The sequence below is a fragment of the Solanum pennellii genome, chromosome 4 (genome assembly GCF_001406875.1).
Source record: "Solanum pennellii chromosome 4, SPENNV200".
NCBI lineage: Eukaryota > Viridiplantae > Streptophyta > Magnoliopsida > Solanales > Solanaceae > Solanum > Solanum pennellii.
Window position 1 is genome coordinate 73,864,740 of NC_028640.1, and position 71,686 is coordinate 73,936,425.

At 32.7% G+C, this 71,686-nt stretch overlaps 7 protein-coding genes across 8 annotated transcripts; all 7 read left to right on the forward strand.

The window, feature by feature from the left end:
• Positions 1 to 2,571: 2,571 nt before the first annotated feature.
• On the forward strand, positions 2,572 to 8,227 carry LOC107017853 (probable E3 ubiquitin-protein ligase RHG1A). Of its 2 annotated transcripts, none has more exons than XM_015218132.2 (7): positions 2,572 to 2,656; positions 2,893 to 2,936; positions 4,161 to 5,977; positions 6,763 to 6,816; positions 7,391 to 7,489; positions 7,557 to 7,700; positions 7,811 to 8,227. In XM_015218132.2, the coding sequence occupies exons 3-7, from the start codon at positions 4,250 to 4,252 to the stop codon at positions 7,952 to 7,954; spliced, it is 2,169 nt and encodes a 722-aa protein (XP_015073618.1). In that variant the 5' UTR covers positions 2,572 to 2,656; positions 2,893 to 2,936; positions 4,161 to 4,249; the 3' UTR covers positions 7,955 to 8,227. The 2 variants fall into 2 exon arrangements, with proteins under 2 accessions (XP_015073618.1, XP_015073617.1); XM_015218131.2 differs by having other exon boundaries at positions 2,645 to 2,785.
• Positions 8,228 to 10,197: 1,970 nt separating this feature from the next.
• On the forward strand, positions 10,198 to 19,411 carry LOC107017829 (probable serine/threonine-protein kinase At1g01540). Its single transcript, XM_015218104.2, has 13 exons — positions 10,198 to 10,676; positions 10,815 to 10,907; positions 10,998 to 11,063; positions 11,150 to 11,215; positions 14,296 to 14,589; positions 14,660 to 14,743; positions 16,257 to 16,948; positions 17,315 to 17,419; positions 17,587 to 17,709; positions 17,812 to 17,982; positions 18,080 to 18,209; positions 18,310 to 18,519; positions 19,007 to 19,411. The coding sequence occupies exons 1-13, from the start codon at positions 10,338 to 10,340 to the stop codon at positions 19,172 to 19,174; spliced, it is 2,541 nt and encodes an 846-aa protein (XP_015073590.2). The 5' UTR covers positions 10,198 to 10,337; the 3' UTR covers positions 19,175 to 19,411.
• Positions 19,412 to 19,563: 152 nt separating this feature from the next.
• LOC107017828 (subtilisin-like protease SBT1.5) lies at positions 19,564 to 27,159 on the forward strand. The gene is made up of 3 exons (XM_027916647.1): positions 19,564 to 23,747; positions 23,871 to 23,877; positions 24,898 to 27,159. The coding sequence occupies exons 1-3, from the start codon at positions 21,525 to 21,527 to the stop codon at positions 27,156 to 27,158; spliced, it is 4,491 nt and encodes a 1,496-aa protein (XP_027772448.1). The 5' UTR covers positions 19,564 to 21,524; the 3' UTR covers position 27,159.
• A 1,009-nt stretch (positions 27,160 to 28,168) lies between these two features.
• On the forward strand, positions 28,169 to 35,041 carry LOC107015560. Its single transcript, XM_015215871.2, has 4 exons — positions 28,169 to 30,635; positions 30,750 to 30,754; positions 32,555 to 34,270; positions 34,395 to 35,041. The coding sequence occupies exons 1-4, from the start codon at positions 28,366 to 28,368 to the stop codon at positions 34,946 to 34,948; spliced, it is 4,545 nt and encodes a 1,514-aa protein (XP_015071357.2). The 5' UTR covers positions 28,169 to 28,365; the 3' UTR covers positions 34,949 to 35,041.
• Positions 35,042 to 39,440: 4,399 nt separating this feature from the next.
• On the forward strand, positions 39,441 to 41,293 carry LOC107018271. Its single transcript, XM_015218705.2, has 3 exons — positions 39,441 to 39,981; positions 40,071 to 40,256; positions 40,608 to 41,293. The coding sequence occupies exons 1-3, from the start codon at positions 39,487 to 39,489 to the stop codon at positions 40,887 to 40,889; spliced, it is 963 nt and encodes a 320-aa protein (XP_015074191.1). The 5' UTR covers positions 39,441 to 39,486; the 3' UTR covers positions 40,890 to 41,293.
• Positions 41,294 to 43,848: 2,555 nt separating this feature from the next.
• LOC107018326 (probable BOI-related E3 ubiquitin-protein ligase 2) lies at positions 43,849 to 46,349 on the forward strand. The gene is made up of 4 exons (XM_015218788.2): positions 43,849 to 44,028; positions 44,122 to 44,225; positions 44,338 to 44,642; positions 45,501 to 46,349. Exons 1-4 carry the CDS (start codon positions 43,949 to 43,951, stop codon positions 46,026 to 46,028), a joined length of 1,017 nt encoding a protein of 338 aa, XP_015074274.1. The 5' UTR covers positions 43,849 to 43,948; the 3' UTR covers positions 46,029 to 46,349.
• A 23,399-nt stretch (positions 46,350 to 69,748) lies between these two features.
• On the forward strand, positions 69,749 to 71,254 carry LOC107016322 (heat stress transcription factor B-4). The gene is made up of 2 exons (XM_015216813.2): positions 69,749 to 70,177; positions 70,277 to 71,254. The coding sequence occupies exons 1-2, from the start codon at positions 69,929 to 69,931 to the stop codon at positions 71,081 to 71,083; spliced, it is 1,056 nt and encodes a 351-aa protein (XP_015072299.1). The 5' UTR covers positions 69,749 to 69,928; the 3' UTR covers positions 71,084 to 71,254.
• Positions 71,255 to 71,686: the final 432 nt, after the last annotated feature.

Below are 71,686 nucleotides of genomic sequence, written 5' to 3' on the forward strand. Positions count from 1 at the left end.
GTTATATATAAATTATTCTCTCGAACCGACTTTCAAGACTCTCCGTTGATGTTATTGTTATAATAATAACATCTCAAAGGCCAAATAAACATTTGAAAAAAAAATATTTTTATTATTATTATTATAGGGCCACTTAGGACTAGATCCCATGTCTAAGCAATTAAAATAAAAGTAGTTTGGATCATTTAACACTTGCAATATTGTGGCTTTATTAAGTATCTCCTCTTTTCTTTTATTCACACTACTTTTTACTCTTTTCCTGCCCCCTCACTAATTACGATTATTGAGAATATAATGTATGATCATTACATTATTCTTGGTTATAATGATCAGAAATTCATTTCATTGTATTAAAATGTGAACATATGAATACTATAATATTAATATGCCTTTGATTTTTCAATTAAATAATTTAAGACGAAAAGAATAACAATATAAAAAGTGTTTTATCATTTTTGATGCTCTAATGTAACCTATAAGTATTGAAAGTTATAATATTTATATCGATTTCGATATGAAAAAGTATAAAATGGTTAAAGACTTAGATAATAATACAGAATTTACCATTGAATTTAACGTAACTATAGTTGATATTTTTTTTATGTATCTACATGCATTAAATTAATTTTTTTTTATGGTCAAAGCAAACCACCCAAGTAAGTAAACAACATTTGAAACGAAAGAAAATAATTTTATATTTGACGGAAATTACCAAGTCTTCAAAGTGGATAATTAGCATAACTCACATTTTCCAATTAATACATATAATACTTGTAATTGCGTTTACCAAAGTAAGGTTTGTATGTGATCTTTACTATTTTATTTTAATAATATTAAAATTTGTAAGAAAATAAAAAGAACACAAAATTTTATCGAAAAATAAATTTAAAAAACCTAGTCGTTAATCATAAAAATATTTTACCATTTTGAAATTAAATTACTCAAATGTTTAATAAATACTCTATCATTTTTATAAGAAGATCCAGAAGAACATTTTACAAACACACAGTTAATATTTTATTAGTTTAAATTAACTTTAATAATAATAATAATAATATATAGACTTAAAACTTTGGAAATTAAACTTTTTTCTAATAATAATATCCAATTAGTCTTCCTAACTCATAAGTATAATGTATAATATTATTCCAACGCCTTCCTTGTCAGCATTTAGTGACAATGAAAATCAAAATTTTAAAATAATCGTATTTTAAAAATAAAATTTGGATGGTAGAATTTAAAAGATTTTCTAAAAATAATATTTAATTAGTCTTCCTAACTTATATTTACATGTAGATATCATTTCAAACACCTTCCTTGTCAGCCTTTAATAAAATTAAAATTCATATTTTTTTCTAAAAAAGATGATATATATTTTTATTAATTTGCTAAAAATAATATTAAAATTAATTTAATTTTCCTAACTTATATTTACATTCAAAAATCATATCAACATCTTCCTTGCAACATTAATAATAACAACATTGTGGAAAGCAAATTCCGATTATAGAATTATTAATAAATTTTCTAAAAATAATGTTTGACTCAAATAATAATATACATTCCTAATTTATATATCTCTTTAGATATTATTTCATACACAAAATAAAAACAATTCAAACGTCACTCCTAAAATTACATTAAATATATTATTATTAATATTATTATAATAAAATAAAGTTCATTTTTTTTCTAAATAAGTCATATTTAAAAATGAAATTCTCGGCAATATATATTTTCATTAATTTGCTAAAAATAATATAAAAATTAATTAATTTTCCTAACTTATATTTACATACAAAAATCATATCAACATCTTCCTTGAAACATTAATAATTACAACATTTTGGAAAGCAAATTCCAATGATAAAATTACTATTCCAAAAATAATGTTTGACTCAAATAATAATATATATTTCTAATCATATTATTTCCTACACAAAATAAAAACATTCAAACTTCACTCCCAAAATTACATTAAATATTTTATTATTATAATAAAATAAAATAAAATAAAATAAAGAAATGAAATTAGTAATGTGTTCAAATTCCACAAGTAACCAAACAAATTGAAAATCCATTGTATAAGAAAAAGAAAAAGAAATTGTAACTGAAAATACACATAAAATCCGGGGGAGACGTTAAATAAAAAAAGAAGAAGAGTACAAAAACAGACATGTGATTAGAAAGAGGGACAGGTGCTTTGGCGTGAAGATGAAAACGAGAGAGACACTCTCACGATATTAAAAAAAAATCGTTCGATATGATGTATAAAAATAATATTAATATTTTAAATATAAATATATATTTAATATAATCTATTAAACGACCCCTAAATTATTAAATTGTCCTGTGAGGAAGGAAAGGAATACTATTTTCCTTTTTCTTTTCCCATCGGCGCGCCTCGAGGAAAGAGACTTCTTTTTATCAAATCACAGTTTCACACTCAATGGTAATTAATTACTTTAAGCCATTTTATAATTTTGGAAAAAAAGATTTATTTTTTTTACCTATTTTGAAAAAAAGAATCCATTTTTTTTCCCCTTGTATCATTTAATTTGGAATTTGATATTTGGGTTATAAATCTTTTATTAAAAGGGTGTGAAAGGGGGTGTTTTGTGTTAAAGATTATTGTCCCCTCTCTTTAGTCCACCAGGTCAGGCCACCTCTTTTCCTCTCTCTTTCTCATTCTTGTTTTCTCATTTTCCTCTTTATTTTTTCTTCACAAACCCACCATTTCTTTCTAATCTCGTCTTGTTTTCTTCATTAATCTAGTGTTAAAGAGGTGATTTTTGTATGTTTGATTGATTCTTTTTTTTATCTGGGATTTTGTGCAGAAAGAAGAAAAGAAAGGATTTTGTTTGTAACTCAATTTTGTTTTTTGGATTTCAGGTGGTGACTTTAGATCTGCTGCTTCATCTGCTGATGTTTTGGAGGTAAATTCTTACTCTTTTTTTCATGTGTTTTTCAGTTTCTTTTTGGTTGCTTTTGATTTGTTTTACCTCATCTTGATTCTGGGTTTATCTGCAAATTCTTTCTTGAGATATCTATAAAAAAAAAGTTGTGTTTTTTTGTTTGTTTGTTTGACTATATGCATTGGATGGATGATTCAAAGAACCCCTTGTGTTTCAGTTCAAAAAGTTGTCTTTTTTCCAAGAAATTAAGGAGAAAAACAAAGTTATTACACCTGCTAGTTTTTGTTTTTGGACTTTTTATTGTTCTACATTGAGCTGATTTAGAGGGGGATGTTTTGATTATTATTAAACCAGCTTCTTCTTTTACAGATGATAGCTTTTTCTGATGTTTGATATTTATTAAAGATCTGTTTTTAATGGTTTTAGAGAGATTTGCTTAGTATCTGGTCAAGAAAAATGGTTTTTCTGAAGTTTACAAGTATATACAGTTTGAGTCTCCTATTATTGGTAAGTATATATGTTTAATTTTAAGCGGGTGGGCTTAAGGGGAAGCTTCAATTTTTTTTAGTGTAATGGTGGTTTCTGGTTGGTGATGATCTGTTTTCTCCTTGCTTAAATTTAAAGACAGCCTTTTTACACATGTTGTCATACTAGTGTTTTGTATATGAAGTGGCTGTGATATCAAAATGTCTCTACAATTCTTGTTGGTGGAACTATTCTTATTGCCGCAGTGTAACTGAGATTAGCTACATTCATTGCACTGGCAAAGTTTATCAAATACAGCCACTTTTTGTGTTCAATGCGATTATCTATTTGTTGTTTTCTACTGTTTGTGATGTTTATGGTGATAATGTTAATTGCACATTGAGTACCTTGCTTTGGTTGACATGGAGGTACTCATATCTGGCTTGAAAAATCTCATTGATAGCAACAAGTTTAGAAAGATATCTCTGGGGGATGATATGTTCTAACTTGTGACATCTATGAGATTTGGCCATATATGAATGCAGTGGTGAAAGCTTGGTACTAAGCTCATCTGCCAATTGATGGCATGAACTCTAAAGCCTCTGTGGTCTTGTGCAACCAGAAGAAAAGGAATGTTTTTTTTTGCTAAATCAAATAGTGTTTTCTTTTCACTCTTTTTCCTTATCTAATATTTCTCAACATTGAGACAAGAATTTCTGTTCTCACGTTTTATTGACGAACGTCAACCTTACAATAATGTGGTTTCTACTTTGCTGGCAGGTCTGCTTAGCGGTGAAGTTTGAGACCCTGCTGTCACTACAATACTATCTTTGTCTTTTGGAGATTGTGAATATAGAGTTATAGGCCTAATGCAAGGGCAACGGAGTGCAATCGGATCCCTGCCAGAAACTTTGGGTTTTACTCATGGTTCAACATCGAGTGATGGGGGTATAGATCAGCAGATATGTTGGAATAATTTGCGAAATCCTGCACAAAATCGGCTACCAGATTATATGGTACCTTCTAATGAGACAACCATACCATTTCTTAGTCATGCAAACCAAGAAAGGCAGAGTGTAATTGGATGGAATTTAGGAGAATCCAGCTCCTCCAATACACAAAATAGTGTTAGTCGTAGTGAAAATACTACAATGAGTGCCCGTCCTGGGCCTTCTCACTTCTCTGCTGAACAGCATTATGGGTCTTCCAATATTCTTTCATTGGGTGATGTTGAAATAAATTTGAATAACCAGTTAGCTAACAACACTTTATTTTCTCAAGCTTCTACTTCTAGCACTGTTCCAAATGAACTAAGTAGAAGTGCTGGACATGAGGGGCGTGATGGCGATGAAGATGGTGATGATGACTGCGAAGTGATGGAGTGCACCCCAACCTTCAAGTCTAATGGACCAGGAAAAGAACGGATGTCAACCGCCAGTACTTCTTCTGATCCCCTTGCTGGGACTTCTGCAACTAATGGGTTTCTGAGGGATGAAAGTGATGGCAGACCAGGCTGTACACTGGATGGTCGACGCATGGCTTGTAAGAGAAAAGCAGTTGAAGGACATCTGGGACAATCTTCGGGAAGTGGAAGTCCAGATTATCTTCTAAACAGCTTATGGCGTTCTATACCTGCTCCAAATAATCTGACTGCAGGTGCTAATAGCTCTGCACCAACAGAAAGTAGAAGAAACATCAATTTGCCAGCGCAGATAAATCCAAGACTTGGGCTCACTATGGGTGGCACCACTATGGAAGGTCCGGTTGCATTGCCTGCTTCAAGGAGAGCAGAAAGTTACCGTAGAAATTTCAGGCTTAGGATCAATGGCTCTCATCAGCAAGTTCCTATTCCTGGCAATACGTTTCCTACTGTGGGTAATGATAGAAATGTTACCATGTCTGACTGGGACGCATTGAGGCTGCCTTCTAATCAGTCTTTGGATTCGAGGTCTGTTTCTGCTGCAGATAATGTAAGTCCCCGAAGCCAGCCAGTTGTGGGGCCGGTTCCTTCTCTGCGACGAAATGCACAGAGGTGGGATTCATCTAGTTCAAGAGCTGGCAGTCCATCAAGTTATTCTGTTTTTCTTGAGAGGAATTCTGCAGCCTATGAACAACCAAGCTCAAGAAGTGTGCCCAGAAACATTTCGCAGCATCCAATGTTCATACCCGCTAGTGACTTGAGAAATTTGAACCAAAATCCTGTCAACTGGGGTTTAGCTGGTGGAAATATTTCCATTGCTGGAAATGTTGCATCTTCTTCTCGGAGTGGTCCTAGCTCAGTAGCCCCTTCCTCTTCTCCTGGTTGGGTGGAACAAAGAAATCCTCAGCAATATCCTCGACGACTCTCAGAATATGTTCGTAGATCTATGTTGTCTTCAGCTGTCAGTGAACCTGGAAGTCACAATGGTAACACTCCGCCACATTTGAGTTCTGCTACCTCACAGGAGATGGGGCTTTCTGGCCATCCCGGGCATCGTCCATCAAGTTCAAGGTCAGCATTGTTGTTGGAGAGACAACTCGATGGTGCAATGGGAGTTCCATATTCCTGGAGGACTTTGGCTGCTGCCGGTGAAGGAAGAGGCAGGCTAGTTTCCGAGGTATGATACTGGGTTCATTATTGGTCCAATATTCTGTAATTTCTCGTTTTGGCAGTATAAAATTATGTTGTTCCTTCAAGGCTTTTTACAGGTTCCATAAAATTCCTTTTTTTGGGGGGTGGGAGGCTGTTGTAGCACTCATTATTTAGAAGCTTGCTTACCTGTAGGAAAAAACTTTGTAATACATCTGAATTTAAGAACTGTGGAGCAACTACAAACTTGCTCAATTGTAAACGCATGTACCTCTTCAAGTTACTTTTCCCCATTGTTTTACGGTAGTCCTACGCCAAATTGCTTCCAGCTTAGTTCTGAACCTTGAAGTTTGGACTTTTGGTATCCAGAGTTACTACTTACTATAAGATGCTCTTCTAGCCTTCTTCATGGTTAATAATATACCCTAGTTCTATTGCTCCTGCCAAAAATAAGTTACTGCATGCTCGGCATTTGTCAGCATAAAACCTTTTGTGGGCTTTCTTTATTTTCTCGCACATAAAGAGCTGATTGATTCTATTTTGGTAAACGAACTTGTAAAGCTGAGGGTCATTTCCTGAACAAAGTACCGTTTTTTAATATCACCAAATTTAGGTCATGCTAGATGCTCAAAAAAGAGAAAGAGCAACTAAATGTCTATTTGCTTTTTGGAATGTTTTTGTTAGAGTCAGCTTGATTCAAAAATTATTTGTAAAAGCACAAGAATGAGAAAATATTGCATTATATATGTAAATTGATTTGCATGTTGTGATTTTTGGTTTGTATTACTTACAGTTGTTTTCTTATCATTTCAGCAAATTCGCAATGTATTGGATCTAATGCGCAGGGGAGAGAGCTTAAGATTTGAGGTTAGAATTCTTGAAGCCATTTGGATATGTTGATTAGTTTATACAAAGTAGACAACTTAAATGTTCAATTGTCTAGGTTCATGTGTCTTTTAGTTATACTAGGTGCATAATCTTTTATGTTATCTAGGTATGACTTTATGCTATTGTGGTTTAGTTCATAGTATGTGTATAAAACCATTTATTAGGCCTGACCCTTTGTGTTCTTGAAGTGGACTTCCAATATATGAGTAGTGTGCTTAATGCCTATACCCCTCTTCCATCCTCTTTGTGCCTTGCGATCGTATCAAGGACGCCTCCTTATATTCCTATATACGTTTCCGTAAGTTATTTTGAAATAGATTTTTGATTTTATCGGATTCCAGATTCCTTGCCAATGATTGTCTAATTTGCTTTGCATTGGTGGATATGTCTTCAGATTTCCTTATAACCTAGTGTGGATATTGGTACAAAATCATGAGCATTGTTACAAATTGACAAAAAAATATTTTCCTGATGGGACATGAAGAGTATAGGATGTAATTGATTAGCTTATAAGATAGTGTATTCTGAAATTAAAATCTTCCTTGTATTCCAGGACGTTATGATCCTCGATCAGTCAGGGTTCTTTGGGATGGTGGATATTCAGGATCGCCATCGCGATATGCGTCTTGATGTTGATAACATGTCCTATGAGGTTAGTACAGGGAACATAACTACATTTTCACATCCATGAAAGACGTACTAAATTGTCTGATTTATAGGAACTACTGGCGCTTGAGGAGCGCATAGGGAATGTCTGTACCGGGCTGACTGAAGAAACCATTTTGAATCGTCTGAAGCAACGGAAACATGTTAGCATTAGAACAGAAGAAACCAAGGATGCTGAGCCATGCTGTATTTGTCAGGTACAAAACTCAATACTATTCTACTAGGAGTCAAATCACCATATGCTGGAGATCTAATTTTAGTTCACCTTAAGAGTGAAGAGTCTTAATTTGTTCATTACAATTTGCAGGAAGAATACAAGGATGGTGAGGATCTTGGGAAGCTGGATTGTGGCCATGATTTTCATGCCGACTGCGTTAAACAATGGCTCATGCAGAAGAATTTGTGCCCAATTTGCAAAACAACAGGACTCAATACTTCAGGAAAACATTGATCCATGGAAGTTTGATGTACCAGTTGGACCATGGAAGGTTGACACAAAGCGTGTCTACGCGTTTGGTCCATGAGTTCATTTTGAGAAAGATCTATGTATTTTTCTCATTAATTTTATTCTGACCTCTGCTTAGAGGAGTTATTTTAGAGATAGAAGAAGCACTAGCTACAATTAGGGTCATTAGGCAAGAGCTATACATTATTTGGATGTTTGGAAATTTACATTCTTACTTTCCAATTTATTGATACCTTTGAATATTTTGGTTTTTTTCTATCCCCTCTTCCTATTTCATACTTTTTTAGCACATATCTACATCGGAAACAATCTCTCTATCCCACAAAGGTAGACGTAAGGTTGTATGCATGTATCATACCCTTTCTAGATCCAATTTACGGGGTTACATTAGAAGGTACATCTAATCCTCTCTGGATTCCCTCTCATGGAATCATATAATTATTGCGACCTATAGTGTATTTTAAAAGGGTGTAAATAGACTCTTTTTGAACCAAGGATAAGTTTGACCAAGGGTGTCAATCAATTGACTTTACCTAAGGGTGATTGAGTTGGTGTAGCACATGCGATCTCAATTTCAATTGACTCTACGTCCTTTTAAGAATGACTGAGTTGGTGCTAATACGTATATTGGATACCTCAAAGCACTACTAGTAATTATGTTCTTTTAAAGTCATAAATCACTTTAAAGGTGAGATTGTTGGGGGCAAGTGCGCATCTAATAGCAGAGTAGTTGAGCTAGTTGGGAGAAAAAAAAGATAAGAGAGACGTAACGTATTCTTTTATTCCCATTATACATAATTGATAATACTAATTTATTAAAGATTTGTAAGTGGTAACAATAGCATACAATTGGCAGCCAATTTGATATTTTAGTATAGATATTAAAAATATATATAGGGTAGATAGATGGCTAGCAAAAACAAGCATTTAACTATATGGCCACTTGTTTGAATTCAAAACTAAAAAACTAAATATAGATTAATTGGTGACAAAGAATGTTGACAATTCCCTTCTCTTTTTTTCTGCTCATTTAACCACGCAGTGTAGTTTTATCAGTAAGGTCTGAGTTAAAAATTTGTTATCGAAATCAAGTATAGAAAGAAAATACAATAGTAAAAAAGACATGTTAAAAACAAAAGAAAGAAAAGACAGTAACAATAACAAATAATATATTAATCGAGAAATATTAATTATAATAAAATAAGAAAGGTCACCGACCTCGGGAACATAACTTGGTTGTTCAAAATAAATAAATTTTTCCAGTTATTATGGCATCCAAATGGATAAGGTTATCAAGAAGAAAGGTGGACTGATTCATTCACTAAAATCATATTCAATTCAATTTTGGGTTGCTGACTAAAATCCAAAGAGATCATCATTCTGCCAGAAAATCTACATGGATTTTTTGTATGTTTTCTCCAACTACTTCCTAACACAATCTTGATATTTTAAAAAAAAAATATATAATCAATTTCATGTTATGCACAAAGAAGAGTAGACTTCACTAGTTGTTACTGCACTATTATTTGGTATACTCTCCATTTCAATCAACATGAAAAGTATCTATGAATTAGTTACACAAAAAATATAGGCAATTCGTGAAATTAGTCGAGTTATGTCGTTATCTTCCTATGATAAGATGATTGTACTATTAATTTAGTCAATTGTGAGAATGAAGAACCTTTTGATAGGAACAATGTATTCTCTTAATATACATACGTGATATGAATTCAAATTAGTTACGTTGATATATTTCGAATCTAAATCCCTTTGTTTCCACCGTTCCCTAATGAGATGATTTACAAGCCAGAAGTTTCAAAATTTTATCTTTCTTTCTTAAATTTTATATCAAGTCAAATAATATCACATGAATTAAAACGAAGATCGTATATACTTGAATATTAAAAAAAGGGTCAACGTATGGGATAATTTTTATAGGAATTTAATAATTTACTATGATTTCATGCTCTTTATTCTTGTTTTCTACTATTTCTCATCACATTCTTTGATCCAAATTCCAAATTAAACAAAGAAATAAACAAAAAGGGACTTAAGTGATAGAAATGAAAATATTGGGTTTGTATTTGCCTATTCTGATAGTATAAGGAGGTGATGTGTAATTTAGTAATCTATTAGGACGCTAAACGTATTATCCTTTATAAATCAGGTGATAAATTCAAATTAAGCAATTTTCAAAACCAAATAAATCACGCAATTAAGGCGGGAGAAGATGAACTAATCACCCATCTCTACATAAAGTGTGTCCTCCATAGTCCAACTTTTGTTTAAACTCAAAACTCAAAGCAACACGCATACGATTCTTCTGAGTTTTCTGCAGATGATTGTTTTGTGATGGTGGTAATCGTCAATGGCGGATCCGTACAGAACGAACCCTCACGCTTCTTCATCTCTCGAATCCGAAGATATGTCTTCCTTTTTTCTTAATTTTCTTCAAGGAACGTCCGCTTCCTCTTCTGCGACTGCTGCGGCTGGTTTTTATAACCGATCGGTACCGGCGCCGGTGGCTGAGTCATCTTCTAGCCTCAATTTCTCCGATCCCGGCCGATTTTATGCTGCCGAGTTCAAGGAAGGCGTTGAGAATGTGTTTGCTTCTGCTGGCCTCGGGGATTGTGACGGTATGAATTCAGCTAATAGGAGAGAGTTTTTGGAAGATGATAAGGTTGATAACTTCGGTTTTAGTAGCGAGGTGAGTTTTTTTTTTGGTTATTTTGTAAAAATAGAACTTGCTAGTTTTGGAAATTTCACTATGATTTTCCTTTTTATGTTCAATTTATTCTAGTAGAATTCGGAAATTTCATTTACTCTGATTTTACAATCTGTTCAGGAATGTGATGGACTTGACATGCCATCTGATCCGACTCATCCACGTTCTTCAAAGAGGAGTAGATCTGCTGAAGTTCATAATTTGTCCGAGAAGGTTCACTTCAATTTTGAATCTTAAATTTGATGGTTTTCATTCTAAAAGTACATCTACCTATTTTATACATGATCAATTTTTGTGTGACAGAGGAGGAGGAGTAGGATCAATGAGAAACTGAAAGCATTGCAGAACCTAATCCCGAATTCTAACAAAGTATTCTTCAACATCTCAGCCTTTGAGCATCATTATATTTATTGGTTTTTCTTTGCTATCATAATTGAGCTTTATTTATTTCACAGACTGACAAGGCATCTATGCTTGATGAAGCCATTGAATATCTGAAGCAACTTCAACTGCAAGTTCAGGTTAAACTTCTTGTTACTCCCCTTTGACTTATACTTCTAGTTTCTCGTTGTCTAGTAGATGCTATATCTTTTCAAACACATTAAAAGAACATCTTGATAGAATTATAGCAGTGATGGCTCAACAGGAGTAGGTAATAAGGTGTATCGTGTATGTATAATGTTAAGAAAATTTATTGATATATTCTAATTCCTAATGCCGAGCACAAAGTCGCGGAATAAATACACTTTAAAGTGAACATCTTCATTGGAAATCGAAAGTATAACACCATCTTTCTCTCTTATATCTGCCTACTACTACATGTTCAATTTTTGTAAAAGTGTTTTTTGGTTCGATTTCAATCATATTGTTTGGTGGTTGTTCTTGAAAAAGTCTTTGTTTGCGAGTGATATTACTGTAAATGCATGCCATAAACCTGAAGGAAGAGTATTAATATCAATATAGGGATTCATATGTACTTAACCAACTTCTTTGAGAACTAATGAACCTTCATTAGAACTATGCGAATCGTCTCATCCAAACATTTATGTTTGTAAAAGAGAACATTTTTATCTATGTTTTGTTTTCTATACCCCCCCCCCACCCCACACATACAGGCTAGATTACTATTACCCCCTCCTTCGTAATGAATGACACCTTTTTATATTTGAGAACTTATAATTTAAATTTTCCATTTCTCTTACAGCACAAAAATATCATCGTATGTTTAAGATCATAAGATCCAATAGTACTTTTGGTATGTGGCATTTCCCCCCCTTAAAATACTTGCCCACAATGATATATAAAGTGAAATGGAGGGAGTATTATCTTTTAAATGTCTAGCAAGTGAAAAATCTTTTATGAAGGATAGCAGCAAGACGAGGTTGAGACCTCTAACTGGTCCCATACGGTGTAAATTTGTGTGTACCACCTCATGTAAAAGTTTAAGCCATTAGAGAATGAACACTTCAATTTATTTTAAGTGGTTTTCTACATGAGTTAAAAGCAAAAGGCATACATAATCTTTGATGAATATTGTATTCTATCCACTTTTGGAGAATTTTGTGTCTTAGGTGTGAGTCTATTATCATTGGAATACTTGCACAATGTCACAACTTTGCTCTTGCTAGTATCATTGTCCTCTCTCTGCCTGATAAAACTAAAAAACAGGGGCAGTGGAGCTTTGAAAAATCAAATCAAAAATATGAAAAAGGAATAAATAAATAAATATAAAGAACATATAAATCTTAAATTGCATTTCTCTCAGCTGGATGTTATCACTGCTGCATGTGACAGAGCTTAAATACTACTCTCAACTCTTTAGATTAGTCAAAAACAGGTGCAGAATGTTTATGTAGGTATTTTTTTTTTGAGAATTATTTATGTAGGTATTTTCCACAAAATGGAATGGAATGGAAAAGGTTGATGTGTGTATTTCTGTGGTTATATAACACTGTTCAGACAAGTATGTCACACAACTTTGACATTTGATGTTACAGGCCTCATCATCTTCAGTTATTTATAACTATTTACACCCCAAAATATGCTAAATGAAATGGAGTGCTTTTGGTTTGGAACCCTTCTTTATATCCTTGGAGTTCTAAGTTGCGCTAGTAGGTAACACTAAAGAGGTGCAAAACTTATTGCTACTAGTCTACTAGGTTATGAGCATTAGTGGGATAAGCTAAGAGAAAGTATGTATTGGTTGGGCCATGAACATCCATTATGCTCCTTACTTTTGGGAGTATCATGGCCTGAAGTAGGTTAGAGGAAAAGGTATTGAATTGAGAAGTGTAACTGAAGAAGAAAAAACTCTTACATTCAAGAATTGTTTCGTATACAGTTTGAGATGTAGCACCCCTCTATTTCACTAGTTTCTTATTGCTCCGTTAGTTTGAAAAGATGCATTTTGAACTGTTTTTTAGTAAATCTCATGCTATTAGTCATTTTTCTACCTTGCAATGAGCATTGCTTTGGCTTTAAGCTAAACATTTTTATTGTGTAACAACAAATTTTGTGCTTGAAAAATAATTAAAGGTAATCTTCGTGATTCAGAAAAAGAACCGGTAAAAAAATAATAAAAAAAGCAAGAGCTGTCTTTATACAATTCGGGCATTTCATAAAGAAACAAGTTTGCTTATCTCACTTTGATAGATTTGATCTTGACTTGTATTGATTCAAGGGCTTCTTGTTATGAAACTGGTCCCTCTTATGGGTTATCATGACCCCTATTTATAATAACAGGGATTCCATAGTTGGAACATTCACAAATGAAAGTTAAATAAAACATATAAAAGAAATGGAGAAGATGATATGACTTGTGCAAAGTGAAATTCTCTATCCTTGAAATCTCACCAAGGTTTTCAGTCATTGTCTAATTTGTAGAGTCAGTTGTTGAATTTACTTTGTAGTCTTATCTGTAATGTGGTTTCTTTTGGTTTTCCCCTTATAATATGCATTACTAAAACTTTTCTGATTAGATGATTTCAGATAGAAAACCTCCTGATATCTGGATGGATGCAAGTTTCCTCTCATACTCATGCTAAATTTGAAGAATTAGCTGTTCCTCTTGTTATTTATTTAGAAAATGGTAATCTTTTGGTATAATCATTAAATCCCTTGACGTTTTGATCATTAGAAGACAAGGGCACTTCGGATGCACGTGGGTAGTTCGCATATATTGTGGCTCTTGAAATTGAGAAGTGCAAAAAATCTTATAATTACTTTTGATTTCATATGGGTATTATTTCTTATAGTTGCGGAGTATAGGTAGATAGCTTAATAGTTCACTTGATATACTGAATCAACAACATACCAAAATTTTGATCTAGCAAATAAAAACTACGGTACTTGTAAAATCCAAAGAAAATACTCCTCACTGTGCCATCCAGCTCAAAAATCTAATGTTCAAGCTCTCTTTCTGGGGCTGTTGATGTTTGATAGCAATATATGTAGTCATAAGTTATGACTAGTATTAAGTGACTTTCTGAGGTCTAAGCGCATGCGGATTATGATGAAGTCACTTCTAGTTCATATCTGTCATTGTCTTCTTTAAAACTGCGTAATAGAAACTTTTTGTTTGTCTCCTCTCTTGTGTTTTCAGATGCTTACCTTGAGGAATGGATTGAGTTTATACCCAGGATATGTTCCCGGGTCGTTGCAGTCGGTGCAACTTCCATCTGGTAATGAATTTGATGGGAGAAGTTTTATGCTGAGTGCAAATGGAGGAGCTACACTTCCTGTGAATCGAGAAATGCCACAAACTGCATTTGAAATTTCCAATCAGAATCCGTCAGGCAAACCAACAATAACCTCACATAACACAGAAAACGCTGTAGCTTTAGAAACTACAGTTCAGAATCATTATGGACTTCTTAACCATTTAGCATCTTCTAAGGTAAGCTGCTTGTAGTATTTTATTGAGATCTGGTAAGTTAAAAGCTAAAGCAATTATCTTACTTATTCAGGACATGTGTCGAGACAATACACTATCAAGATTGCATTTAGATATGAGTTGCTCTGGAAACAATTCATCATCAGGAGTGTCGTCTTAACCATAATTTCACAGGATCAATATTCGAGGAGTTGGTGTAGATGGAATTAACTATTGATACTGTGAAACTCCAATTGTTTGTACATCTCATAAGTCAAATATTTGCCTCATGGTCCTGAGATACATTGATCCTTGATTGTTATGCTCAATGAGCACGAACAGAACTGTGCTTTTGTAACTGTTGAAACTTGGATTTGACAAAATAACTAGTGTTGAAAAAATAACTGTTCAAACTTTTAGGTACTTTTAGTGCATGACGTTTCGAGTTCTTCCATTGTTGTACTTGAAAATGAAAAATATACTACTGTCTTAAATATATGTCGTTTCTGGATGATTTCAGAATCTCAGATGTCTTGTTATTGAAAGTTTCTCCATCCTCCAGGGGGATCAATAGTGTTCCCACTTACCTCCATCGTGACTCGAACAGGTACATGTATATGTGGTACCATTCTCTTCTATAATTGTGATTAATGGATTTGAATTGTATGCTTTTACAGTGAGGGTACGTCTTTTACTCGGACGGACTTAACTATAAATAAATTGTTCACAGTGTATTAAACTGTAAGGCCTGAACTATGTATAAACTCTTTTTATAGTAAGGTCTATTTCCCTTAATTGAACTTTTCACTTAATGGAATCCGCCACAAAAATTTACTTTTTTCCCAATATAAGCATTGGATGTAGCATCTTCTAAGAGGAGTAATTGAGAAAAAAAAATTAAATAAATAAAGGTCCACTAACAATAATAATAATGAATATAAAGATAAGCACAAGTTGAACTAGATCACCCTCTCCACAAAATTCTCTTTTAATCATTTCTCAAGTCTTAATTACCAAAAAAGAAACTAAAAGTGATGCAACTATTATCAAAGTGGGAAATTGAGAAAAAGGTGGTATCAAGCTCAATTAAAATGAAGCTAAAGTATCTACCAACCCATCTTTAAATTAAATATCTAACCAAACAATTGAAAATGTATACGAAAAAAAGCCTCATAAAAATACTCTTTCCGTCTCAATAATAATTATCTTAAAAAGAAAAAATGTATATTTTTCTAATTATACCCTTATACTTTCATCTCTTATTGAACTTAATTACTACTAAATTATACTAACTTTGATACAAAGAGAGTAATAAAAAGGCAAAACTCAATCAATAAAGAAATGCCACCAACTATACCATTTACTATATAGTTACGTCCATTAATAGCTTCATACATGTATTGATACTAATACACGTTTCTTAATGAATGTCACAATAAAGTAAGCTAATCAAGAATCCAGTGGGGGCAATTTTCTCCATTTCTACCAGTCCTATCATTACAGCTCCCCCCACCCACCCCCAATCTCCATGGTCCCAAAACTCCCTCTCAGATTACTTGTACTGTAACAAGCCACTGTCTCTACTCTCTACCATCAACACTAGAGTCCATAGTGCCACATGCATTATTCCAATACCATATAGTAATACTTTGTCTTGCTCCTACAACGGTTCTTTGTTGAATAATTAAACGCCCAATTCTTCTTCCAGGAGCTGGAGGAGAAGAAGAAGAAAAGGGAATTATACTATGTCGGGGTTTCTGACTGATGAACTTTCAAAAAGAACTTCAATTTTCGGTTTACGTTTATGGGTTGTTTTGGGTATTTGTGTAGGAGCTGCAATTGTGCTTGTTCTGTTTCTTATATCAATATGGTTCACTTGCAAACGTAGCACTAGTAAAAAAACCCTTTCAGTTTCAGCTAAGAAAAACCCCAATATCCCTAAAGTATCCAAGGAAATTCAGGAAATCCGAATCGACCCAATTCGGACTCTGCCGGAAAACCCGAAACTACTACCTGCTCCGGCTCCGGCACCGATACCGGAACCTGATTCTTTCGAGGAGAAAACCCAGAATTCCGATGATTATCAGAGAACACTCATTGAGATCGAAAAGGGTCAGAAGATTGCCATTCCGGGTCGGGTTGGGCAAGGTGGCGGGTCTAGTCATGGTAGTGAGGAAGCTCGTTCTAATGAGCAGGCTATCATTGCTGTGCCGGAGGTTTCGTATTTGGGGTGGGGTCATTGGTATACACTGAGAGAGCTTGAAATTTCAACAAATTATTTTGCTGAGGAAAATGTGATTGGTGAAGGTGGCTATGGAATTGTTTACCGTGGAGTTATGGAAGATAACAGTAAAGTCGCTGTTAAGAATTTGCTCAATAACAGGTGCACTATTCAAAGTTATTTCCTTTTCTGTGAATTGGTTATGAATGTAAACTATGCTTTTTTAAGTAATATGGCATTGTTCATGTGTTAAATGTGGTATCTTTTGGTTTCTGGGGCTTAATTACTCACATAATAGGATTAACTCTCACAAGTGGAGTCTGGGGAGAGTAGAGTATACGACGGATTTTACTCCTACCTTGTAAAGATAGAGAGACTCTTTTTGATAGATTCTCGGTTTAAAAAGCATAGTAAAGCAGTTTGAAGAAGGGAATACAGAAAAGAAAGTAGGAATTATAGGATTAGTTAATGAAAAAAACTGTACCTTTTGTTCTGTCTTTTGGTTTATATATGTAGTTTTCTTTTCAGGGGACAAGCAGAGAAGGAGTTTAAGGTTGAAGTTGAAGCAATTGGTCGGGTTCGGCACAAGAATTTGGTGAGGTTACTCGGTTACTGTGCCGAGGGTGCTCACAGGTAATTCAGTTTCAGTTGTCTGCAGCTTAATACTATCAGTTATAGTATTATGGTGGCGAACTGGTGATTTTCTTTTAGGGTGTTTTTGACCTGTAATTATTCTGGTACTTCTGCTTTTGAGCTTGAGTTGGGATGAATTGCTCAATACGGTCGATATGCAATTTCAGGATGCTTGTGTATGAGTATGTGGACAATGGGAATTTAGAACAGTGGCTCCATGGAGATGTAGGGCCTTGCAGCCCTCTTACGTGGGAAATTAGAATGGATATCATTCTCGGAACAGCTAAAGGGTATACAACTGCTAATTTTTTGGTTAACCTTTTTGTTTTGAGCGGTAATTGTTTTTTTACTTTGTGTTAAAGGGAGTAACTAAAGCTTGGTGAGTCTTACAGGTTAACCTATCTTCATGAGGGCCTTGAACCCAAGGTTGTTCACCGTGACATCAAATCAAGCAATATTTTGCTTGATACACAGTGGAATCCAAAAGTGTCAGACTTTGGCTTGGCAAAGCTTTTGGGTGCTGAGAAGAGCTACATTACTACTCGGGTTATGGGAACATTCGGGTTAGTGCTTGACATTTCAAAACCCACTATCATTGTTTTGTTGCTAATATTGAGTTGCTCTTGGGAAATAAATTGCTGATGACCCCTTTTTTATCAGTTACGTTGCTCCGGAATATGCTAGCACTGGCATGTTGAATGAGAGAAGTGATGTGTATAGTTTTGGAATTCTTATTATGGAAATCATTTCTGGAAGGAATCCGGTGGATTACAGCCGTCCTGCTGGAGAGGTTCGTCTCATATGATCAATGTTAGTTCCTAGTTTCAGGAAGTCTCTTTAATATTTGTTCCAGTTTTGTTCTGACTCTGCTTAGTCAATCCGGCTCACAGGTAACTCTGGTTGATTGGCTTAAAATAATGGTTTCAAACCGGAATGCCGAGGGTGTTGTGGATCCCAAGATACCTGAGAAGCCCTCTTCAAGAGCCCTGAAACGTGTTCTTTTGGTAGCATTACGCTGTGTTGATCCCAATGCTCAGAAGAGACCAAAAATGGGACAAGTAATACACATGCTTGAAGCTGATGACTTTCCCTTTCGTGATGTAAGCTCTTGTTTTCCTTCAGGCCCTTGAATTTAGTGTCACATTCATTAGTCACTAGAGTTGTGCATTTGGGGTAATGGAATGATGTGAACTGAATCTAAGACTTAATTTGGATGTAATTGTGCTGTTAGCTAAAATGTTGTCATGCCCAAGTATCTACTTTTCTGAATGATCACTTAATGCATGATATGACATGAGGATATTTTCTGTTGGAATTATGTTTGTTACACCAGAAATTAGATCACATTAATGAACCTCCTTACGTACCCTATTAACAACTACCAAGCACATGGACCGCTTTTAATATGTCGTAATGTGCTGGTGAGATCTGATCAAAGTTGTGATGTCTATTTTATTACACCATGGACCAACACTGATATAATTTTGCATTGTGTTAATTAGTACAAGGATCATCACATCAGTTTTCTATCAATACCCTTACTTGGTTTTCATTCACTTATTCTGAATAACTGTGGCATTGATACAGGAGCGACGGGCTTCAAGGGAGCATGGTGGTCGTTTATATCGTGATGGTGCTAAAGAGAGGTTAATGGACAAGCGTGTAATTGAATCAGGTGATAGCAGTGGATATGAAAGTAGTGTGCAAACCAACTGGTCTTTGGTCAAGAAACAAGAAACCGATGATGAGCATTAGCAGCACCGACATAGTTACAAGGTCAATTCCAACCCTGTTGTTTCGTCTGTCATTCATTTGGAGCTAGCACATGTAAATATCATTCACTTAACTTCTGCATTTTTCAGTTAATTCAGTAGTCTTGATAGGTTTTGTAGCATAAATATCATTCACTTAATTGCCTTCAGTTTTGCTTTGAACATAACTGTTATTTTACCAGTGAAAGGACATGATTGTATTGTATTGCTTTTACCACAACGAGTTCAACTTATGTGCACTGACAATGACCTTTTATTAATACATCGTGTTAAAATAACCTACTAACTATCTACCGTAATCCTAATGTGGTAACATAAAAAGTACAGCAAATAACCTGTCTTATATGGATTTTACCAGGATTAGAAAAGAAAAAGGTACATCTTTTTTGGGGACAGATATCAGATGGGAGTCATTTTCTAGTGGACAGATAATGTCACCGACAGAAAGCTACATTCAATAAAAAGAGGATTCATGAACAATTAACAACTGAAATTAGTCCAAATGTACGACCAAAACAGTTGATTTTTCCTTAATCAGACAAAGGTTAACACAAATGTTCTTTTTGGTGATTTGGGTTCTGAGGTAGGGTTGATTGAAATGTTTCATGGGATGCCTACTGTAATGGCGGACCGCCCCGGGCTCTACGCTATTATACGTGATGTGAGCGGTTCAAATTTGTTGAATCTTTCTCAATCATCTTAGGTGGAACTTTTTTACTAGGACAAGTAAATATCAAAGAACTTAAGAATATTCAACATATAACATAATACATAAATCTATTTACTCGATACGATATTTCCGCGAATGAAATCTTAATTAGTTCTTCTTGAACAAAGGTGGCTCCACCACTAGGGGTGTCCCTATGAGCACTAAAGTCTTGAGTATGCTACAAATTACATAAGGAGGAAATGAGGTAGGTGTCCTTTGTATTTGGCTGCTACTATAGATGATCTTTTTGACAGCTAGAGATTTGAGATTTTGGACCCATCAATTTAATTATGTTTTCTAGCTTTGTCATGATGTAGAAAATAGTTGTTATGTTTTATTAGTTATTTAAGGTGTTTATTTATTTTCAACAACTTTAATTTGGTGTAATAAATGACCAAACATTAAGGGGCGCCTCCAACCAAACAGTCCTATCCTGACTTTCTCAAAAGTTCTGCATGTGAAAATGAAAATGGGAAAATTCTCTTCTACTGTTTGGTTTTGTCAAAAGAGAGAAGAAAATGGAGGGAGTAAAGATTATTATAAAGAATAAATCAAGAGTGTGGTTAGATTAACGTCATTCTTCTATTCATTAGAGATCTCAGGTTTAAATCCCGAGAATGGAGAAAGTAATACATTTACACTATGCTATTTTATAAAAACAAATGTACGAAAGGATTGAGCTTAATTAGAAATCTCAGACTCGAACGTTCTTTCTTGTTCTTACATATCTACACCACAAAAAAGTTTCTTTCCATCTCTTTCTCTTGATGAAACAACAAAAGTGAATCATTTTGCTGCTTTGTTTCCTCTTTTCACTTTTCCTTTTTTCCTAAAGGAAGGTCCAAATAGTATCATTGCCAGAGTAAGAATTAAAGGAGCTTACTAGTGGCCATAAACAAAAATAATTTGAGCGGAATTTTTAGACTATGAATTTAGTGATTCTTATGCTATATGATTAAGTACATTTAACCTTCAATTAAATGAAATGTTTACTCCTCATCCATTTACCTAGAAAAAAGAGTTATACTTAGACTATTGTGAGAACAAATATTACCTTCGAATATGAAGTAACTAGCCGTAAGAAAATTTACAATCAACTGTTCATGTTTCAATTAATTGAAGGTTAGATGTGCTTTGAAAAAATATTATACTGGCCAAAATCAAAATTTGGTGATAATTTTGGTTTGGCTCCAAATTGCATTCAACAAAGCCTTTTGATGTAGACTTTCCACTTGATTGCCAAAAAGTGAATTCCAAAGGAATGTCACATCCTAGGAAATTTCTACTTAGGTCCATTTTTACAATGTTTCCAGACAAAATGTGCATTAAATATATCTTGTTAGCATATGCTTGAAGTTATATGGTGACATTTCAAGAACTTGTAGATATAGGAAATAACAAAATAGACCGGCCAAGAAAGTTAACAATGATTAGATGGAGAAATTATACCAATAAGATACCAATACAAATAAAACAAAACAAAATGGTCTAATCAAACTTAAGAATAAATCTCAAAAGCTTAACAATGCACCATGGCATTAGTATATATAATGTGCATACCAGAACAGATGAAGAAAATAACACAAGAAATTGAGTTTTGAAGCAAAAAAAGTAGATCCAAAAAATGGGATTCTTATTGCTCTTATTATTCCTCTTAGCTAATTCAGCTTCGGGAAAAAGAACCACTTACATAATCCATATGGACAAGTCATTCATGCCTAAGGCTTTTACTAGTCATGAGCAATGGCACTCTTCAATTCTTGAAACTGTCAACTTGAAAGATACAGCAAGCAAAAGTTCTACAAAGCCGACTAGGCTTCTTTATTCGTATGACAATGCATTTCATGGATTGAGTGCTGTTATGTCTGAGGATGAATTGCAAGTTCTTGAAAAGTTGCCTGGTTTTGTCTCGGCTTATGCTGATAAAATGGTCACTCTTGACACAACTCACACATTTGAGTTTCTCGGTCTGAATCCTGAGTCAGGGCTATGGCCAGCTTCTCACTATGGCGAAGACGTGATTGTTGGTGTCATTGATACTGGAGTGTGGCCAGAGAGTCGGAGTTATAAGGATGATGGGATGACTGAAATTCCGTCAAGGTGGAAGGGTATATGTGAGCCTGGACAAGACTTTAATGCTTCAATGTGTAACAATAAGTTAATTGGTGTTCGATACTTCAACAGAGGAGTTAAAGCTGCAAATCCTAATATTACAATTAGTATGAAGTCAGGCAGGGATACACAAGGTCATGGCACGCATACTTCATCAACTGTTGGTGGAAACTATGTCGAGGGTGCTTCATTCTTTGGCTATGCAACTGGCACGGCAAGAGGGGTCGCTCCACGTGCTAGGCTTGCCATGTATAAGGTCATTTTTGATGAAGGAAGATTCGCTTCTGATGTGCTTGCTGGTATGGATCAAGCTGTTGCTGATGGTGTCGATGTGATATCCATCTCTATGGGATTTGATAATGTTCCACTGTATGAAGACCCTATTGCCATAGCTTCATTTGGTGCCATGGAGAAAGGCGTTCTTGTTTCTGCTTCAGCAGGAAATGCAGGTGTCACTCCTGGAATACTCCACAATGGAATCCCCTGGCTCTTGACTACTGCTGCTGGCTCTATTGATCGCGTCCACTCAGGAAAATTGACTCTTGGAAATGGACAAGTGATCACTGGATGGTCAATGTACCCTGTTAGCGCCCTTGTCAACGATTTCCCACTTATCTACAACGAGTCAATATCGAGTTGCAATTCGACTTCCTTATCCAGCTTCAATTTTGGAATCATCATATGTGAAAATGGAAATTTCCTTGATCAAATAAATGCCATTGCTGAATCCTCTGCCCCTGCTGCTATATACATCTCTGACGATCCAAGAATTTTCCAGAGAGAAGAATTTGCATATCCTGGTGTTGTTATCAGTCCTGAAGATGGTGCAGCTGTGATCAGTTATGCTAAATCTGGTGCCAATCCTGTTGCCAGCATTAGCTTCCAACAGACATTTGTGAGATCAACACCAGCACCCGTTGTTGCAACTTACACATCACGAGGTCCTTCACCGAGCTATCCAGGAATCTTGAAGCCAGACATAATGGCACCAGGGTCATTAGTCTTAGCATCCTGGATTCCTAATAGTTATACAGTTTCGATATATCCAGATATCGGATTGAGCAGTGAATTCGCGATGGTTTCAGGAACATCCATGGCTTGTCCACATTCTTCTGGCATTGCTGCACTTCTTAAAGGCGCACATCCTGAATGGAGTCCAGCAGCAATCCGATCTGCAATGATCACTGGTGCCATCAACATTGACAACACAAATTCCCCCATCAAAGATTCAGGCCTAAACTACAGTATCGCGACTCCTCTGGCTATGGGAGCAGGGTTAGTTAATCCAAACTTCGCCCTGAATCCAGGTCTTATCTATGATGCCACACCACGAGACTACATAAACCTTTTATGTGCCATGAAATTCACTCGCAAGCAAATCTTGACAATCACAAGATCATCAACCTACACTTGCCAAAATGCATCTTCTGATCTTAACTACCCATCCTTCATCGCACTATACACAAATGAAACTACAGCAACATTGAGTCAAAAGTTCGTTAGGACAGTGACAAACGTTGGTGATGGCCCTGCTAACTATTCTATTAATATGGTCGTCCCATCGAACACAAACATAAGTGTTTATCCTTCAAGATTGTCCTTCAACAGCAAGTATGAGAAGCTAAGTTATACATTGACGATTGAATATAGTGGTAACAGAACTGGAGAAGTTGTATTCGGATCACTTACTTGGGTGGATGTAATTGGTCTCCATGCTGTAACAAGTCCAATTGTGGTTGCACCAATGATCCGTACTTGGTAATGACCAAAAAACAAGTCTGGATTTTTAGACTATGAGTTTAAAGGTTCTTCTGATATATGATTAAGTATATCTCATCTTCAATCAAATGAAATGCAGGTTCCTTGTCCATTTTTAGATTGTGAGAACAAATATTATCTTCAAATATGAAATAACTAACAGTATAAACCTAAATCTGCATGGCTAATTAAATAGTGTAATGATTAATATACATTAATGTTGAGAAAATTTAAAATTACAGGATCAATAGTACACATCTTAAGTAATTGAAATTTGAAGGTTAAATGTGGTTAGATAAATATTATAAGGACCAAAATCAAAATTTGGTGATATTGGAGTGACTAAAACTGCAAATCCTCGTATTCTTATTAATTTGGCAAAGTTCATATTAACCACTCGCATAAATATACCTTCTTCAGTACCAATACCAATAAATACATTTAAGCTTCAATCAAATGAAACGTTTAATCTTCATCCGTTTACATAGAAAAAAGAGTTGGACTATTGTGAGAACAAATATTACCTTCAAATATGAAGTAACTAGCAGTAAGAAAATTTACAGTCAACGAATTCACATTTTAATTAATTGAAGGTTAAATGTATTGAAAAAATATTATACGGACCAAAATCAAAATTTGGTGATATTTTGCGAAAAGGTCTAACTTTGCCCTCTGTACTCATTCATGACCTCCTCATTAGATTTTTGGTTTGGCTCCAAATCGTATTCAACAAAGCCTTTTGATGTTGACTTTCTACTTAGGTCCACTTTTACTAGCCTAATGGACATCTCTTACAATGTTTCCTGACAAAATGTGCATTAAAATATATTTTGTTAGCATATGCTTGAAGTAATATGGAAACATTTCAAGAACCTGTAGATATAGGAATCTAACAATCTTGGAAATAACAAAATAGACTGGCCAAGAAAGTTAACAATGATTAGATGGAGCATTATACCAATAAGATACCTATACAAGTAAAACTAAACAACATGGTCTAATCCAACTTAAGAATAAACTCCAAAAGCTTAACAATGCTCCCATGACAATAGTATAAATATATGCACACTAGAACAGATGAAGAAAATAACACAAGAAATTGAGTTTTGAAGCAAAAAAAAATAAAGTCAAAACAAAAATGGAATTCTTATTGTTCTTATTGTTCCTCTTAGCTAATTCAGCCTCAGGAAAAAGAACCACTTACATAATCCATATGGACAAGTCATTCATGCCGAAAGCTTTTACTAGTCATGAGCAATGGCACTCTTCAATTCTTGAAACTGTCAAGTTGAAAGATACAACAAGTGGAAGTTCTATCAATCCGGCAAGGCTACTTTATTCGTATGATAATGCATTTCATGGATTTAGTGCTGTTATGTCTGAGGATGAATTGCAAGTTCTTGAAAAGTTGCCTGGTTTTGTCTCGGCTTATGCTGATAAAATGGTCACTCTTGACACTACTCACACGTTTGAGTTTCTCGGTCTGAATCCTGAGTCAGGGCTATGGCCAGCTTCTCATTATGGTGAAGACGTGATTGTTGGTGTCATTGATACTGGAGTGTGGCCAGAGAGTCGGAGTTATAAGGATGATGGGATGACTGAAATTCCGTCAAGGTGGAAGGGTAAATGTGAGCCTGGACAAGATTTTAATGCTTCAATGTGTAACAATAAATTAATTGGTGTTCGATACTTGAACAAAGGAGTTAAAGCTGCAAATCCTAATATTGCAATTAGAATGAATTCAGGCAGGGATACACATGGTCATGGCACGCATACTTCATCAACTGTTGGTGGAAACTATGTCGAGGGGGCTTCATTTTTTGGCTATGCAACTGGCACAGCAAGAGGGGTCGCTCCACTTGCTAGGCTTGCTATGTATAAGGTCATTTTTGATGAAGGAAGCTTCGCTTCTGATGTGCTTGCTGGTATGGATCAAGCTGTTGCTGATGGTGTCGATGTTATATCCATCTCTATGGGTTTTAATAATGTTCCATTGTATGAAGACCCTATTGCCATAGCTTCATTTGGTGCCATGGAGAAAGGTGTTCTTGTTTCCGCTTCAGCAGGAAATGCAGGTGTGACTCCTGGAAGACTACATAATGGAATCCCCTGGCTCTTGACTACTGCTGCTGGCTCTATTGATCGTGTCCTCTCTGGAAAATTGACTCTTGGAAATGGACAAGTGATCACTGGTTGGTCAATGTACCCTGCTAGTGCTGTTGTCAACAAGTTCCCACTTATCTACAACGAGTCAATATCTAGTTGCAATTCAACATCCCTATCCAGCTTCAATTATGGAATCATCATATGCGAAAATGGATATTTCTCCGATCAAATAAATATCATTGCTAAATCCTCTGCCCCTGCTGCTATATACATCTCTGACAATCCGAGCATTTTCGAGAGTGGAGAATTTGAATATCCTGGTGTTGTTATCAGCCCTGAAAATGGTGCAGCTGTGATTAGTTATGCTAAATCTAGTGCCAATCCTGTTGCCAGCATTAGCTTTCAACAGACATTTGTGAGATCAACACCAGCACCCGTCGTTGCATCTTATACCTCACGGGGTCCTTCACCGAGCTATCAAGGAATCTTGAAGCCAGACATAATGGCACCAGGGTCATTAGTCTTAGCATCCTGGATTCCCAAAGGTTATACAACTTCTATATATCCGGATATTAAATTGAGCAGTGAATTCGCGATGATTTCAGGAACATCCATGGCTTGTCCACATTCCTCTGGCATTGCTGCACTTCTTAAAGGCGCACATCCTGAATGGAGTCCAGCAGCAATCCGATCTGCAATGATCACTGGTGCCATCAACATTGACAACACAAATTCCCCCATCAAAGATTCAGGCCTAAACTACAGTATCGCGACTCCTCTGGCTATGGGAGCAGGGTTAGTTAATCCAAACTTCGCCCTGAATCCAGGCCTTATCTATGATGCCACACCACAAGACTATATAAACCTTCTATGCACCATGAAATTCACTCACAAGCAAATCTTGACAATCACAAGATCATCAACCTATACTTGTCAAAATGCATCTTCTGATCTTAACTACCCATCATTCATCGCCCTATACACTAATGAAACTACAGCAACACTGAGTCAAAAGTTTGTTAGAATAGTGACAAACGTTGGCAATGGTCCTGCTAACTATTCTATTAATATGGTTGTGCCATCGAACACAAACATAAGTGTTTATCCTTCAAGATTGTCCTTCAGCAGCAAGTATGAGAAGCTAAGTTACACATTGACAGTTGAATATAGTGGTAACAAAACTGGAGAAGTTGTATTCGGATCGATAACTTGGGTGGATGTGGTTGGTCTCCATGCTGTAACAAGTCCAATTGTGGTTGCACCAATGATCCATACTTGGTAATGACCAAAACACAAGTCAGGGATTTTTAGACTGTCATGAATTTAATGGTTGTTCTGATATATGATTAAGTATATCTAGCCTTCAATCAAATGAAATTCAGGTTCTTGATCCATTTTTAGATTGTGAGGGCAAATATGAAGTAACTAACAGTACAAACCTAAATATGCATGGCTAATTAAATGGTGTAATGGTTAATATACATTGATGTTGAAAAAATTTACAATCACATGGATCAGAAGTGCACATTTTAATTAACTGAAATTTGAAGGTTAAATGTGGTTAGATAAATATTATAAGGACCAAAATCAAATATTGGTGATATTTGAGTGACTAAAAGTGCAAATTTCCCATATTCTTATTACATTTGGCAAAGTTTATATTTAGTTATTAACCACTTATGTAAGTTAACCTTTGCATTACCAATACCTCTTTGCTCGCAATTATGGATCACTATAATAGAAAAAAGATAAAATCAAAGCAAACTTATGGACCACTATAAATCAAACATTTCTTGTTTGAATACGTAAAATTTTACAAAAAGGACTAATTGAATGCTTTCTCCATTAGCCAATTGTCAAATTATCTTGTTAGTATATGCTTGAAGTTTTATCGGACGTTTCAAGATCTTGTAAAGATATAGAAACATAACATTTTTGGAAATAACAAACTAGATGGTTGTTACGGTTGTATTGGATTCTATTGATAGTTTACGTATAATGTTTTTTTATGATTATTACTTAAATTTTATTGCATCATATTGTTTAAATCTATTGTTTGGTAAGGATGAAAAGAATCATTTTATATGTAATGACCGATTTGGTGTGATTGTGTTGTTACCTTCTCATTTTGTCTTTGTTCATTATTTAATCGTAATTATGTTTTTATCTTTTACCCTACCTTTTCATGGTAGTTCTACCCGTTTTTACTTTTCTTATAAGTTTATCATTCAAATTATGAATGTGCAACATTATGTAATGATGGAGAACAATACAATACATAACAACCATCCAAACGAAGTTTTGATAATTGATGGAGAAGATACCTATGGCAAACAAAAATGGTCTAATCCTACTTAAGAATTAAATCCCCAAAATTGGTTTTCAAAGAAGAACAATGCTCCATGCCCTTAGTATAAATATGTGCATATTGGAGCAAATGAAAAAAATAACACAAGAAACTGAGTTTTGAAGCAAAAAAGAATCCAAAAATGGGATTAGTTAAAGGAGTGCCTCTTCTTTGTATGTTGTTCTTATTATTCCTCTTAGCTAATTCAGCATCAGCAAAAAGAACAACTTACATTATTCATATGGATAAGGCATTCATGCCTACAGCTTTTACTAGTCATGAGCAATGGCACTCTTCAATTCTTGAAACTGTCAAGTTGAAAGATACAACAAGTGGAAGTTCTATCAATCCGACAAGGCTACTTTATTCGTATGATAATGCATTTCATGGATTTAGTGCTGTTATGTCTGAGGATGAATTGCAAGTTCTTGAAAAGTTGCCTGGTTTTGTATCGGCTTATGCTGATAAAATGGTCACTCTTGACACTACTCACACGTTTGAGTTCCTTGGTCTAAGTCCTGAGTCAGGACTATGGCCAGCTTCTGAATATGGTGAAGATGTGATTGTTGGTGTCATTGATACTGGAGTATGGCCAGAGAGTAGGAGTTATATGGATGATGGGATGACTGAAATTCCGTCAAGGTGGAGGGGTATATGCGAGCCTGGACAAGAATTTAGTGCTTCAATGTGTAACAATAAGTTAATTGGTGTTCAATACTTCAACAAAGGAGTTAAAGCTGCATATCCTAATACCACACTTAGTATGGATTCAGGCAGGGATACACGAGGTCATGGGACGCATACTTCATCAACTGTTGGTGGAAACTATGTCGAGGGTGCTTCATTCTTTGGCTATGCAACTGGCACAGCAAGAGGGGTCGCTCCACGTGCTAGGCTTGCTATGTATAAGGTCATTTTTGATGAAGGACGCTTCGCTTCTGATGTGCTTGCTGGTATGGATCAAGCTGTTGCTGATGGTGTCGATGTGATATCCATCTCTATGGGATTTGATAATGTTCCACTGTATGAAGACCCTATTGCCATAGCTTCATTTGGTGCCATGGAGAAAGGCGTTCTTGTTTCTGCTTCAGCAGGAAATGCAGGTGTCACTCCTGGAATACTCCACAATGGAATCCCCTGGCTCTTGACTACTGCTGCTGGCTCTATTGATCGCGTCCACTCAGGAAAATTGACTCTTGGAAATGGACAAGTGATCACTGGATGGTCAATGTACCCTGTTAGCGCCCTTGTCAACGATTTCCCACTTATCTACAACGAGTCAATATCGAGTTGCAATTCGACTTCCTTATCCAGCTTCAATTTTGGAATCATCATATGTGAAAATGGAAATTTCCTTGATCAAATAAATGCCATTGCTGAATCCTCTGCCCCTGCTGCTATATACATCTCTGACGATCCAAGAATTTTCCAGAGAGAAGAATTTGCATATCCTGGTGTTGTTATCAGTCCTGAAGATGGTGCAGCTGTGATCAGTTATGCTAAATCTGGTGCCAATCCTGTTGCCAGCATTAGCTTCCAGCAGACATTTGTGAGATCAACACCAGCACCCGTCGTTGCAACTTACACATCACGAGGTCCTTCACCGAGCTATCCAGGAATCTTGAAGCCAGACATAATGGCACCAGGGTCATTAGTCTTAGCATCCTGGATTCCTAATAGTTATACAGTTTCGATATATCCAGATATCGGATTGAGCAGTGAATTCGCGATGATTTCAGGAACATCCATGGCTTGTCCACATTCTTCTGGCATTGCTGCACTTCTTAAAGGCGCACATCCTGAATGGAGTCCAGCAGCAATCCGATCTGCAATGATCACTGGTGCCATCAACATTGACAACACAAATTCTCCCATCAAAGACTCAGGCCTAAACTACAGTATCGCGACTCCTCTGGCTATGGGAGCAGGGTTAGTTAATCCAAACTTCGCCCTGAATCCAGGTCTTATCTATGATGCCACACCACAAGACTACATAAACCTTTTATGTGCCACGAAATTCACTCGCAAGCAAATCTTGACAATCACAAGATCATCAACCTACACTTGCCAAAATGCATCTTCTGATCTTAACTACCCATCATTCATCGCGCTGTACACTAATGAAACTGGAGCAACACTGAGTCAAAAGTTCATAAGGACAGTGACAAACGTTGGCGATGGTCCTGCTAACTATTCTATAAATATGACCGTGCCATCGAACACAAACATTAGTGTTTATCCTTCAAGATTGTCCTTCAGCAGCAAGTATGATAAGCTAAGTTATACATTAACAGTTGAATATAGCGGTAACAGAACTGGAGAAGTTGTATTCGGATCGATAACTTGGGTGGATGTACTTGGTCTCCATGCTGTAACAAGTCCAATTGTGGTTGCACCAGTGATCCAAACTTGGTAATCACAAAAAAAAAAAGGTACATAAAGAACTAGAGTAAAATAACAAAATCTGAGGAATTTAGAGTTATATTACTGAATCAGAAGTCTACTGACATGAATCTCGATTAGTAGGACCAGTAGATTTCGAATATCAGATTATAATATCAAAAAGTAAATCCAGAATCAGAAGTTTCCTATCATTGTTCTTTTGTCATTCTTCTTTTAAAGTTATTGTTTCCTTGTTTGATTTTGATATACGTTACTAGAGTCGTGAAGGTTGCGTTACATTCCTTAAAACACCACATTAAAATTACATCGAGTATGTTGTTGTGGTTTATTTATGAATGACCATCCGTCCAGCAGACACTTTTTTTTAATTGTTAATCTATTCATATAAATAATTGATCTAAGTTCACATGATTTCCCCATATAAGTTAGTGCCTCAATTTTTTTAATCAAACATGTTGCTGCCTTGTATTTCCAATAATTAAATAGTTCTCAATTATGACTTACATGCTTGAAATTCCTTTACATTTTCCTTTGGAAAATAAAAACAACAATTTTTTGGGTAATGACAGTTGCAACTTACAATTTCCTTTACCTTGTTGTTTTGGTTTTCTTTCAAATTTAGTATCTCAGTTAGTAGGAGATTCTTTCAAGTAACAGATAACTTATATTTTGGTTCATTCTATTGAATAAGAAAAAACTTTTACAATTTAATTTGTTTCAAATTAAGTACAACACTAACATGAATAAATTATTTTGTTGTACTACTCGTCTAGTTAAACATGTGATAACAGGTTAATTATTATTTTTACAAGGTTATCGATTAATGCTTATCATAAGAAATTTCTTATATAAGTGAACCTAATCGTGTAATATCCAATATCATAGATTGAAACGACTCATTGTCATGTTGAAGAACCTTTTTCTTTTAACTAACAAAACAAAATAATGAAGATCTTCTTGTTATGCTGCATTTATGAACACTCTTGACTTTTAAGGTCTTCTTTATTATCGAAAAAAAACATTCATATCACTAGTGGGAAGAACTTTCCACAGCTTTAAATTCTTGTTGTACTAAATAGTTTTGGCATTTTGTCTAGTCAGTTGCAGAGCCAGGATTTTCACTAAAGGAATTCAAAATATGAAGAAGTAAAAAGACAAAAAGGTCAAAAGGAATTCAACATCAGTTATACATACATAATAAATAATTTTAACCATGTATAACCAGTGTAATTTTCTGTTGAAGGGGGTTCGGATAAACTCCTTCGGCCCCTACTTGACTCTGCCCTTAGTGACTTCTATCTTCTATTTAGTTAAAACACATGGGTGGTTCCCCACACACTTTAAAACAATTTGTTTGGATCATATGTAATGTAAGCAATGTTCATCATGATTGTAATGGAGCCATATATTGGTTCTTTCCCTTTACTCTTTTTGCCCATGGCTATATGATATTGATTGTCACTATCAAAATGAGAAAAGACTTATAAAAAGAGAAGTGGAGAAAGGGTTTAAGAGAAAAAATAAGTTTGGTGGCAATGGCACTATGTATGAGGGATCCACTCCTCACTATGCATTATGAGTACTTAAAAGCATAGGCGTCGATCGACAGATTTAATGGTTGATGAAACAAGACAGAAATATCTTGTTCCTTATATTTAAAGACAGAAGACTACAAGTCTTGAACTAAAGCAATTTTGAAAATGATAGATGGAGAAATTATCAATAGACAGCTAGCTGAATGATTGCAGAGGGGTGCAGAGTTGAAATAGTTGCTAACTTCCAATAATATATAACATGTTTGGTACATAGTGGAATTATGGACAAAGTGATGGACAATTTGGAAGTGAAGGGAATACTTTGGCTTCCCATACCTCTCACTTGTCTATATAAGTAAATTAGCTTATGTTCAAGAAAATATCCTTCTTGAGTAATATTACTCAACATGGCAAATTATATTGCCTTGTGTATTTGGTTGCTTTCTATAATTCAATTGGCAAAGTCAGAAACTTATATCATTCATATGGATTTGTCAGCCATGCCAAAAGCTTTTTCTAGCCATTATAATTGGTACTTGACTACACTTTTTTCGGTATCAGATAGCAAAGACTTGTTGTCCTCTAAACTAGTTTATACTTATACTAATGCCATCAATGGTTTCAGTGCAAGTCTTTCTCCTTCTGAGATAGAAGCTATTAAGAATTCTCCGGGCTATGTTTCTTCGATTAAGGATATGTCGGTTAAAATTGACACAACTCACACATCTCAATTCCTTGGCCTTAACTCTGAGTCTGGTGTATGGCCAAAGTCGGATTATGGCAAAGATGTTATAGTTGGATTAGTTGACACTGGGATATGGCCAGAGAGTAGAAGTTATAGTGATGATGGGATGAATGAAGTACCATCAAGATGGAAAGGAGAATGTGAAAGTGGAACTCAGTTCAATACCTCTTTGTGCAATAAGAAACTAATTGGCGCTCGTTACTTCAATAAAGGCCTACTTGCTAACAACCCGAATCTTACCATTTCGATGGATTCTGCTCGTGATACGGATGGACATGGGACTCACACTTCTTCCACGGCTGCTGGAAGCCGTGTAGAGGGCGCATCTTTTTTTGGATATGCTGCTGGAACTGCTACAGGTGTAGCACCAAAGGCTCATGTGGCCATGTACAAGGCTCTATGGGAAGAAGGTGTATTCTTGTCTGATATTCTTGCAGCAATTGATCAAGCAATTGCAGATGGTGTAGATGTATTGTCCTTGTCATTAGGCATTGATGCGCTTCCTTTATACGAAGATCCTGTTGCAATTGCCGCATTTGCTGCACTGGAGAAAGGGATATTTGTTTCTACATCTGCAGGAAATGAAGGGCCTTTTTTGGAAACTTTGCACAATGGAACGCCTTGGGTGCTCACTGTTGCTGCTGGCACAGTTGACCGCGAGTTTATTGGCACACTAACACTTGGAAATGGAGTTTCGGTCACTGGATTATCGCTCTACCCTGGGAATTCTAGTTCAAGTGAAAGCTCCATTAGCTACGTTGATTGCCAAGATGATAAGGAACTGCAGAAAAATGCACACAGAATAGTGGTCTGCATTGACAATAATGATTCAGTTAGCGAGGACGTCTACAATGTAAGAAATTCAAAAGTTTCTGGTGCAGTCTTCATAACTAATTCAACTGACTTGGAATTCTATCTCCAAAGTGAATTTCCCGCAGTGTTTTTGAACATTCAAGAGGGTGATAAAGTTCTTGAGTACGTTAGGAGTGACTCTGAACCCAACGCAAAGCTTGAATTCCAACTGACGCGTATTGGTGCTAAACCAGCACCAAAAGTTGCTAGCTATAGCTCAAGAGGACCATCACCAAGCTGTCCTACAATTCTAAAGCCTGACCTTATGGGTCCTGGTGCCTTAATACTTGCTTCATGGCCACAACAAACACCAGTAACTGAAGTTACCTCGGGAAAACTTTATAGTAACTTCAACATTATATCAGGCACATCAATGTCTTGTCCACATGCTTCTGGTGTAGCAGCACTTCTAAAAAGTGCACACCCTGAATGGAGCCCTGCTGCTATCCGATCCGCCATGATGACCACAGCTTATGTATTGGACAACACACAAAGCCCCATCCAAGACATAGGTAATGTTGAACTGTTTGACCATCTCATCTAAAAACTCGATTCTTTTTCATAGAATAAACACGTGGAAATATTGAACTGCGTAGAACACAATTGTGATTATTTAACCATATTATGTCTCAACAGGTCTGAAGAATGGTGTTGCTACTCCTCTAGCTATGGGAGCTGGCCATATCGATCCAAACAAAGCGTTGGATCCCGGACTCATCTATGATGCAACACCACAAGATTATGTTAACCTCCTCTGTGGTTTGAACTTCACATCCAAACAAATACAAACCATCACAAGATCCTCAACTTACACTTGCTCCAACCCATCATTAGACTTGAACTATCCATCTTTCATTGGATATTTCAACCGGAACAGCAGCGATTCGGATCCTAAAAGGATTCAAGAATTCAAAAGAACAGTGACTAACTTACAAGATGGTACATCAGTATACACAGCAAAGCTCACACCAATGGGTAAATTTAAAGTTAGTGTTGTACCTAATAAGTTGATTTTCAAAGAAAAGTATGAAAAACAAAGCTACAAGCTAAGAATAGAAGGTCCAATAATTATGGATGATATTGTGGTTGATGGTTCATTGAGCTGGATGGAAACTAGAGGAAAATACATAGTGAAAAGTCCAATTGTTGCAACAAGTATAAGAGTGGATCCTTTGAGAGGACATAACTGATTTAGTGAAATGATCTTTTAACTAATTTGTGTTCTAAATGTGATATTGTAACACATAATTTATGTGAAATAAACTTATATATTCTTCACATTTGTTTTTGTGCTATCAATAAAAGTGATTAACTTGCGGATATTACTTGAGACTCTGAATTACTCTTTAACTTATCAAATACCTAATTGTTGGTTTTCCTAAAATATTTAATGATAACATTTATAAAAGTACCGTATCTTCTCTGTCCCATATTAGTTAATTATTTTCTTTTTTAAAAAAGATAATTTTACTAATTTACCCCTTAAAAAACTTCTTAAAAATTTTGCAAATAAATGTGAACATTTAAAAAAAAAATTACAAAAGTAATGTAGTAAAATGAACAATTAATATGTGAATTATTTTTAATAAGATAATCATAACTTACATAGGACGAAGGAGTAGCTATTATCAATTGGTGTTTCATAACAAAAAACTAAGAAAAGAGGCTTCGATAATGAGATGAAGTTTTAAATTAAAAAATAAGAAAATATAACTATTAATTTTACAATGGTCACTCCTTTAAATATATAAATATTTTATTCATGACTTCTTTGAGAAAATAAAACATATTTATAACAATACCTCTCAATATTGCTGTCGGTCGAATAAAATTAATAAATACAGGCACGCAACACACATTAGATATTGGTGCGTTACCATAAACGGTCAATAAATCAAATAGGAAAGGAATATCATTAAATACCCTATGTATTGATTAAAAATCCTTTTTCAGATGTATTATACAAAGCTGTCAAAATGTTTAAAATTACTTAAAAAATCTTAATAAGTAACATTATTTATCTGAATTCAAAGCTCTTCGATACAAAACATATATCTATGTAAAACAATTATATTTTCTACGTGAATTTTAGGCTTCCAGTAAAAATTCATGCATTTTCCAACTGGAATTCAAAGACAGTCTAGTTGAGAATTACCCTATCATGCCCGTCAGTGAATTAAATATATTTTTGTATCTTGTGCTTAAAAAAAATGTTCAATGATATGGACCAGCTAAGTTGACAAAATGATAGTGGACACTAATGATCACAAGCTAGATGATATACATAATCGTGGTCCAATTATTTTATGATTGTAGAAAAATTTGTACACGCTTATAGGCTGAGGGGGATTTAGGAGGGGACGAGAGTGTCATTCAAACTTTTTCGATAAAAATTATCGTATATATAAGGTTCTTTTTTTCTAATTAATATTGTCTGAGTGATTTAGAAGTTTCACGTTTTAAATTTAAATCTCTAGCACTATATTTTTGATTTTTCAGACACCATGAAATTTTGAAATCCGCTACTTATGTATGGGCCCACCGGACCGGAAGATGAGCCAAAAATCCGTGCCTCCCGTGACTGCATGCTGTAAAATAAGCCCATTTCTTGGATGAAGCTTCCAATGTCTCTAATTGACTAGTGTACTCTTTCTGCCAGCGTCAATTGAGAATCTCAAGATGATAAGTCACATTTCTCTTCTAAAAATTAACTTTTTTATGTTCAGTTCTGTTGAGGACTCGAGTCTAGTAATGTTGAAGACTCGAGCCTATTTAGTGGCTCGTGATATGTAGATTTTGAATTTTAACTTTATAATTTTTGTAATTGAACAAAAGTGTATCGCTTCAATAAATATTTTTAACTTGTAGCTCTAAGATTGTGAGTTCGAACCATCAAGAGATTTAAAAAGATGAAAGCTTACTTGAAAGTGAAAATGGATAAAAAATTGAAATTTTGTGACTTCAAATAAAGCTATAGAATTTCTCGTAGTTAAACAAACCGTATCATTAACGATAAACTATTTATAAGAGTATGAAAGCTAAATAGTTACAAAATATCTTTATGAGACTGGCTAAAAGTAAAAAAAAATGCCTTATAAATTGAATCGAAAAGACTATATAATTGGTGACATTCTTTTAATACGATAAAATCAAAGTGAAAGCTATTAAATTTTATCGAATCTATATATAATATACGCCTACATCAGCCTGCCTTAACAGAATGATACAATAGAGTGATTGAGTCATGAATAGTAAGTAATTCACAATTTTTTTCCTGATGTAAGGGAAAATTATAACAATATAATTAGTGGAAGTCATCTGTATTTTGTCTATTTTTGGTTCGATATAGTCCGTGATCCACATCAATATTTTGCGTCTATATACATGATCAGTACAAAATATATTGTACTGTTCCAAAGTCCAATTTTCAATGCGTCTTTGGTATCACAAATATGCATTGTGGTCAATAAATTAATAAAAAATTATTTCAATAAAAAATTGTTCAATCGATGATGTACGATTGTTATAGAAAGATGATTGCGTTGATAAGATATAGTGATCATTTAAAATTTTTATATTTGAATAATGACAGTATTAATAATTTTTTTAAAAATAGATTAATACGATATAACTTGCTTAAAACTATACTAGACGAGGTGTAGCTTGTTCGAAGTAATGGTTTTTCCAACATAACTTTTAACAATTACCATTGATTTAAGAGTTTACCATAGTCAACTACTTTAATTTAATTAAACAATTCCTATTCGAGTGCAATTATTTATAAATGCAAGGTACTTTACTTATTGTTATATAAAAATTAAAGTATTAACCTTCCAAATGAACATCTATTGCAAATTAATCGACTGACTCATCATGATTTGCTCAAATTGTTAATGTGACCTTTCTGAGGGAATGTGTGGATTGATTTTTGGCTTATGATTTATAAGTCAAAAGTTGTAAGTTTAAATTTTTAACTTATAATTTTTGGTTTATTTTTATTATTTTGATTTAAAAATAAATTGTTATAAGCACTTTTTAACTTTATCCAAACACTCTAAAACCATTTAATAAAAACTATTTTAATTTAAAAATACCTAAAATAAGTCAATTCAAACGAGCATTGAACCCAAGCAAAAAGGCCACGTTTAATAGATGGGCTTTTTTTTGGTTCTTAGGAGACGGCCCAACAATACTGGATAGGCATAAAAGCCCGTTCGATTGGAAGATAAACAGGAGGAACAATATAAATTATTTTCCTACAAGCGAGTTTTTAATATTACAAATTCTATTAGAATTTAGACTTCGGATACATGTATGTAACATATTTAGATAATATATTGGATACATGGGTTAAAGTTGAGTGTAGTTTGTTTCAGATATATAGAATCCAAATGGATTCACATATATATAACTCTCTCGCTCAGTTCTCTCCTTATTATTTGTATTTCTAAATGTATTTAGGATTATCTAGTGTGATTCACATAAATCTGGATTGCACAGACTATCTCGCTCATCATTTTCCCTATTTCAGTGTATAGAATAGCAAAAATACATATATATATTTATATCTGACTTGAAATGTATCATAAAATTATTAATAAAATTATTTTAAAACTAAAAAGATAAATTAGTAAATATGATAAGCTAATTTTTCCAAGATAAAATATAGTCTTGTACGTCTAGGGACCTAAATCTAGTACTAGTGTCCCTTTTGTTGATATTCCAGCAAACAAAGGCCTAAAACAGACTAAGGACCATTTGGCATAGTTGCTTCATCTTTCGACAACAAATAAGAAAAAATCTAACTCTTCGCGTATATTATACACTAATGAAATTTTATGTTTGAATTTCTATCTAAATTTGGAATGCGAAATTTTAAATAAAAAATTTCTCCTTTACATCATTCCACATTCTTCTTACTCTTTTTTTATTTTATTTCAAATATAATATTCGATATCTATTTAAAACTCGATTAAAAACTAACAACCTCATAAATTTCACAACATCCTTTGGTGTGGTAATAGTAGTATTCAATGAAGTGTATGACCAGAAGCATCTTGGGTTGCCTCAAGACAGAGAGAAAAAAAAGCTAGTACAATGCATCATTCCACATGCTTTATTTTTTATTACCGAAAAAGAAAAAAAAAGGGAAATAAATGGTTTTTCTTTTTTCTCAACTCACATGGTATGAATTTTTAAATGTGGATCCCACTCACCCAACCCACCATTTTCCTTTACTTTTCCAAAAAATACACATTATTTCACAATCAAACAAAAATTATATCAACAAAATCCTCCTTGACCCTCAGGTTTCATTTTACATTCAACTAAAACACAACAAAAAGAAGAAAAAAAAGTAAATATTTGGGCTTATAAAACTCAGTTTAATTTTGATATTAACATTAAAAAAAAGTGAAATCTATCATATTTTTAGATGGATAAAAGAGTAATATTGAATACGCGTTGTACTACTAGAGTTGCCAACTCTGTGGCAGCTGTATTTTGATTAATGAGACTAAAAATCTTTTATATATAATAAAATGTATAGTGTTAGTTAGACCTCTTATTATTATTTGGTTTTCCACTTATGTCCCGTCGGTGGATAATTAAAATTATAATAAACCAAAACTATGCACTTTGCATTTTACATATTAAATTGTAGAAATTGAGTTACCAAATTTCAGTGTCTTACACTTGAACAATTCTTCTTTCATCCCAAAACATAAAAATGCATACAAAAACTGATTCAGAAGATACGAGCTTGGCTCCTTCGTCGCCGGACAATAGAGGGCCGACGGCGTATTACGTTCAGAGTCCGTCACGTGATTCTCACGATGGCGAGAAGACAACGACGTCGTTTCACTCTACTCCTGTTATCAGTCCCATGGGTTCTCCTCCTCACTCTCACTCATCCGTCGGCCGTCACTCCCGTGATTCCTCTTCCTCCAGATTCTCCGGATCCCTCAAGCCTGGATCTCGGAAGATTTTACCCGACGCCGCCGGCGGCGTAGGCGGCCGTCACCACCGCAAAGGGCAGAAGCCCTGGAAGGAATGTGATGTTATTGAGGAAGAAGGACTACTTGAAGATGATAGATCCAGTAAATCTCTTCCACGTCGTTGCTATGTCCTTGCTTTTGTTGTTGGTTTCTTCATCCTTTTCTCCTTCTTTGCTCTCATCCTTTGGGGTGCTAGTCGACCTCAGAAACCCAAAATCACCATGAGGGTAAGTCGTTTTCTATCATTTTGATTCTACAAAATTGGACGATTTGATGGGAGATCTGTAATGGGTATTTGTTGTATTTTGATTTTCAGACCATAAAATTTGATCATTTTGGGATTCAAGCTGGTTCTGATGCCACAGGAGTAGCAACTGATATGATCTCCATGAATGCTACTGTGAAATTCCTTTACCGTAATACTGCATCATTTTTCGGTGTACATGTCACATCAACCCCTCTTGATCTCTCATTTTCAGAACTCACAATTGGATCCGGAGCTGTAAGCATTTTAACTAACTTTTATCCTAAATCTATTGTTTCATTTTGTTATAGTTTCTGTTGTTCTCTGACAATCTATGGTAAACACTCTCTCTACACTGGGCAGGGGCGGAGTTAGATAAGGCATAAAATTAGACTGTTTATACATACTTAAAATTTATATAGATAATTGTTGCTAGAACACCTCGAGTGTTTACTTCATATTTTAAGCCTTTTTAGTGAAAATGCTAATTTCGCCACTTACACTTGGGTATGTTATTGTCTTATCGTTAATCGAAGCTCTCGTGGCACAAAATGGATGGTTAAATATTTTCAATTTTTATTGATATGTGAAATGGATTTGATGAAACAGATGAAGAAATTTTACCAATCAAGAAAGAGCCAAAGAGTTGTAGCTGTATCAGTTATAGGGAACAAGATTCCATTATATGGAGGTGGAGCAAGTTTGAGCACACCAGCAGGGGCGACGCCATTACCAGTGCCACTAAAATTAAGCTTCAAGCTTCGATCAAGAGCTTATGTTTTAGGGAAAATGGTAAAGCCCAAGTTCTACAAGACAATTGATTGTTTACTTACTCTTCATCCCCAGAAGATGAACGCCGCAATTTCACTAAAGAATTGTACCTACAGTTGATTATGGAGCTATCTAAGTTGGTAAAGTTTTGATCTTTTTCTCAAATCTTGATTGTCAACAAAGTGAATTGATAGCTATTGGGGTCTCTATCTTTTGCCCCCACTACTTACCAACTTTCTCTCTGGAGTAGAATGTGGACAGACAGGCTGTGTTACATGTTACAACAAATTTTCCAATTAGCCGCTACTGGAAAATGGACAGTACAAGAATGTGACAATTATTCATTTCTCATGTTAATTCACCTTGTTATTATATTATAATCTATAATAATCTATACCACAATATATAGATTGATTTGTTTATTTGTTTTGGAAGTTGAATAGTACTTTTTTTCCCCATTTTATTAGTAAATTATTAGTGTGTAATTCCAAGTTGTTAATGAATAATGGTCTCTTGAGTTTCCACCGTTAAGAGTTTTTTTTTTTTGTTTTTTAAATTCGATGGAGGAGAAGGGAATCGAATCCTTTAAACCAACTAAACTATTAAGATTTCACGATATTGGAGTAAAAGTTCAATTTTGTAGCCTTAATTTAGTAGTGACAACTGTATTGACATTCAATAGCTCACTTTTTTATCAAGCACAACACTTACAAGGCCAAAATATCTTCAAGATGCAGGTATTATCATTTATTTGTGATGCTTTATATATTCAAATCAATTATGTAGCCACAATTTTGATAATGATAGAAGTATTGACATTCAATAGTTCACTTCTTTAATAATGACAATACTCAAAAAAAAGGGCCATAAAATCTACAAAATGCAGATGTTATCATTCATTTATGATATATACTTTGTGTATGTCCTGTTGTCTCTTTCTTTAAGAAGATTTTGCAAGAAATGAGACATAGTAGGAGTTGTTATGTCTGCACATAACTTCATAAAAATTTCGAAGGGTCATATGAAAAATGAAGTCGACTGTCGATAATGGATGAAGTTGCTCCGTTACGTATTAGTTGTCACATTTCTCTTTTACACGTCTATGAAAGGTAAGTAAAAAAGGAAAAAGTCGCCACATATTTTACAAGGTGGAAAAATCCCCCTAAATCAAGGGCTTTTATTTAGCTTCAATAGAAAATGACATGTGCTTTGATAGTTCAGGCAATCAAGGAAACCAAATAGCTTTGGACTTTGGCTGTTGACTTCCATTTGCAATCAAGGAGAGCAGTTGGAAAAATACATAAATTCAAAGATAATCTTTTGAATTGGTCTAAAATATCTTAAGCATCTAAATTTTGCAGGTGATGGGATAGTGTAAACGAAAAATATTATCTCAAGAGTATTTATATGTTATCTATTGTATTAAAATACAGTGGAGTGAAATGTGTTGGGATGGTTGAGGAAAACATACGGGGAAGAGATAATAAAATTGCAACATCATTTATGTAGCTTGTTTTCCTTATTTTGATTGAGAAAGTGATTTTTTCTTATTTTTAAGAAACTTGTTTTCCTAGAGAAAATATTTTGATCAATTAAATATGTGAAAAATTAGAAAACACTATCGAAAAATATTTTCCGATATACTAAACACACCCATGTCAAGTCAGTATGTTCTGAAGTTTGAACCCCAAAAAATTACTTCAAGAACAATATCGTAAAATTTAGAATTGTGGAGCTCTGGATAATATCCTTAATTTCAACTGCTCTTAATCGAATTGTTTTGAAGCTTAAATTGTTCTAGAGTCAAAGTTTGAAATAAACCATTATATAGGTGTTATCTCTTTCTCGTGAATAATAAAAGATACGAAATAAATTAAATTAATAAAAGTATCATATTAGTATGATTTTTTTTTCTCGATCTTCTCATAGGCACAAAATTTAAATCAACAGAGAACTTTTTCTTCAATATGAATCTATATTATCCATTTCAAATACTTCCCTGTAGCTTCTAAGGCAAATTTCATATTTGAATCGTAAATTGACGAATTAATGTGTTTTTATCATGCTGCTACAGTATAATAAATAATATTTTGACTAATTATTCTTAAATTTACAACACCAATCTAATATAGTTCCATAGTATTCCTATAATTAATGTTAGTGTTGCTGGAACTTAATCAACCCAAATCAAATTTAAAACAAGCACAATCGTTATTCAAAAACATTTTAAACTTAACATGGAAATATTAAAACAATTGAGGTTAAATTTACATTAGAGGTCAACTTCATATTCGAAATTCAAAAAAAATTTATTCACATAGAGTGTTTAAGCCAAACTAATTCGAAACTCTAAATGAACTACATGCAATATATGGTTCTAAAACTAATAACTAGTGCACTTTACCCTATATTTCATTTTTGGTGTCTTCTCTCAAATAACCAAACAAATTTACTACTTACTTTTTTTCTAGTTCTTATACATAGATTATACATTAATTATACACAATTAAACATATATAATATACATGGATCATACATATATTTTACCTGTTTCAATTTATTTGTCCTGTTTTTCTTTTTAGTCCATTTTTAAAAAAAAAAACTTACTTTTTTAGCAATTATTTTATTGTAATTTATCACATGATATGCTTAATACTACTATATCTAAAAACATTTTGATATATTCATGATTTAGTGTATCTTTAATTTTTAAACATAAGATTTAAATGTCTTAAATTCCATATCAAGTGAATAAACGAACAAATAACTTAAAAAGGTGAGCATTACACATCTCGTCAACTATTTTTAGTCTGGTCAATAAAATAGACTGTCAGCTATGTATCTACAAATTTCCTATATAGCAATGTATAAAATGTATATTTTTTTTTAAAAATCAAAATATAATTAACTTTTAACGTTATGTGATTTACGGGCCTTTCGGATCTGTTATGGCAGGCCCAGGCAATCAGGACTAGCCCAATTTACTACCCGGATCCACACCCAGTTTGACTATTCCTTAAATTACAGGGACGAAATTGCAAATATTGGAGAATCTTTTTTTTTTCTTCTCGAACCTCATTCACATTCTCACAGTATTGAACATTGAAAACAACACCACCCACTTTTTCTCTCTCTTCTTCTTTTCCCCCCTTTCACTTTCTCTCTCTAAAAACCTAGCTATGGCGCTTCCTCATCACCATCTCCAACTACACATTCAACAACAACCACATCAACAACAGCAACAGTCCAAATCTTACAGGTAAAATTTATAGGAATTTCATGAAAATTTCCCCTTTTTTGGTTAAAAATCCAATCTTTTTTTGCTGTTCTAATGATGTGATTGTTTTTTCAGAGATTTGTACAACAATATGGATGGTCAGATAACAACCCCAGCTGTTTATTTCAATGGCTCTAATCTTCCTGAACAGTCTCAACACCCTCCTTACATACCTCCCTGTATTTCTTTGCTTCCTAAATTTAGCTTTTTTTTTCCTTCAATTAACTTTCTGGGGTTTCTCTTTTTTATCTTAATTGTTTAATTTTTCATGTTACTCACTTAATTATGCAGTTCAAGTAGTGGGGTTGGCTCCTGGTACAGCTGATGATGGAGGGTTGGATTTGCAGTGGAATTATGGGTTGGAGCCAAAGAAGAAGAGGCCCAAGGAGCAAGATTTTATGGAGAATAACAACTCTCAAATATCTTCTGTTGATCTGTTGCAGCGGCGATCGGTGTCCACTGGGTTGGGGTTGTCGCTGGATAATGGACGTTTGGCTTCGTCGTGTGACTCAGCGTTTCTAGGGCTTGTGGGTGATGATATTGAGCGAGAATTGCAGAGACAAGATGCTGAGATTGATAGATACATCAAAGTTCAGGTTTTTATCCATCAATTGATTAATTAATAACTAATTGAATTAGTTAGGGTTGAATGTACAATATTGATGTATCCATTATCAAAAAGTAAGTTCTTTTGATTGTGTTAGTGTGTGTGTGCGCGAGAGAGAGCGAGCGAGCTTTGAGCCTAATCCTCGGCTCAAGGTAGGTAGGCTGTTTTAGCTTCAAAAAGTAAGTTTAGGATAGTGTGTTTTGCTTTACTGAAAAGTTTCAGCTAGCATACATATTTGCTTTGGTCCTTGCTGAAGTTTCCCTTTTAAACCTTGAGGTTAAACTAGGCTAGTTGTGAGGAATTCCTGAAACAAGTCTAAGACAAGGATATTACTTATGAATTTACAGCCTAATTGTTATCCATTCAGATGAACTTCCAATCTGGCCTAGCCCTAGGGAACAGAGTTACTTGGTACTTGTTGATGTTGTTGGTAGGAGGTGGAAGGTATTCTGTGGAGTTAGTCCTGGTGGGCAATAGTTGGTCTGGACACCACGGATATCAACAAAAATAACGTTTACCATGTCTGAGCTTGCAGGCATGGAACTTTATGAGAATTAGCTTCTTTGAGAGCGAAAATTTGAGTTCGTCTGGTATGCTCGTTTTAGGTTAAGAAATTGTGAATTATTTATTATAAAAATGGAAGTCCTTATATCTAATCTTGTTGTTTTGGATATTGGCATCTTAAACTCCTGCTTTAGATATTCTAACTACTAGTCGAAATCTCTTAGGCTAGAATCTAATCGTATACTTGACTTAGTGTCATTTCTATAATAGTTACGAGTGTTAATAATAGCTTCATTATATATGTTCTGCCTAAAACTCTTTATGTTCTATTTCTTATCAAAAGGGTGATCGCTTAAGGCAAGCTGTATTGGAGAAGGTTCAAGCTAATCAGATTCAGGCTATCACCTATGTTGAAGAGAAGGTCCTTCAGAAACTTCGAGAAAGAGACACAGAGGTTGATGATATCAACAAGAAAAACATGGAACTTGAGTTGCGGATGGAACAATTGGCTTTGGAAGCCAATGCTTGGCAACAGCATGCCAAACACAATGAGAACTTGATTAACACACTTAAGATAAATCTACAACATGTTTATGCACAGAGCAGAGATAGTAAAGAAGGTTGTGGTGACAGTGAGGTAGATGACACAGCATCATGCTGTAATGGACGGGCTACAGATCTCCACCTGCTTTGCCGGGATAGCAAGGAAATGAAGGAGTTGATGACGTGTAGGGTCTGTAGAACCAATGAAGTTTGCATGCTATTGTTACCATGTAAGCATCTCTGCCTGTGTAAAGAGTGTGAGAGTAAGCTTAGTCTTTGTCCCTTGTGTCAGTCCACTAAGTATATAGGTATGGAAGTTTACATGTAGTTGGATATTGTGTATCTAATGTACATGTCTTGGCCAACATTTATGCTATCTGTCCTGGTCAGCTGACTTCTTGTATAAACTTTTACCCCACCTAAATATTTCGGAAAACTCACGTAGAAATTCTTGGCAGTCTAATTGTCATTTAGGGTTCTTCCTTGGATGGAATGACAATTATTGTCTTGTCTGATGTTATATTTCCTTCAGGACCAGTATGTACTGATGTTTATATCATGGTAACAATTGTGTAATGACATATATTCTCTATAAGCAACATCGTGTAATGTAATACTCTCTATAAGCAACATTGTATACATTGTAGTATCTAGTTGCTGATTAGTTTGCCATTCTGATATATAGCAAACAACTTCCAGGCCAAAGATTATGCAGGACTTAAGAATTTAAGGGTCAGATAACCTATTGCCTTCTGTATGGTCATGGACAATACTCAATTAAGCACAAAGAGTTCATCTAAGGATGTTTAGAAGTATTGCAAACATGTGTGAGTGTATGGATTGGATACAGAATCTGTGTTACTATCACTGCCTAGCTTTTCTTACACCTTTTGAGATTAAAATGTTTTGTGTATTTAATTAATGCCTTAATGTCATGTAATCTTTATTCAGCAAAGAAGCAGAATCATTGGTGTTCTTACGCCAATTTTAATGTTTTTTATCAAGTGAGTTGAGTGCCTTAACAACGATGATTAGTTACAGTTATTTAGGAATTCCCCCTTTGGTTATTTTCTAGATTTGCTGAAGACTAAGGTTCAGCCACAACTCACACGTAAGTTAATACATGCAGAGACCGATGGCGAATATGAACTATATGTTCATTGTCAAGTTGAATGGGAGTGAGTTCACTTTGGCATAAGAGAGTTTGCCATGTTTCTTTATTTATTTTTTAAAAAGGAAACTCTGTTAGATTAATCTGCTAAGAAGACAATACTGATCTTGATGTTGAGTCTCTGCAAGTGATGTGTCCTAATTGATATAGCAGATTACTGTGCATAGTAAATGGTATTTAGCTGGGCTAAATGCCACTTAAAATTTGGTCTCGTCTAAGTCAAGTTCATCAAGCCTATCCTAAAGAAAATAACAGGTCTGACTGCCAGTAGGGATTTGGTCTAATTGTAGACAGGAGAAGTGCAGAGGGTGAGCCCATTATCAACCAAGTTTTGAGCTATGCTATTGGCTGTTGGGTTTTCAAGGTTACTTTATTATACGAAAGAAAAAAAAACTGGTCCAATTGCTTCCACGCTTCCTGGAACATTGTTTACCTGTTTCTTCCCTTCTAAAATAGTTGTCAACCCTACCAATCTTTTATCATGGTTGATAGAAGAGGCGGAGGTAGAAGGTTGTCTAATAGTTTAGTTCATACCCTGTATTTGTATCAAGAGATTCATTCTATACATAAAAAAAAAAAATCCTGAAATCCAATTACTATGACATGATGTCGAAATCCTAGAATTTAGAATGCATGAGCCATGAAGTTAAAATCTTGGCTTCACCTATAGTCAATAGGTAGCCTATTCAAGGCGTACTATTAAATTGGATTGATATAGAGATTAGCATGACCCCTGCTTACAGTGACACACAAATTGGAATTGGTCTGAATTTTTTCTAACTTGTTTGGGATAGGTGTAGTAATAGTTGTTGTCTGCTTTGTTGATGTTACTCCATATAGTTGTCTTGGATGTGATTAGTACGTCATCATTATCTTAGTTTATACAGATGATGTGGTTTAGCCTACATCTTGATGACAATAGCATATTGGATGGAATGAATATTTTATTGCAGGATTGAGAATGACTTTTTTCATCTATTGAATTATGAGTAGTTATCAGCACATCTGCCTAGTGAATAGAGATTGACCTGTGAGTTTAGCAGCATAAACACTTCTAGCTGTTCTTAGATATGTCAGGTCCTAGTCTTGAACTAAAAGATGGAGTTATGCTGCAGCAAGTGCTTGGAAGGAACCCATGTGCTTCTCACTCAGGATGGTCTTCACATTATGTATGATTAGTCTTTGCAGTGCTTATAAGCTGAGTGTCACTGTGGTGCTATGTGGAAGTTCTTGAAGTGGCAGTACATTTTGTGAAGTAGAACATTCTGTAGAGGAAAATTTTGGGGATGATTTGTGGAACTGAATATGCTCTTTTGACATGATAGCTTAAAATTGTCCTTTTAAGGATAGTCTGCTGCTGTAGTTTTTGTTAGGAGTAATTTGGCCTTCAAAACAATTCCACAGGAAAATATGAACTCCAGCCAATAATATTTGTAGGAAGAACGATTTTAGGAATTTTTAAACCAGATGTGCATATTTAAAGTTGGCTGATTTGGTTGACCTGGCAGCCATGATGCAACGGAAATTCAGAATGTTGTAAATTGCAAGCATTACCATAGAATCATTTGAAGAACTTGTGAACTAAGATATTCAGAAAGGGGATTGTTGCAACTATGATGCTTTGACTAGTTACCAGTCTATATGATGGTTGTAAGAAATCAGCTTATGTAGAAAAACTGACAGAGATGGTGTAGGTTTTGTAGCTTCTGCGGAGACGTTGATTATGAGTCGGTTCGGTATTTTTTTTTAAAAAATCTTTCATCATTTTGCAGTAAATGTTACCATGTTGGCTTCTCCTCTTTTTAAGCCATGAAGGTTCTGGTAAAGGCGAGTTCTAGTGTGGAGGTGAACCAGTTTTGCTGCATTAATAGTAGAGATTGTTGAGGCTGATTTTTATGCTATCTGTGTATAGTTCGCTGGCTTGCTGAACCAGGAGTTTATGGGCTTTATCCCAGAAGGAGTCAAAGTTACTATTACTTTTAGAAGCTAAACTATGTTGAAACTAGAGTAGAGTTTTGGGACAAGTAAAAAAAAAGCAAAATATGTATTGCAAGTTTAACAACCATCAGAAGAATAGATGTGAAGTGGGATAGATGGTTGCGGTACATAAACACAAACTATCTAGCTATTTAAGTCCAGTCCTTAGGAAAATGGCATGTTAAATATAATGAACATGTATAATTAAAATATGGTGGTTAAAACAGATGTTGGAGCAACATTTTGAGATCAAAAGATACCTAACAAAGTGAAAGGTGAAATTTTATAGGTGGTTGTAGTACTAACAATACATATGCGAGTACAATATGGTGATCCTTCTTATATTGGACAAGCCTTAGTTTGTAGTAGAAAGACAAATTTCTTGCAAGTCATAGAACAAAACGTATAGTGTATTCATATCTCGGTTACAATTAGTTTGAGATTGATTTGTAGGTTCTTTAATTGATTGATTGATTTGTTCGACTGTATAATTATGTTTCTGTTATAACAAATCAAAGGTACCTTATCCTCTCTGATGTGCATTAGTTACTATTTGTTGATATCTTATCAGCTATCTTACGGTGTAACTGGTAAATTTGCCTCCATGTGATGAAGTTATGAGCTATGTGTGTTTCATTACCTTGTTGATTCTTCACTTGTTTGCTATAAACTTAGTAGGCTGGGAAAGCATGTTAACTGTAGACATGCTTCGTATATCGAGTCTGAGATGCCTATAGGTATTTCTTGACTGCACTATGCAACTACTTCTAGAAAGATTTGTGTTGTTCTTCAAGTTCAGAATAAAATTGACTGGACTTTATCTGCATTTTATTTACGGTGATCAGTGTTATCATTGATGCCTTGGATGATTGATTGACTAGAATATACGATGGTTACCTGCGTATTTCTTAAATTTTTTCGTATGATGTTAGCTCTAGATGGGTAATATGGTCAGTGAAAATTCATATAGCTGATTCCAATTTGTTTGTGTTCGAATCCTGAAAAATAGAACTGTAGTAGTATGAGGGTTTGACCAGGGCAGAATCATACACAAATATCACCCCTATCTAGAAAGGTTAAGAGACTGTTATAACAGACCTTCCGCTCAAGCAAACATTTCAAACTAGTCTGAAAATATATAATGAAAGAAATTCATAGAACAGGAGCAGTACACGAGAGGGTTTGACTAGGGTAGAGCGTATACAAATATCACCCCTACCTTGTAAGGTGAAGAGACGGTTTCTAATAGACCTCAGCTCAAGGAAATATTTCAAAACTAGTCTGAAAATACAAAATGAAAGAAAGTTTCTAAGAGTTCAGAACTAAATTATGTTGTCAATGTATGGAGGAGAGACTATTCTTCATAGGCCTTCACCACAACAAAATATTTTAAAACATGTTTGAAATCACAAAATAAAAGAAAATCACATAGTTAAGAATTATAGTTTGCTCAGATATTAAACACCTTTCACTCTCAATTCTAATGTTGCGAGACTGAGTCGAGAGCAAAAAGATGGGAGTTTCTACCGGGGTAAAAAAAAAGTTGTTGTCAAGGTTAATAACATTCATTTGCTAGTGTTTACACGCTTTTCTTAGCACGGGAAGTATCTTAATTTTGAGACAGGAGGTTACAGATTCGAGCTATAGCAATGCTGAGTAAAAATTGCATACAATAAATTTTTGTGAAAACTTAGTGTTTTAAGCTGTCGATAAAGTTAACCGTGAGTGATATTTTTCAAAGGTAATAAATCGGTGGATTTTACTGAGGAGTGACAGTAAAGTAAGCTGTGCACCTTTATATTTCACTAATAATAAGTGGAGCAGAGGGCAGTGAGTATGAGGTGATTAGACAGTGAAAATAAATAATGCTCTTTGGATTGCCAATTTTACAGACTCCCTTTTGCTTTTTTCTGCCTATTTTATCGGAGAAAAAGTTATCTTCTACCACTGACTTGCTTATTATTACTCATTTCAGTGGCCTAGTCAAGCTTTTAAATCAAATATTCCTTCCTTTATTTCACAAGGTTAAAACTTGAAGTGAAAGTAAAGTGGATAATGGATTTATGTCATATGTTAAAACAGTTGGTAAACAAAGAGAGAATTGAAAAAGGATGATATTTATCAATAACTTTATTGTTTGAATTGTAATTTGGAGAAGCGTCATCAAAGGTGGATCAGGTGCAAATCTTATAGAAGGGAGTATCCAGGCATTGTCACTCGATATCTATGAGAAATTTAAAGCTCATCACTATCTCAAGAGGGTGTTGAGGGTAACATCTTATGCAAATGCATACATTTCATTATAGTTGCAACTGCCCAAGGGTAATAAAGCTTCGTTCGTTCAAGCATCGAAGATAGTTAATTGAATCTCCTTCGTTAAAAAATTATACTAAATAAAGGTCGCAAAGTCTTTTGTTTATATTGGTCATTGAATTTCATTAAGATTAAATAAAAATTTTATCAGCAAATTGATAACAAAAATAACAATAAATAACATATCTAATGTAATTTTATGACTCAAGTCTGGACAGGGTGTGAGTATGTAGTTTTACTTCTATGAGAAGTTCATTTCGATAAATCCTGAACAAAAGTAAAACATATTAAAATCAAGTATGTGAAACAAATACAGTAGCAACATCAAAGAATACAATAACTTTAAGCAAAATAATAAAAGGTATTAACAAAAATTGAACACAAAGATAGTAGGAGAGTCGTAATACAAATAAGGAAAACTAGAAAAATAGACATTGCTCGATTATTTACTATCCTAATCTTTGATCTCCATATTTTCCTACTAATGTATCGACAAAAGGGTGCAAAAATAAATAAATAAAGCGGAACCCTTGGGTGTAGGGGCGAGGGTAATCATCCTAACCCTCTCGATAAAAAAGACAATACTAATATATATATACCCTCCTAAACACCAGGTGTAAGTACTTCTTTCGAACTTCTTTAGTGAAAATACTGGATTCGTCACTGCTCGATGGTGGGTTAGTGGGGCAAGGTGTAAGTACGTATGTAGTATGAGTGGTATATTTGTTGTAATAAGAAGAAACCAAGTTGGAAAAAAAGAGTGAAGTAATAGAGATGATCGAACATTAGATTCTTTGTTAATGATGCTGTGGAAAGTGATGACAAAGAGGAAAGTCATGAATAATGCATCGCATCTTCCATCATAATTATTATCATCACAACTATATTGCAAAAAATCTATTCTTATTATTATTGTTTCCACCTCAACCGACCTCTGTCATATCACTCTCTTTATTTCTCTTTTTCATTTTATCCCTAATTTTAATTAGGGAAAAGGATAAATATATCTAAAACTATCGTAAATGGCGTACAAATACTTTTCATCATACTTTTGGGATATTGGTGTCCTTGCCGTCCAAAAATTAGACCACATATTGCCGTTCACTCTAATGGAAGACTAAATATGTACACATGTCACAATCTTATCCGTCAATTCGATATTTAATAATAGTCAGATCGGTGGATAAGATTGTGATATGTGTATATCTGTTAGTGTAAAGGGTAAATATGCTCTAGTTTTTGAATGGCAGGGCACGAAAGTCCCAAAAGTATGACAGAGGATATATGTGTAACATTTTCGATAGTTCAGAGATATATTTATCTTTTCTTTTAATTATATACATATCGTTCTTGCATGTCATATCATCCAAATGATATTTTTAGAAATTCATCATATTGATTGTGTAAATAATGTAACTTGAAACTCTTTTTACCAATGCATAGGATTTTTTTCGAGGTACAAATTACAAGTCTTTCATGTTCATTAGTTAAGGCATTGTATACATTTGATATTGTTGTATTAAAAATCCATGGCTTTTATCTGTTCAGACCTAGCTAATTAAGTTCCATTATACAAAACAAATAATTAGTTGGGTATTATTGAGCAACACCAATATTCTGTCTATGGCAAGATCCTCGCGATAGGGTCAGGTATGACTCAAAACATATCGCTCGATTGATAAGCTTCATTAATAAATAAAGTTATAACATAAAATTTCAAACATATGTGTTTTAATGTGTTTATTTTAAATTCTGCTTCCACCGCTAAATTATCATAATGAAATTAAAAGAGGCCAGCTCCTTATTTTGATAAAGCTGTTTTTCTTCTTATCTTTTTTTTTGTTTTTGCCCTTTCACTTGGTGGTGTGGGGTCTTGAGAGCCTCTTCTAAACTTCCACTTTGTATATCTTTTTGGCCTTAGCTTGTGGCAGAGGGATGTTGATGTTGTACCTATTTTATGTTGATTTTTGTTCTGGAACCCAAATATATATATATATATATATATATATATATATATATATATATATATATATGTATGTAATGTAATTCCATAATTCCTTTTATTCTCTGATCTGCCAAAGTTTCATGATCCCTTTTGCAATCTTTGTGTGTGTTGGTCCACTTAGTTCGACTTGTTAACATATATATGGGGACTACTTAAATTAAAAGGCTGAACCCCACTTCACAATTAAAGTTAAAAAGATATATACTAGAATTTTAATATCATTTTATAAAAGTATATACTATATTCAACGTCTTTCTATCTCATAAAGATAAGAGAGTGAGATTCAAAAACAAAAATTAAATCATGTTTGATATGAGAAAATGTTTTTCTTGATAGCCATTTTGATTTTCTTTAATTGTTTTAAATGTTCTCTTTAAGAAATAATTAGTTTGATATACCAATAATAACAATATATTCATCAGTATAGTCTATATAGTAAAGTCTATGGAAGTAGATTCAGATCTTATCTTTGCTTCAGAGGTTGTTGCTAAGTTTATACTTATTTTTTAAGATGAATTTTATTGATTATGAGAAAAGAACACACATATTTAATAATTCAAATTATATATTTGATCAATATTTTAACTTTATATTAATCTAATTTCATACGGAGCGAGAGTGAGAGAGAGAGCATGCACGTGAGTTTGTTGGACACTAAATAATAAATTTCCCTTTGGGAAACAACAGTTGTATAATAAAAAAAAAAAACTCACTACGTTTGTAACACAAAAAGTTGGAGTTTCAATTAGTAGTTCCTTAGGTTGTCCTTATCTTCTGCAAACTCCATATAGTGATAGTGCTAAAGGTAGTGAGTGTATCTACTTTGACAAAATCCATGTATCTCTTTTCTTTTGCATGTATAGAAAACATAATTATGGCTCTATTACCCCACAGCATACACCAAAAAACAAAAAAAAGCACCACAAAAATATATATATATAGTTGATACTTATTATGATACTCAAAAAGGAAAAACAAAAGTAGAAAGTGCTAGCTTTATATTTCTTACAACATTAGCTAAACTTAGGTCTTAATATAATTCATTTATGTGACACTATTACTATAGTATACTTTTTTGTTCATGTAATTCTTAAATATACATTTAATTCAAAATAAAAATTCAAAATTTATGCAAATTATATAAAAAAAAATGGCTCTTTTCTTTCGCGTTTGATAAGCACTTCATTGTTAGCCAAACATACTGTTAGTACTCTATATCCACATATCATAAGTCGGAAGGGATTGATAAGTGATTGATTTATATTTCTTCACATAATTAAGATGGTTCGGGTAAGTGAAGAAAAGGTATGAGGATGCACTAATAGAAGGCGTGAGAGGTTGGTTGTAGCAGGAGTTGGGAGAAGTATGTAGAGATTGGCTTAAAAAGAACGCGAAGGGGGTGGTAATAGATAGAACATGACACAATGTTAGATGAAAGAGAATGTGACCATATATAAGTAAAGTATGAGGGTCGAGAATTAGAGTAGAAGATTAGTAGTTAGCTGAGTGTTATCGCACTTTGTGTGGGAGGGGAAGGGGGCTAGCTTTCTCCTCTCCTCTTCTCGTTTTAGTAGCATTATTTAGTTATCACATAGTTTCTTATTCTTCAATGTGTATTACGATATTTTTCTTTAACTCATTTTGCATTTTGCTAGTTTGTGGTCTTATATATTTTTATTACACATACTTTTCTTTTGATTCAAGGGTTTATCGAAAACAACTTTTTTACTTTACATATCAGGGTTATGTCGTTTTAATTTTCTTTATCATTTTTTATTTTATCGATACCCTAGCCATAGTATCTTCATCAAGATCAAAAAAACATGAAATAATAAAGCCTAAAATCCTGTTACTTGTGGGAATCTAATGATGTGAGAAAAAAAAAAGAGGTAACATTTGAACTTTGAAGAAGTAAATTAAAGTCACAGATTTTTACCACTATATAGACTTCGACTTTGCGGTGATTTGACAATGATTTTCATTTTTTGGGATTATCTATGCTAGGAGTATTCAAATTTCTAATAAAAAGCCTACACTTTTGCCTTTTGGGATTTGAATGTGCTTCAAAAAATTAACTTTAAGAATGCAATAGATTATGGATTGATCAACCTAAGTTGTTTTAGTGGCGAATCTAGAACTCTTAGAATATAAATTCAGGTAATAACAATCAAGCGCACTACTCATTAATTTGAGAGCTAGCATAATAGCCATCCGATAATATTATATCATATTTATGAAATATGTAATAGTTATTAGCAGTCTCCACTAAGCTGATTGAGCTAAATTCGAACAGATCAAAATGAATTGAGTCAATAAATAGATGAATAATAATCCATCCAAAATTTACTTGGTTGAAATGAGTTAGCACTAACAAACTGGTCATAACTTAACCGTCAAAATTCATATTATGTTTTAATTTCTTTATTATGAATATGTATATCATATTAAAAGAAATTTATTATGAAAACATATTTATTACTCCCTCCATTCGGAATTTAACAAATGTTGCACCCCGACAGCAAAGCGAATCACCGGAACTAAAGTTACGATTGCAGACCTTCGGAGCCGGTGATTTGTTCGGCCTAAGATCCTCTCTCTTACTTGACGAAGCGTTCTCTCGATAGCTTCAATAGTTCACTGAAAGCCTTTGGTGTAATAATCATGTTGCGCTTTTCGAAAGTCAATTTGACTAATTTTTAAAGTTAAATTAGATCACATTAATTCGATATTTTAAAAAAAAATAGGTATTCTAAAACTTTATGAAAAGTACTATAAATTGCAATTTTTACATATTAATATGATGAAAAATTACATCTTAAAATGTTAGTTAAAGTTTTTATAGTTTGACTCTAAAAATAGAAACCATGACAAACAATCCCGGACGGAGAGAATAGATTTCTCTTTAATAAATTTAGATTATATATCAACCTACCTTTTTAAGGGACTAAAAATTACTTGTAGTGCAATAAACTAAGCTAATAAATTATTCTTGAACTATGTAAATTTAAGATCATATAAAATTTAAATTATATATGTTGTTAATAAAAACTTTCACACCGTCAAATTAGTTATGTACTAAAAGAAAACTAGTAATAAAATAAAGTGAAAGAGACCAAATGATTCAAAATATAGTTGCATTTAACCCTTTTACCTCCTATCACCAAACCCCAAGAAGAAAAGGCAAATACTAATAAATACTCCACCAAAATGATTTAGTGATGATATATTACTATCTCTTTCTCCAAGATCGATATGGTGTGATGAATGAATAATAATCTCATCAAACGGCTCATAATTAATTCCTACCAATATTTTTTGTTTTCCAATATAGTGTATGATGATGAGATATTCATTGCCCCAATCAAAATTACTACAATTTATACCTTCTTTGCATTATTGGTAGTTGCCATATATGACCTTATAGAAAATAAAAATGAAAATGTATAAATTCTACTTTAAGCATGCTTTGTGAGTAAATGGACAAGAGGGTCTTTCATCTGCAAGAAATGATGGCAAATATGATGGAGGGACCCTAATGTGGGGGTTATTTTTTCAAGTTACTTTCTTTAAAATAAAGAGTTCAAAGTTTATTTTAAGGGTAAAAAATACTTATAAATAGTAGTGATATTATGATTTGAATTTTATGAATTTGAGATTTTAATTAATTCTTTAAGTTATTATCAGATTTGATAATTAAAAATTTATACATTAAATAAATTTGTTAACACAAATATAATATTTAGACTTAAATCTTTGAGTTTAGCGAAACTCTTATATTTTGGGTTCTTGCTCAAGCCTAATAAAATCTCACATTATTGTATTCAGAGTTCCACGACTCTGCGTGATTGAGCACATTCATGGACCAAAACAGAAGGGTCAGCGGGTTCATCAAAATCCTCTTCATGAAAAATTTATGTTATGAATATACTATTATATAATAGATGATAAATCTCTTTTATCTTTTTAATTAGCGATTAGTTATGAGTATATATTAATGAAATCCTAAATAGTTATAAGAATCCCTTGGATTGAGGAGGTGGAGAAGTAGCCTTGGCAAGTGTGGGACATGTTATTTGTTAATGACAAACTTCTTATCTTCAACGTTATTTTGATGAGGTGCACACATATAAGAGAGAATATATATATATATATTATATGTTATTTTTTTATTTTATACTTATATTAAAAAAATTATATAATTTTACCCTTTTATTTTCTTTTTTTTTTAACTCAAGTTTTCAATCAATGAAACGAATTATAATTTATTTTGATTAATTAATTTAACAAATGAACATGAATCATATAATTAGCTTTTCTAAGTTGGTCAAATATATATTTTCAAAGCTAATTACTTACAAGGATAAAGAAAAAAGAACTATATAGTAATTTTGTATATTAATTTTATGAAATGACAAGTATTATAGATCAACTATTTACAAAAAAAATGAGACAGACGGAGTAATATATAAAAAGAAGAGCAAACAAGAGAAGAAGAAGAAAAAGAGGTAATATGCATGTGATCCAACAGCCTTTATGTTCCCCTCTTAATTCTAACCTATTTTAATTTCATCTCCTTTTTGACATTCTCTCACTAATTCTACTTTTCTGTTCAATCATACAAACTTCTATCTTCCTTTCATCCATCATACCCCCTTTATTTTGTAGGTCCCAAATTATCATATCATGTCAATTACCTAACTCCAATCATCTTTTTATAAATCTTCTCCTTTTTTTTTTTAATTATATATACATGTATAATATTATGAAATTATATATACACTCACGCTTATGAGCATGTTGATAGTATATGCTACTAGTTCGAAAAAATTCAATGAATTATTATGTGAAGTTGTGAATGAAACACATAAATAAATTATAACACGATTGATGACGAGCGTGAAGTTATTAATAGAAATAAATTTCAATTTTTCGTATTAGCATGTGCTAAATATTCTTGTGGTAATTAATTTAGAGCCTGTTTGGCTCAGCTTAAAAGCTGGTCAAACTGACTTAAAAGCTGATTTTTGACTTATTTAGCTGTTTGGCAATACTCAAAATAACTTATTTTAAGTTAAAAAAAACTTATTTTAAGCTAAAAGTTAAAAGCTGGGGTAGGGGTGTTTTTTTTTTTTTTAGCTTATAAGCTGTTTTAAGTTGACCACCCATTTTATCTTTTTGCCCTTAATATTTTTATACAATCTCCAAATTACCCACATAACCCTAACATCTCTTTCTTCCATTTTTCCCTTTTCACGTTTGGCATAGCAACTTCAGCACTTTTATCCAAACGCATAACTGCTTATTTTAAAAATAAGTTTCAGCACTTTCAAAAGGACTTTTTTAAAGCTGCTTTTATTAAGCCCATCCAAACGGGCCCTTAGTGTATACATCACATCGAATATTGTACCCCAGGAAGAAGATAGTTCGATATAATTTTATTATTGTTTAAATATAAACGAAAATAGCTTTATAAAAATCTTTTGTATCCGATCTTTTTTAAGTGTAAATAATATTATTTTTTTAAAAAAATATTGACATTAGACTATATTTTTATTATATATGACACTACTAGAAAATAAAAACTTGAATTACTGAAAAATTTCGTACTAATTTTCATATTTTCTTGTAGTGTGATGACTTACAAATTAAATCAATCCAACCTTCCTTTTTCTTTATTCTTAATAGGTAGTTGATTCTTTTTTAAAATTTTCCCTTTTTTTACAGGAATATACACATAATATTTTGTTCATTACTTAGAGGGGTCATCGAAAAAGAAAGAAAATAAAAGTAGAATAAAAGAAGAAAAGAAGAAGAAAAAAAGAGAAATGAAAAGACTCAAACAAAAGAAAATGGAGGAAAGACGACCTTTGTTTTCTCCCCTTTTAATGTAACTCCAATAAAGTATAGTATTAAAATTAACTTTCTTTATTTTAGTGTTCAAAAAATAAAAAATAAAATTAAACATTCAAGCCATGCATGCAAATCTACACATTTAAAATTTCTTTTCGACCTATACATTGAGTGGGAAAATATTCTATTGGAGGAAGTCTTTTTTTATTTAGTATTTGATATTTATATTGTATCTAGCATAGAGTTAGGGGGTTCATTCGAATCCCCTTCGGAGATAAAATATTAATATTTATGTATAGTTAACATTATTTTTTATTTATAATAATAGATGTTGAATCACCTTTGATTAGTTTGTGATTTACTTCTTCAAATTTTGAACTTCTTAATAAAAATTTCAATTTCGCCACTGATTAAAGTGCTCCTTATTAAGAATTTTTTTATATGTAGGACTCAAGTCAGAAACTTCTTATTAATGAAGGATCAGTCTCATCTGCTACACCGTATTCGGTTGATGGTCTATTAGAGGAAGCTACTACTTTTTATTGGTGATTTTTCACTTAAAGGAGCTTTTGCATGGAGGCCAAACCAAAAAAACACCCTTTGTTATTCTAATCCATCTTCTACTTATATATGCTTTTCTTTTATCTAATCAATTAGATGATTTTTTGCTTAGTGTGACCAAGGAAAAAATAAATTTAAAAAGCAACAATATTTGAAACAAAGTTACACCTTTTTCTTTTCTTTCTTTACTACAACTTTTAGTTTTGTTGTGTTCCTTTATAAATGAAAAAAATAAAATAAAAATTTGATAGGTAATCTTGATTGATTGGTCATATGGTTTGACAAAAGGACTCTTTTCTCCTTCCTCTAAGAAAAAATAAATGGAAGAAACTTAAGTAATCTACTCATTTTCAACCTATACCCTTTAATATTTCGATTTAAGGAGACACGTTTGTAAAGCAAATTTTATCTACAATTGATTACCATAATACAAGTCTGATCTAAATGTGACGAGTAGAATTAATGAATGAAGGTAGTAATTAGGGAAAATGGTCTGAAAATATTTTAATTTTGGTCGAAATTATTGTTACAATATCAAACTTCGTGAAGGACCTTTTTCTCCTGCACTATTTTATAATCTATTTTAAAAATATATATGTGTCCATGTGGACACATTATTATTTATAATGATGCGATATTTATGATGTCCACATGGGTAATATATACCTTTTAAATACACTATTAAATAGTGAAGGGAGTAAAAGGTCCATCCCAAAATTCGATATTGTTACAATAATTTCGATCAAAATTTGAATATATTTCATATTTTCTCCAGTAGTTAATAAGTTCACTGAAACTATACTCTTGCTCAAATTCATTTAAATATTTGATTATAAATATAAGCTACTTCCTCCGTCCAGAAATAATTATCAGGTATACTAAAAATAAATGTCCAAGATTAATTGTCAATTTAAACAATCAACAACTAGTTAACTCGTTTTTTCCAATTCTACCCTTGATAATTATTCATTTTAATAATTATTGATTTAAAGTTACAAGAAGACTTTAATTTATAAAAGGTTGCTTTTGCAGTTTTCAATAAAATATCAAGCATTCTAAGTACAGTTTTTTAAGAGTCATTAGAGTAGTAGCACGTAAATATTCATTCTCTGTATACCAAAAGTTCATCCTCTGTATAAACTTCATTTGCCTTTAAATGTAAGAGTCATTAGAGTTATTGTTATAAACCTTACAATTATTTCTAGGATTATATTAGTCAAATTATATATTATATTAAAGTTTTCTTGAGAGATGTGCATCATCTAAACCTGTTTATTATTTCTGGACGGAGGAAATATGTTATTATAAAAATTCATAAGGGTACATCAAGTTCTACTTTCGAAATCATGAGAAGACTGTCTCATTTTTTGGAAAGGAAGAAAATCATCGAATTTTTGAAATAATAATAATAATAATAATAATAATGTGGATGCATTAATATAGAGTACATGGACAGAAAAATAGGTAGAGAAAAATGGTTAGAAGAGTGCAGAATAATTTTGTCATATTATTAGAAAGTATAATAAAAGGACAAAACAAATAAAAGAAAGACAGTCATCAGTGTAGTGTATATTTCTGTAGAAGAAATGACAATAAATAAATAAATAAATAGTACCTTCTTCTCCTGCCTTTCCCATTTATTTCAGATGGCCACTTCCTCGTGTGTACTCTTTAATTTTTTTTTCTAATTAATTATATTCATTCATATATGTATGTTAAATTATTATTTTATCATTTAATTATACACCCCACCCCCCTCGTGACCTATTTATCTTTTTTCTTACCCACCCCATCTCCAAAATGCTGAGTACCTAGACAGTCTCATGCATCTTGCAGAATAACAACTTTGACTCAACCTTGTTTTACAAATTTTGATTGGACGATAAGTCAAAATTTAACTTATATATATCGATAATTTAATGAAAATTTTCTATAGTCGATTATGTTTTACTTTATCGTAACAAGTTGTGTTTGATGTATTTTAATGGATGGAATGAAATATTTCACCAATGTATCATGTAACATGTTTTAATTTTTTTTGTTTGACCAAATTATTTATGTTGAATTCATCAAATAGTTAACGTTCACCTTACTATGGGAATATAATGGCATGGAACATATTTGATATATTCAGGTTAATTAAATTATTAAGTTCACCTTATTATGTGAATATAATATTTTTCTTATAAAATAAATTTATTTAAGGCGTATAAATTATTAAATTTTTAACCTAGAAACTCACAAAGACTAGGATCCAAAATTCACAAATTTTATAACTTAGAAAGGTTCCATTACGTTATTTTAGCTTAGAAAGGTTCCATTACTCATTCCTTAGAAAATAAAATTTATTTTTTAAAAAAATTAATTTACTTTTTTATAAATACATTGGAAAAGATAATAACTTTTTTTTAGTTTTCTTAATTATGTAAAATTGTCTGTATTTTTGTAAGGATAAAAACTTGGAAAACTTCGTTAATACAACCTTATTTATAATGTGAAACATTATTTATTTTGAAATAAATTATTACAGATTTCATCGGTAATCCCCTCGCAGCTAACAAATATCTATTGCTAATTTGTCTCTAAATAAAATTAACGATGAATTTTATTGTTTAACAATATAATTGTTATCGAAATCATCATTTTAGGTAAATGGTAGGGAATCTTAATAGGGTAGGCTGAAATTTTGAAGAACAAAATACTACTATTACCAAGTGCTTGCTTTGGAAACAGCTTATTTATTAATCTTGAATATGCAAGAAATTAGTATAATTTAAAAACAATATATATTTAAATAGTAATTATTTTTTGTTTTTTAAAGGAAAAAAAAATGTGGAGTTTCTGAGTGCTGCAGAAAAGGTCCAATAAATAGGACAAAAGAGAGTGTGGGAAGAGACAGAGGTAAGAAGCTTGTAGCTTGTCCTACCTTCAACTCTTTTTGATTCTTTCTATTTCTAAAAATTTAATTTATCAAAAAAGGTGTCATTATTCACATTAATTAACTTAATAAAAATATTTAATTAATTAGAGTATCTATTCTAGGTTTAAGACTCTAGGTGTTTTTATCCTTATTCATTCTCTGTTTTAAGCTGTCTCTCCTTGAACTTCTCACTCTCTCTCTCTCTCCGTCTATTTTTATCCGTTCACAATACTTATTTTAAATTCTTCCAATAATACTTGTTCAGTTTATAAAATAAATTAATAATTCATTACTTTGTGTCTATGTTACTCTTGCTATTAATATTTCAATGTTTACATAATTTATATTTAATAAGAATAAATTACTGCTTCTTTACTCTCTTGTCAAGTCAGTAGTGCACGACTATTATTAGACAGAGGGAGCAATATACATTTTGATCTTAATTTGTATACATTCTATTTGACATATAGATATGAATTCAAATGTTTCTCATGAAAACTATCATCTAGAATATCCCATAAGACGATGTGTTCTTATACACATTCAAAATAGAAGGATATATATATATATTAACTGAGATATAATTTATTTTGTGTCTAATAATTATAACAATGACCATGATGGTTTTGAGGATTGTTTTATTTTATTTTTGTAATTATATTATATAGTAAGTGGTCATGTGAGAGAGAGAGGGTACTGAACAAGTGGGGTTGAGTTTTCACTGCAAAAAATATATATGAGATGATATATATATATAATAGAATAGAATCTTCTTGGTTCCTATCACTATCCCTTACTTCTCCCAAGAATTTTACATATATACCCAAAACTAAAACCAATGTGTTTGCATGTTCTTTACTGATACTATCAATTTAATAAAACTATGTATAAACATTATCTTATAATTTTTATTAGTGGGCTCCCTCTATTTGTTCTCTTAGATTTTCCACTTTTCCTTTGTTTTTTTCTAATCTAATTAATAGATTTTTTTTTTCAATTTCTTCCAAGGTTTTTATATTCATGAAAAGTTTAAATTCTATTTTATTCTAATAATTCAACACCTATAAATAAAAGGAAATTATTTTTACATAGAGAAGATTAAATTTGTATATGTCAATGTTATTATTTTATTTGTAACTACTTCATAATTACCCAATCAAAGCTTCAAAATGAAAACTATCTACAATGACATCACAAACACAATAACTTAATTATATGATCATTATTTTCGTACACAACTGAAAAATATGTTAATTGATCATTATAGTGCATGTTTTTTTTTTAAATTGGCTGATTGATCAACACACCCCTCTAATTCATAATAATTAAATAATTCACACAAGTAATCATAAACTCAGACTATAACTTGCTAGTTATCATAACATTCATTTTGTTTCCTACCTACTTGCTAGAAACTTGAAAAAATATAAAATAAACAAGGAAGTTATCATGAGCAATATTATTTTCTAGAACTTGTTAGACGTGGAGAGTTTTAATTACGAATTTAATGAAATCTTTATATTTAATTGGGAAGTGTTTTATTTTCAATGTGATTTTTCTGAACAAATGAATTTCAACGTAAATTCAAAGAGATAAAAAGAAAATTAAAAAATTTATGATTGAACTAGTCAACACAAAATTCTGGACATTTATATAATGACTCCCTCCGTTTTCATTTACATAACACTCTTTTCATTTCTAATTAATCTAAAATTGATATCTTCTTCAATTTATATTTCTGATACATTTTTCTTCCTATTTTATTCTTTATAAAATATTTTGATATAAAAGTTTCCATGATTTATTTCTATATATTAGTCTTATATTCTTATATATAAATTTTGTATCCATACAAACACACATGAACACAACTTTTCTATTCTAACAAGATAAACATAAAACTCCATATGTATACACCATCTTCCTCAAATCTCATGCACCTATAATACTATACTGAATATACTATTGTTTTATTCAATTAATCATAAAATTATACTAAATACATTATTATTATATTCGATCAAACATGTTTACATAAAATTAAGACACATGAAATTAATATTAATTAGGATATGAGTTTTAAAAATGTGAAAAAATAGAAGGTACTTTTGAGATGGTACATCTAGATTGATGCAAAGAGAAAGAGGTGCATGTGAAATATTCCCACATATAAGTATGTAACATGAATAGAGGAATAGAGTGGTGGGAATAAATATAGGAGGATGTGGAAAATTCCAAAAAGCAAGAATCACGAGAATAGCATAATAAAACAAAGTTAAAATAAATAAATAAAAATAATACTATATACTATAACATCAAAAGTAAAAAAATAAAAACATAAAATAATAGTAAAAAAACAAGGACCCTGTCTCCATGTCAGCCGCTGAAACAGTGTACAGTTTGCAGTGACTATGGAGTGTGAACGGTAAAAATTTGAACTACTATCTCACAAACATAATATTAATTACTATTAACATAATCAATATTAAGATTAGCTAATAAAAAGAATATATTAGTTAAATTTTATTACAGAAATATCTACATTTATCTAGTACACTAAACTAGCGATAAAAAAAATTAGTTCGATACATTAAAGCTCTCGTTACATAAAAAATTTGGAAAAAGATTAAACTATTACTATACAAAAATATTTTTTTAGCGTTAACTGTTACATTTTGTAAATATTCTTAGAATCTATAGTTAGCAACAGTGAATCAAATAATTTTAATAATTTTATTGTTAAAAAGTTATTTTTGTTATTATTTATTGTACCAAACGATCCGCAAAGAGTAAGAAAAAACAGTGAAGAAGAGAAGGTTTAGGAGTCATTTTCTCAGAATTAGAATTAACAAAAAAATATTGGAACTTGATTCTTTTAATTTTTTTTTCAAAAGCTGACACTCTTGTTTACATAAAAAAAATTAATTGTTTTTCTTTAATGTGTGTGGTATTTTTTAATATATTTTTCCTGAAATATATAAACAAATGTACCGATATTCATAGTTTCTTTAACTTCATGTCCTATTCGGTATCCATGTTGTATATATGGTCAAAATTAGGTCTACACCTCATGTTGTTGACGTGTTTTTAATACACGAACTTGTTCATTGCATAATTCACAAATAAATATATTTTTTTACAATTGAAATAATTAAAATTGTATATATTGCTCATCAAAAAAATAGGAATAACCTACCACTTTAGTTGGAAACAACTATCCTGATTATATTTATTTTTAATATTTTTCTTAACCTTTTCTCGTCAATAATATTTAGGTTGAGAGTATAAAAATTTTATATTGTTAAGACAGGTAGATCTAAAATTTTGAATTTATGAATTCTGAATGAAAAAAATTGAGTCATTATTCTGAAGTCGTCCTAATCATATATTTCGATTGATTTTATGGGATACATGTCACATTTTATCACTAATGGAAACTAGAGTACTCCGTCCACCTAGGTTAGGACCGAGGACATATGAGAATAAATCACATAATGTATATTATTTTGCTAAAATTTAAATTTGAGAACTCATTCAACTCGCTCCACTAATAACTGCAGGGGTGACTCGACAGTGTTAAAGAAAAAGACATATGTGTTTTAAGTCCCTAAATTTAAGGGGCTTCATTTTTATAATAAATAGGTTATACGTTATTATTTTTTAACAAATTTGTAGAAAAGATAAACTTTTCATGAAAAATGAAGAAATTATAGAAGAAATTTGACATATTTAAAGCATTATATCTCATGAAAAATAATTTAAAATAAGAATAGTTATACTATCAATTGAAAACTAGAAGAAATCAATTATATAAAGTTATTGACGATTCAAATTTAAGACCCCATTTAATTTTTGTTTTAGGCCACTAATATGCTTGAACCGCTCCTGACAACTGCGTCATATACTTGGATATGATAATTTTGCCACTAGCATGCTATAACTTCGGAGAAATTAAAGGGTTATTATGAGAGATCATGACCATGAAATTAAGGAATGCTCGAATTGATTAAGGTTTGTCTACAAAATTAATGATGTGTTTCATGAAAAAAAAAAGTAACGCATAAGATACTATATATTATGTTGTCTTCATGATAATAATGTTGTAAAATAAAAAAGCAAACACTTTTGGATAATTTGGTTTAGCTTCTTAAGTAAGATTACTACTGTTATGATTTTTAAAGAAGTTTTGGATGATTTTTGTACATAAGTTAGTGTGGAGAACAGCCAAAAAGAAATGAAAAAAGTTAAGTAAGTGATGATTGGCATGGTGAAATAGAGAAATTTTACTTTCTTTTAACAATAATAATTAATCGAGTATCATAGATAGCCATGATCAAAATAATCAGTTGTGGTATCTTATTGAAATAATTAGCCATCATTTTCCCTATGGTTTCACTTTGGGCCATGTTATATATGTCCCTACGTTTTACTGTCAACTCTTACCACTTATAAAAAATGGATCGACCATTTCTTTCTTTCATGATATTCGATATTTATATTAAAAACTCAATTAAAATGATTTCATGTTATCAGGTCGAACTTAAAAACTCGAATACACCATAAATGATATATAATGCATGCATTTTTATGAATCATGTTCGTATTCTTACAAGAAGTTAAGGTAGAAGGAAGTGACTCTTAATTTGATGTATATAAAAAAATAATCCATAGTTAAAAATACTATAGGAGTTATAGCTTTGGTTTTATTAAAAAAATTAAATGTGAAAAAGAAATTCTTGGGCCATTACAAGGAAAGAAAAAGCTATAATGATTTATTTTGCAGCTATTCATGAAAAAACTTTTTAGGCCAATAATTCAAAATGCACCACCTGAGGCATGTCAAAAAGTGAACCAAAAAAAAATGGTTAGTTAGGCAAATGGTTCAAAGCTCAAAGAAGCCTAGAAACAGTCTAAAAAGTGAAATGAAAAATATAAATAAAAAAATATTCTATTAAATAATAAAAGTGAGAAATTTCAAAATAAAAATAATAATAATTGTATGAGTTAATGTTATATTGAAGTTTGGAATATTTACAAGAAGAAGAGAAGCAAATAGAAGAAGAAGAAGTGAAATGTTGTCACTTAGGAACAGGCTTTTTTGAATCATGTCACGTAGTTCGATGGATGCTTTTTTTAATTTTATTTTTACCATATGATGCTTTTATATATGCCTGCAAAAAAAAACAGTAAGATGAGAAGTAGAAAAATTAAAAAATGATTAGATTCGAAATTGGGAAGAGAGTAAGTGTGTGGTGTTGTTGGGTTGGTGCCATAACACAACAAATAGATACATACAAAATGAAGTCACTCGTTAGACGTGAAGTTAAAATAGACCACTCTTCTTCTTCTACTTCTATTTCTTTCTAGTTTTCATATGATTCTAGTTGGTTTCTAAATTATAAACTATCTAACAAAATGACTAAATTACCCTTCTTAGTTTATAATTATTAAATACGACAAACAATAATAATAATATATTCGGTCTGATTTTACAAGTGAAGTTTGAAGAAGATAGACATATCCAGTATGATTCCACAAGTGAAGTTTGAAGAAGATGAATATATCCAGTCTAATTTCAGAGGTGAAGTTTGAACGTGGAGTGTGTGTATAAATATATACACGCTTTATAACTCTTAGAGAGATTGTTTCTGATAAACTTGATACAACCGTTCATAGTTTATATATACCTAAGTTAAGAACTTAATAACTCCCATCATAAAATTTACTTTTGACTGAACATAACGATCCATAAATTTTGTAGTTAAATAATTTAATCGTTGATAATTCAATGTAATAGTCTATTACGATATGTTAGCTATGAATAATATAGTGATGATTTCGTAGCTGATTTATCTACAAATGATTAAAACAACAATGTTCCAAATTTTCTACCTAAACATAACATCATATGGGAAATATAGCCAAAAGGAACATATGAGTACCAAATATTATCCAATACTAGTTTTAGAAAGTTGGTCAAAACTTCTAAAAGAAGATGAAGAAAATTCACACAGAGTAATTTTTGTAGTAGTACTTACCAAAACATATTATAATTATTAATTATACATCCCAATTAATAATACTTCTGACCGAACTTACTGGATTGACCAAATAAAAAAGAAAAACTTTCCTAGAATCGTTTCTTTTTAGAACTTTTAGCTATGCTATTTTCTTTGATATATATGTCACACGTCAAAAAAGTTAAAGTCGTAGCTAGTCAAAGGTTGGTAAAAATAGAGAAAATGATGAAACTTAGCTTAGTTTGGAACTGTAGTAGTAACACTAGTGTTATTATTTCTTACAGAAGTAGCAGTTACAAGAGAGATTTTGATTTTATTTTACCCTCAAAAAATAAAATTGATGGCACCGTCATTTTCATTATTTATATAGAAGTTGTTTGAATTTTCACTAAAATTTTATAAATATTATATGTATATAAAACATATTAATTTTAAATTTATTTATACAATACAATTTTCTGTTGAATAAAGTCCCGATGAATTCTTGGCTCCGACTCTAAACTACGCACCTTCGTATGCATGATTATGGATTTTTTTCAATTTGGTCATGATTATGAGTAAAGTGATTAATTTACTGTGTTATAAACTTTTTTCCGTTTTAAATACACACCTTCGTATGCATGATTATGTTTTTTTCTTTTTCTGTATAATTTTGTCACAGTGTATGCATGATTATGAATTTTGTTCAATTTGGCCATGATTATGAGTAAAGTGATTAATTAAATTACTGCGTTATAGTTTGTCCGTTTTAAATACACACCTTAGGATGCACGAATATGTTTTTTCATTTTTGTATAATTTGGTCGATATTAAGAGTAAAATCATTAATTTAGTGTGTTATAATTTTTTCGTTTCAATATAAGTAGTGTTTTAGAATTTCAAGAAAGGAATTATATCTTATTCTTTTAAACTTTACACGAATGAATAATTTTTAAAGAGACGTATTTAAACTATAATACATTACTTATTTTAAAACGAAATGAACTTTATTTAGTTACAGTAGTGTGCATGAGAGGATTAAAAGTTTACGTCTAATATAAAAACACCACTTATTTTGAAACGAAAACGGATTTTATAATATTGTAGTAGTGTGCGTGAGAGGATGAAAGTCAGTAGAAAGAGAAGAAAAAGAAATGTCACGGGTTTGTCTTGAAAGGCCCTTATTTCACAGTCCTAGACATACAGACACTTATTCTCTCTCACTACATAACCGAGGTCTCTTTTCCCTCTACTATAATATTCTAAAAAAATAATATATATTTACTCATTTTTATAAAAATAAAACTTCTTTACCCCCACCCCCCACCTCAAAATAACCTCCTTATTATTACCTCCCTCATTCTCACATCTTGTTAACATTTTTTCTTGTCATCTTCTATATTCAAGAATTTGCACCTTTTCTTTGTTTCAAATGGCTTTAATGCTAGATAATTGTGAAGGCATATTACTTTCATTAGACTCACATAAATCAGTTCCAGCTCCATTTTTAACAAAAACATATCAACTTGTTGATGACCCTTCTACTGACCATATTGTTTCTTGGGGTGAAGATGATTCTACTTTTGTTGTTTGGCGTCCACCTGAATTTGCTCGTGATTTACTCCCTAATTACTTCAAACACAACAATTTCTCTAGCTTCGTACGTCAACTCAATACTTATGTAAGTATTTTCATTTTTAACATTTTAAACAATTTTTCGTCTTTTTTGGTTTAGTTATAGTACTGATTATATATAAAAATACAATTCTTGATCTATTAGGGTTTCAGAAAAATCGTACCGGATCGATGGGAGTTCGCTAATGAGTTTTTCAAAAGAGGCGAAAAACATTTATTATGCGAAATCCATCGGAGAAAAACAGCTCAACCGGTACAAAGTATGTCAATGAATCATCCCCATTCGGGTTTTTTTCCAAATTACCCGAGTACTTATAACCCGCGGCTGAGTGTTTCTCCACCTGATTCGGATGATCAATTATATCAACAACAAAATATCAATTGGTGTGATTCGCCTTGTTCCAACAACAATAATGCGAGCAATACAGTAACGGCGTTGTCGGAGGACAACGACCGGTTACGTAGAAGCAACAACATGTTAATGTCGGAACTTGCACACATGAGGAAACTTTATAACGACATTATTTATTTCGTTCAAAATCACGTCAAACCTGTTACCCCTAGCAGTTCGTACAATACTTGTTCACTATTACCTGCTTCAGCTACACCTATAGTCCAGAAGAATATGAATATTCATCATCATCAGTTTGGGTATCAACAAATTACAAACCCTAAAAATATTGTTATCTCAAACATTAACACCAACAACATCGTATCACCAAGCAAGACATCACAAAGCAGTAGCGTGACGATACTCGATGAAGGTAATGGTGGTGATAATACAAGTACAAAATTATTTGGGGTTCCTCTTATGTCCAAGAAAAGAGTGCATCCTGAATATTCATCTTCATATTATTCTACTACCAATATGGTGGAGAAAAATAAGGCAAGATTAATGGTCTTGGAAAAAAATGATCTAGGGTTAAATCTCATGCCTCCTTCTTCATCTTAGACTTTATTTTTTTAGTATTATTATTCACACCCACACTACCTTATTAAAGTTCAAGTTTTTGTTTCATTAGTGGATTATGAAATGTTGTACTTGTGAGTTTTTTTTTTTTTGGTCTCTGTGTAAATATAACTTATTTAACCATGAATGCAGGTGGGTTAATTTTTGTTATAATTGGAAGAAAAAAAAGTAATTAGTTTTTTTTTTTAGATGTCACTTATTTTTATGTGTGTTCTAATTCTTCTTCTCCTTTATTTCTGGTTTTGATTTATCTGAAGAAAATTTCAGTTGCATTTATTAATGCACACGAGAGAGAAAGTTATTATAAGGTTAGCTCTGAAATATGCTTTCTTCTTTTTCAGTTCAACTTATGTAAAAAGCTTATAATAACGTTCAGTCCATTGACAATTTTTTTTTTCTCTGGGGCTTTCTCTCTGATCAATACATTAATGAATTCTACGTACAAATATAAACAATTATTTTTAAGTAAAATTTTGAAATCAAGAAAAAAGAGAGAGATGGTTAAATATATTTGAATCGAGAGTTTATCAGAAATAAGTTTTTTTTAATCTTTGTTATGTTAGTGTAGGTTTGTTAGATAAGACT

What these genes read in the sequence shown, in the direction of transcription:
- LOC107017853 (XM_015218132.2), top strand. Translation starts at nt 4,250, where the DNA reads ATGCAAGGGCAACGGAGTGCAATCGGATCCCTGCCAGAAACTTTGGGT. An exon ending in GAGAGAGCTTAAGATTTGAG is followed by an intron (nt 6,817 to 7,390) that starts GTTAGAATTCTT and finishes CTTGTATTCCAG; the next exon opens with GACGTTATGATCCTCGATCA. An exon ending in AGCCATGCTGTATTTGTCAG is followed by an intron (nt 7,701 to 7,810) that starts GTACAAAACTCA and finishes TACAATTTGCAG; the next exon opens with GAAGAATACAAGGATGGTGA.
- LOC107017829 (XM_015218104.2), top strand. Translation starts at nt 10,338, where the DNA reads ATGGCGGATCCGTACAGAACGAACCCTCACGCTTCTTCATCTCTCGAA. An exon ending in TAATCCCGAATTCTAACAAA is followed by an intron (nt 11,064 to 11,149) that starts GTATTCTTCAAC and finishes TTTATTTCACAG; the next exon opens with ACTGACAAGGCATCTATGCT. An exon ending in AACTTCAACTGCAAGTTCAG is followed by an intron (nt 11,216 to 14,295) that starts GTTAAACTTCTT and finishes TTGTGTTTTCAG; the next exon opens with ATGCTTACCTTGAGGAATGG.
- LOC107017828 (XM_027916647.1), top strand. Translation starts at nt 21,525, where the DNA reads ATGGGATTCTTATTGCTCTTATTATTCCTCTTAGCTAATTCAGCTTCG.
- LOC107015560 (XM_015215871.2), top strand. Translation starts at nt 28,366, where the DNA reads ATGGGATTAGTTAAAGGAGTGCCTCTTCTTTGTATGTTGTTCTTATTA. An exon ending in AAGCCCCATCCAAGACATAG is followed by an intron (nt 34,271 to 34,394) that starts GTAATGTTGAAC and finishes ATGTCTCAACAG; the next exon opens with GTCTGAAGAATGGTGTTGCT.
- LOC107018271 (XM_015218705.2), top strand. Translation starts at nt 39,487, where the DNA reads ATGCATACAAAAACTGATTCAGAAGATACGAGCTTGGCTCCTTCGTCG. An exon ending in AACCCAAAATCACCATGAGG is followed by an intron (nt 39,982 to 40,070) that starts GTAAGTCGTTTT and finishes TTTGATTTTCAG; the next exon opens with ACCATAAAATTTGATCATTT. An exon ending in TCACAATTGGATCCGGAGCT is followed by an intron (nt 40,257 to 40,607) that starts GTAAGCATTTTA and finishes TTGATGAAACAG; the next exon opens with ATGAAGAAATTTTACCAATC.
- LOC107018326 (XM_015218788.2), top strand. Translation starts at nt 43,949, where the DNA reads ATGGCGCTTCCTCATCACCATCTCCAACTACACATTCAACAACAACCA. An exon ending in CAACAGTCCAAATCTTACAG is followed by an intron (nt 44,029 to 44,121) that starts GTAAAATTTATA and finishes TTGTTTTTTCAG; the next exon opens with AGATTTGTACAACAATATGG. An exon ending in ATAGATACATCAAAGTTCAG is followed by an intron (nt 44,643 to 45,500) that starts GTTTTTATCCAT and finishes TCTTATCAAAAG; the next exon opens with GGTGATCGCTTAAGGCAAGC.
- LOC107016322 (XM_015216813.2), top strand. Translation starts at nt 69,929, where the DNA reads ATGGCTTTAATGCTAGATAATTGTGAAGGCATATTACTTTCATTAGAC. An exon ending in TACGTCAACTCAATACTTAT is followed by an intron (nt 70,178 to 70,276) that starts GTAAGTATTTTC and finishes TTGATCTATTAG; the next exon opens with GGTTTCAGAAAAATCGTACC.